Source organism: Mytilus californianus, unplaced genomic scaffold, assembly GCF_021869535.1.
Source record: "Mytilus californianus isolate M0D057914Y unplaced genomic scaffold, xbMytCali1.0.p SCAF_3, whole genome shotgun sequence".
Lineage (NCBI taxonomy): Eukaryota > Metazoa > Mollusca > Bivalvia > Mytilida > Mytilidae > Mytilus > Mytilus californianus.
The window spans coordinates 33068890-33140978 of record NW_026262679.1 but is presented as its reverse complement, the minus strand read 5'-3'; the positions used below and the strand labels follow the sequence as shown (position 1 = coordinate 33140978).

The 72089-nt window shown below is 31.9% G+C and overlaps 1 long non-coding RNA gene across 1 annotated transcript; it reads right to left on the bottom strand.

The window, feature by feature from the left end:
* Positions 1 to 52600: 52600 nt before the first annotated feature.
* LOC127734413 (uncharacterized) lies at positions 52601 to 70849 on the bottom strand. Its single transcript, XR_007997545.1, has 4 exons — positions 70709 to 70849; positions 68203 to 68330; positions 53026 to 53127; positions 52601 to 52818 (listed from the first exon to the last, which is right to left on the bottom strand). It is a non-coding gene; the product is annotated as an uncharacterized LOC127734413 (long non-coding RNA).
* Positions 70850 to 72089: the final 1240 nt, after the last annotated feature.

The following is a 72089-nucleotide window of genomic DNA, read 5'->3' as shown; positions in this document are numbered from 1 at the left end:
AGTTGTGCCCGGTTACGGTAAGTTGCACTTCAATCGTGACGATAGCTCGTTTTGCAGGACCTTGTCGAGCCGCTGTACAGTCAAACTTTCATATACATGTTTCTTTTTTAATCATACCAGTAAAACCTCATTTGGCTAATGATTTGGTATGCCAGATTTTCATTTCGTCTAACAAGACTAATCAGTGGCACTCGAAACAAAAATTGATTAAGGAAAGAGTTGTTAAATACTGGAAGCCTGGTCTGGACCAAAAGTGATAGGCACCAATCATTTTCCAAACATAGTCCCCGGATGTCTTCGGAAACACTTTAATATATTTATGTTTTAATATATGCAATGGAACCGCTACAACTGTCGGTAGAACGTTTGACGTTGAATATCTAACAGGATCAACTAACTATTATTACATCAAATGTTATCTTTACCAGGAGACATGAGCGTTGTTTACAAACAGGAACTAATCCGGTTAATCCGACAAGCCTAAGCATCATTAGATTGAGAGTTGGCTCAATGAGCAAGCAATATCTTTGAGACATTTAACGACAGTACAAAACCAGAGATGATATGGTACGTCCGACCAGCTTAGAGACTGAGACTTGAAGTATATGAAAATAAACTCATCATAGATACTAGGTTCAAAATTTTGCACGCCAGATGCGCGCTTCGTCTACAACAGATTCATCAGTGACTCTCAAATAAAAGAAGTTAAAAGGCAAAATAAAGTTGTATTTGAAGAGGATCGAGGATATCATATAGTTACAGAGATAACGATGTAAAATATACATTTTTGATGAACAATAGATAACCATTCAACAGGCTGAAAATAGAAAATAACACTTTAAAAATGTGTTGCGACCGAATATTCTATTACGTAGTTATGCTAAAGACTTGTGTAGGAGGAGATGTCTTTTTTTTCACTTAAAATTTTATTTCAAGTGCATATGAATGAATTATTTTGATATCTCTAATAAGCTAAATGTACATTGCAAGATAATAAATCGGAAAATTGCCCCCTCCGTTCGTTATGACAATGAACTCATTTTTAATAAATGCATAATTGATTCAAATCGGTCTGAAATTGTATCTGTGTTTTCCAGATAAGTTATTTTGGGTTTTTAACATTTTGTTTTAACCATTAATCAAACGAATTAAGGTTTGATTTCCCCGAATATCATTAATTAAAGATAACCACAGTTCTGCAGTGTACGATATGTGATATACTAATGTGTTTGCGTCTTTGGTCGAATGGACTTGTGCATGAACAGACAATAAAATAAGTTGTTAAACTAAATGCTTGTCTTATCGTGACCATAAGCAAACATGCAATCCCACAATCCTTCATTTGTTGCTGCAATAAATGTGCCATCGACTGAAATCGACATTTGTTATCGCATTGCTTCAGAAGGACAAGGGATTCAATTAGCACTAAACAGTTTCTATAAAACATACAAAATTAACACAAATTTGCGTACAGGTCAAATACAATACAAAAACAAAATAGCTGCATTTAAAATCGAAAGACAAATGTTACTGGCTTTGTTTTTGCCACTTGTATAAAAAAACAACAGCTACGACTAACTTAAAATTATATGCTTTTGCGATTTGAAACGAGGTCTAGATAAGTAAGTCCGAAGTTTCGATGCCTTTTTCAAATTTCATATCAGTACCAAGTCCAGCTATCTAACACGTTCTTACTCGTCTTCATGTGCCAAAATAGAAAATCGCTTATAACTTGGCAAAAACGATATGCTTGGCGTTGATTTCACACATCAGGGTCCATACCATGGCTAATGCATCGTAATCCTTCCATTTATCAATGCTTCAAAACGTTTCATGCATACATTTTCAATAATCCTAAATTGATAAATTTGTCAGTTAACAAACAAACTTAAGGTCTTTTAATTCTCAGCGGCGAATTTTACCATAGGCATATTTTTACTTTAAATGAGCCACTATTGAATATACATAGCTCCCTCTATCTTTTATTTATTTTTTTGTATACTACATTTATGGTTCTGAGTAATTCAGGAAAACGCTAGAAATGCAGCAAATGAGGGCTATGCTTTGTTTGTATTGAGGAGTGCTCATTGAACAATTTTATAGATAATATATTCACACGTACTTATGACAAAAATTATTGCAGTTGGAAATTATTTCTTCCGGAAGTTTCTAATGGAATAAGAGACTTAAATTACACAGTTAGCAGGAGACGCTAACGTGCCTGTCGATGCACCCAGTCTCACTCCTTTTAAGTTCACGTGACTCTCGCGGTTTTTGTTTGTTACCTTGATTTATTAAATTCTAAAATCGATAAACTACTGTAGCATACGTTCATAGTACATTTGGTTATCGGTTTTCAGTTTAAAATACTTCATAGATATTGATAATTCATATCGACCCAACACTTGATTGTAAAGTTTAAGACCATTGAGATCCATTACAAAACCCACACAACTAATTAAAATTATATAACATCATCAAAAGTCATTTTAGCTATAACGGATTTTTGGGGTTCAAAAATATATATAATTCCCGATAAACGGAGATAAGAACAAAATACAATTTGCTTTGATCTGCTTTCAAGAAGGAAATTCCATAGGTAGAATACATATTTTAAGTTCTCTGTCATCTTATTCAAAGTTCAAGTTTAAAAATCACATTTACCGACATCTTCAATTTTCAAGGACAAATACAAATGAACTATTTTCTGTGTTTTACTCTGTGTATGGTGCTATTTCTCTGACCGAGATAATAGAAGAATGTGAATTAAGTGCTCAACAACAAGTTTTAACCCCAACATTTAATTGTGTTTGTCTTATGTTTGTCCTTATTAATATATTTGTGTTCATGCAGATTAAGGATTTGAATGTTATTTGTCTCTGTAAAATTTAGTGACAAGTTGTCTAGACTATTGGCGATTCAAAGTTTGGTATATGGCTTGTTACTGTTAAAGGCTACATGTTTAACTTTAGATTTCCATTTTGTATTCGATTGTATTGGATTATGGGTTGATGTTGAATCGAAAAAAAAATCTAATCTAAGTTTTGTAAAGTATTTCATTATATAATTTTGCAAAATAAAATCTTAACCATTGATGGAAAAGAAACTGGTATTCACATTTCAATTTGTTTGTCTTTATTGGATAATTGACCAGTTCCAGATAAATACTAGTATACATTTTGCAGTTATCTTCTTAATTTGTACTGGTCGTTAATCTTTACTTTTACAACCTGCAGTTAAAATATCGACTCTCAGGAAGATGACTTGATAACAATGCTCCCACAAATGTTGGAGAGGAATCTACTAAGGTTATATAAGTTTAGTTTGAGTTTGCATGTAATGAAAAATAACGATATTGGTGTACACAACATCACTATACGCACACGAAATTCCAAAAGATAAGAATCAGCAAATTTATTTCTGTTCTTGTTCAACATTTTAAAGTCAAAGTGAGTCCTCTAACATAGAGATCACTGGAAGTTCAAAACGCCCCCATGCACCGGTGGCTCTGAGCGGAAGTACTTGCTAGATGTCGATGTCGCTTTATCTGTGCATTGAGTTTTGCAGAAGGTGCTTAGGGTAAGTTTCAACAAGTATTAAATTGTATCTGGCAAAAGAGCTAACAAATACTGTCATAAGCTGCACAACAATCCTACTTTAAAATAAGAAAAAAAAACATGATTTAATACTTAGTTATCTAAATACACTCACCAGTCGATTCATGTTTTTTAAAAGACCATATATTCGAGCTGAAAACTGTCGTCCGTTATTACTCAATTTCTGCATTGAGGAGTGGTTTCATATTTGGGTTAGACCTTGTTCATGTTGAGTTGTACTGAATGAAATTGTCAGACCAGTCGTGTTGCCACTAAACGACTGGAAATCCTTGAAAGCTAAAATAGAAAACATAATCTGCATATAATTTTAATGAAGACGCTATTTCAACAACTTTAAGTTTTAACACGGTATCATTTATAACATGTCAAGGAGATATAATCTGTTTATTTAACTCGCAGTTGCTTCTCAATTCTTACTGTAAAAAATATTCATCATTAGCAAACACAAATTACATGTTTGACAACTTTGAGTAAATAAATATCTGCTAATGAAGAAATGACACAATCCTTTATTTTAAATTAGCCAAGAAAACTTTGCAACACATGATTAAAGAACAGAAGCTAACATTATTGGTATAAAGTAAAGAGATGAATAAAACAGATCAACCTAATAAACACTTGTTAAATTTCTCATCACAGCAATAATTGAAATGACGAAAATAATTTGGAATTTATTTGACATTATCTTGGAAGAAAATCTGTAATAAATTGTAATCATTTTAGTAACTTTTGAATAACTTACCAAGGTAAATTGAACATGTCTACAGTCAAAGCAGATATTATTTTAATGTGATCGTTGACCGTAATTTAACCAATATTTTTACGTCAGACTCTTGTTTTTAGTATTTTCCCTGATGGCCTTATTAACAACCAACTTGTAAAGGAATTTACAATTCAGTGCCATTTAATCGAATGCACCGATCATGAAAATGTAATAAACATATGAAAATAGTGGAATTAACCATTTTTGGAGTGCAAAAAATTCTTTGGATGTTTTAGATAAATTACGTGCTTTTGGGGGTCCGTTTGATTCGGTTGACAATTTTGACTTTTCCACTTTTTATACTATATGCCACACAATCTTATCAAATAAAAGTTTTCCTTCCTATTTAAATAAATGGTCGTTTGATAAATCTGTTGCAAATTTATTTATTGCAACTCATATAAAGCCTTTTCTTAAATGAGAAAGGTTAATATGCTAGATATACTTACTGGAAGTGTGATGATATGATTAAAACCGTAAATGTTCTCCTTGGCAACATTTATGTACGTTTCGTCAATGAAGCTTATCGACAGCTTGTAGAAGAGGGGCGAAAGATACCAGAGGAACATTCAAACTCATACATCGAAAATAAACTGACAAGTCCATGGCTAAAAAAGAAAAAGACAAACAGACCATCAATAGTACACAAAACACAAGATAGAAAATTAAAGACTAAGCAACCCTAACCCCACCAAAAACTTGGGGTGATCTCAGGTGCTCCGGAAGGGTAAGCAGATCCTGCTCCACATGTGGCACCCGTCGTGTTGCTCATGTAAGTACAATACCGGTAAATAGTCTAATTCGGTAGGTCAATTCTTTAAAAGGGAACGGGATTGTAGATACGACATTATGAACATATCCGCTATCATCTGTGAAACGGACCAACTCGTGATGGCGTCCGTAAAATTTACGAAAGGATGATTCAACTTCACCATTTGGAACTCTTGGTTTAATAGCTTCCTTGTGAGCAGCAAACTCTATCAAGGAAATCATGATAGGGAATACAAGCCCGGGAATATCGCATCAATTGGGAGATATATACTCCGAATACAGGCGCTGCGGGAACGTTGCTACATAGAAATGGAAAGTTCACAATTGGGAAGCTGAAATCTCCCCTTTGTCGTAAAGTTTTGTTTTCAACCGACCCTCGTTGTCAATTTCTAGATGTAAATCAAGATATGAGGCAGACTTAAGGATGTTCGCTGCTCTGTTTCAAAATAATAAGCTTTTTAAAAGACTGTTATAAATTGATAGTTTATAAATAAAGGAACTAAAAAAGCAGATAAAAATGAAAGGTCCGTGTGCTTGTTTTCGAGATATAAGCCATTGAAAATTTGGCGGGAAATGATTCTCTCTAGATTTTTCTTACATTTAACATTGGCACCTTTTTTCTGTCTAAAAGTATGAAAAAATAACAAGGATTTAATAAGATTTTCAAAGATGGCATTTTAAACTATATTTAATCAAATTATGAAAAGAAAAGTAGGGGTTAGTGGGCAAAAATTTTTAATGGCACTACATGGATAAAACCAGAGGATTCCAAATATCTGGCAAAAATTCAAAAACAAAAGGAGCGAACATCCTTAACTGTATCGGTTGTATCCTTTATTTCTAGTTTGATGGGATAGATGCGTTCAACAAAGTCAGCAAATTTTGAATTATTTAGTGAGAGAACATCATCTATATAGCGGATAGTAAAGTTAAAGGATACTGCTAACTTCTTTTCTTTCTTCCTAAGAAGTTCCTTGTAGGTATTCTTATGAGCACCAGTTGTGACCCTTTAATAACAGACTTGTTCCTGTACTGTTATGAATCACAGTTTATGGCCAAACTCAGTAAAGACCCATCGTAATTGAATTTAATTGAGTAATTCAATAACACTCACCGTTATCTTGAAGATATTTTTTCATTTAATAATCAAGAATTCTCTAAATATACTGCCGAAATTTACCTAAAAGAACTTACTTTGAATAAATCAAATATTATAATATCAATAATTGTCCTTTCCTAGATTCAGACATTTCAGTTTTACACCAGAAACTCTATACAAAAATTTACGACGAAAGGGATGATTTTTCTTTCCTTATTGTTAATTTTCCTTTTTTGTACGGTGATGTTCCTTTGTCACCGTCCTACGGTGTTTATATATCCCAACTCGTTATCTATGCCCGTGTCTGTAGTGACGTTTTGGATTTCAATGAATGTAATCTATGAATTACTGGTAAATTATTGAGTCAGGGATTTACCAAAAATTACTTAAAACCTTTTCTAAATTCTTCCACAGATACAAAGATTTGGTTTGCAAGTTTGACTGTACCTGTTGAAAACTTATTTCAAACGGAATAGCACATCCTAAAATTTACGGTGATGTTGTTTACTGAGCCCGGAAATTAAGATACGATCCGGGTAAATTGATCAATCCTTTAAACTTATTCACTCAACACTGTAATTAGATCTTAGCATATTGTTTTTATTGGTATAAATATTGATTTTGTTATCAGGAAATTAAAACCATACCTAATATTATTGTTATAAACATATGCACTTTAACGGTTCATCAATCTGTCGATACCTATATTTTGGCATTGCACACATAAGATCATGTTTTTCTCTTGTTAATGACGTCTTTACACTAAATCTATTGGATTTTGGATGTGTACTGATTGTTATCTTAGTCTTAGATACATGATTTTTTTTATTAGTTGTAAGTGGCTTTGAACTAGCAGCCAGTAACTGTAATTTCAGATCTGTACTTTGTATCCTTATTGTTGATAGGGATGTATAAATACCCTGCCACGTCCGGTCTGTGTTTTTGTTAGATATTTGTCTGCTTCGTAATGATCTGATGAATTCAGCCCGTTTCAACTGAATTTTATAGTTTGTTCTTATGATGTGCTATAACACCACTGTCCCAGCTTAGGGAAGGGTTGAGCGCTCACAAACATGTTTAACCCCGCCACATTCTCAATATTTTTTTTTTCGTCAATTGTTTTGTTATACATTAGGCCGTTATTTTTTCAATTGAATTATTTCATATCTTTCATGTCGGGCTTTTCATAGCCGACTATACGGTATGGGTTTTTCTCATTGTTGAAGATCGTACGGTTGCCTATAATTGCTTATATCCACTTCATTTGAACTTTGGTGGATAGTTGTCTCATTGGCAATCATACCACATCTCCTTATTTTTACATTTATATTGCAGCTACGCTTTTTTGGCAAAACTGGTGACGTATTTTCAGCATTCAGGTAATTTGTAAAATGTTTAGATTTTCTCATACATGCATAATATTGACAGTACATAAAAAAGGAAGAAGTAGAGCTAATTTCAAATGAATAGTTTCAAAACGTGATCATTCTAAAAAAAAGTCCATCAAATTTTTATTGATTTACAGACTTGAAGCTGTATGTGTGTCATTTAAAGGTTAAAACAACATTATGTAATATTTTCTGGAAATCAGATCAAATTATAATTTCTTAACCAAGGTTTGAAACTGCAATTTCAATAGAATTTTTGAAATTCGGAATATAATTAATCCAAAGTTAATGAAAAGACATTCTTGCCCAAAACTATAGCTTTAATAAAAGTGAAGCGATTCGTTTAGACAAGTACTAATAGATTTTGGTTTCAGATGTCCTTTGTTGAAACAATTAAATAAAAGTTGCACATTTTGCAGTATTGCATCAGAATTGTGTTTAATTAGAAGATGAAGGACTGAATACATTGCAAAAATCTTTTATAAACACTGTTCTTTCTTTGAACGGAACAGATTCATAGAATACTGGCCATACCTCCTAACTACATTTCATCGAGTTTTAAACGTGTCATGGGTGGTTATCGAACCCCAGAGGTATCGCCAATTTCGATTGAATTTATTTCACTCACGAGTTGAAAATACGAAACTTGATGAAACCTAATGGCATTTGAATATCGAAGATATTTTATATTCATCCTAAAAATTGTCAGCATTATTTCTTTAATATTGCAGTTTTAACAACTTTGATTCAATATTGCTAATTTTACATGTTTTTTGTATATTAAATTTATCATCGAAGGACATAAACTACTATATTTAGATGAATAAGTGTGTATTCGAAAGACAATTTTCATTGTAAAGCTACACTTCAGGTAAACAGTTATTAGTAATAGGTGGAGTATATTGCATGGAATGCGTTACGTTTCAGATGTTTATCGCTAAATAAAGCCAATAAGGATACGGCTGTTTAATTTGTAGGATTTAGCTGATACTTTATTCCATTCTAATTGTTAGGTTTATGTGCATTTAAAAACCTTTTTTTCCTTTGATACAGTAAAAAGAATATCATAACCTGAACTTGTGCTGATGGGTTTCTGTCTCTTTAACCTTTGACTGTAATATTACACAATCTTCTGCATTTTTATATCCGATACTGGTACCCTTTTAACGTAATACCCTTTTAACGTAATAACAAATTAAGGTTTTCCGCTCTTGTGGTCCAAAGATGCCTTATGCACAATTTTGTCTAATCTTCTTATTGTATACTGCTTATTTAGCACTTCGTGTGACAGCTGTTGTGATAACTTAAAGCATCAAACTATGTCTAAAAACAAACGCTATAAAGGATATTCGCTAACCTTGTTTTTTACTCTTTGTTAGATTTTTGGAATCCTCAAGTTTTATCCATATAGTACCAATAAAACATTTGCCCGCTAACCCCTTCTTTTCTTTTCATTATCTTATTACATATTGTTTAAAAAACCGTTTTTGAAAATCTGAAAAATTCCTAGTTATTTTGTCATAGTTTTTGAAAGAAAAAAGGTTCCAATGTTAAATGTATGAAAAATCTAGAGATAATTATTTCCCGCCAATTTTTCAATTGCTTATATCTCAAAAACAAGGACACTTACCCTTCATAATTTTTCTGCTTTTTACTGACCCTTTATTTTTTTCTGCTATTTAAGTTCCGTTATTTATATACTATTAATTTATAACAGTCTTTTAAAGGGGTAGACCTGGGGTATGGTAGACAACTCTTAAAAAGTACTGGAAGTCATTTGTGCGTTTCAACCTAGCAATAATTGAAACAGTGATCAGAATTTAATTAATATTTATGTTGTTTACTTTCTGGTTGTGAGAATGATACAGGAGCATCTAAGAAATTTGTAGAATGTTCACTCCACCAAGCATTAAATTAAGGAATTACATTTTTTTATTTAAAGATTCAAAAATCAAAAGCTGAAAAGGTAGAAAACTAACTATCTTCGCTAGCCAAGAGGAGAGGAGGGGACTGGATCGTAATCCTTGGCTAGCGAAGATGGATCGTAATCCTTGGCTAGCGAAGATGGATCGTAATCCTTGGCTAGCGAAGATGGATCGTAATCCTTGGCTAGCGAAGATGGATCGTAATCCTTGGCTAGCGAAGATGGATCGTAATCCTTGGCAAGCGAAGATGGATCGTAATCCTTGGCTAGCGAAGATGGATCGTAATCATTGGCAAGCAAAGATGAAAATTAACATTCATACATGAAATGCTTTACAAAAATTTACTGAAGAGATTTTGGAATGACTCTTGACATCATTTAGATAAAATCTTGGAAGGTTTCGGAAAAATTGAATTGGAAAAAAGATGTATTTAATTATACAGTTATAAGGTTATAGCGCTTAGCAACGAGGGGGTTTTTTAACGACCTTGACTACCCATGAGGGTCTTGCACGGTCGGCAAGCTATTGGTTGATAGGATGTACTTAACTGTATGTCTTTGGTTTTCAAATAAAATCAGCAATATTGTAGTAGATACGATCTGAACATCCATTCTGTACAAGCTAATGCTAACAGATAATCTACATTAGCACAAAGATAGTACTTTGATTACCGAGTCACATGAGACTCGGTCTAATTAGTCATACGCTTCAGGTCACAATGGGATAAATCTATTAAGGGATTCTCATTGGTAAGTATTAGCTTGTTCCGTTGTTTAATATTTTCTCCAGTTGCAGTAAAAACCATCTACCGAGTGATCTAGCTAATTTCTTGTGCTCATTCACAGCAGCCGTATAGATGTTTCGCTTATTTTGTTTCGTTCTGACTAATCAAGAATTATTTGCACTTCAAACAATTTCAACTTCCACGTTTTTCAGTCATTGCAATTAGTACTGGTTAATTGTAAAGGAAAAAACATTATGTAGTTTCTATAATGGTCAAGATCTGAACGATTGTATGAACGACAGCTTTGTTTTTGTCTAAGCCATTTACTAAGTACACTACAACGTTACAGTTAGGACTGGAAATGCAATGACTATTTACCATGACTGTTTTAAATTAAACAGGGATACCCTTTATGTTTTCCTTAAAAAAAAATAAAAAACTACTTCTGACAATCTGATTTCTACATTGGCATGTAAACATGAAAAAATATAGATTATGTAGTTCATTGCACTTCAGCGTTACCACCATCGCACTTCGGCGTAGCAAGCAACAAGATAGTGTCACAATGCAACCACCGCAATTCAGCGACAAACCATAGCATTTCAGCATGACCATCGTTGTTCGGAGTACCATCGCGGTTCAGATTCCTACATATATACATGTAAAATAGTTTAAAGCGTTGCCAGATTTATTTGTGTAAATAAAAGGAGATGTAGGGTATTATAAATAAGACAGAAACCAGATTAACGCCAACGCTTACACTCTATCTTCTTCAATGGATACATGTCTTTACAATATTTCAAGCTCTAAATTTTCAAAAAATAGATAATTGTGGATAATTTTACAAAGACTTCCAAAATATGCAATCAACACAAAATCCCTTAAATAGCAATATTAAAATACACACATTTAGGAGACCTTAAGGCAATGAACAGGAACGAACTCCGTTTGCTAACATCTGAGAAAACAATAATCACAGCTTCATGTACATGTTTGTATCATAATGTTCTGACAACAAATGGTACATTTTGATCGATGCATGTGTATAGTGCTGTCAAATGTTCAAAACCACAGTTTTAGTAAATATGTTTGCCATGGTCCACAGATAATTAGCCAGTCATATATGTATAACAAAAAAATAAGAAGATCTGGTATGATTACCAATGAGGTAAATATCCACCAGAGACAAAATGACGTTGATGTTAGCAAATATACGTCAACCTACGGCATTTAACAATGAGAAAAACTCATACCACATTGCAAGCTATAAAAGGATCCGACATGACAAATGTAAAACAATTTCAAACGACAAAACCAAAAGCATGTCATTGATTTATGTACAAAACAATCATATAAACGAAAAGCAAATATAACACACAACAACAAACGACAACCAATGAAATCTAGGCTCATCATTTTGGTACAGCCACACATCGAACTTGGCGGGATTAACCATGTTTCCGGGCGCCCAACCCACCCATAACCCAGTGATGTTCAAGCGCAACATACACCAATAAACGCGTTGTTCCTTTGCTTTTTGTGTTTTTGCTGTGCATGAACTGATTTTGTGTCATGGATGGATACCCCATATCCTTTCTATTCTATTATGTAAGAACTAGAATGAATTTCATAACAGCGTGAACATGGACACATATTAATTAAATGTCATCGTGTGTATCACTGGCTGTCGACAACAAAGACTTCACGCAATTACAGTACGTCAGGGGCCTCTCAATGGGGATATACAAAATTACTATCTTTACACGTGTCCATTCATAAAATAAAAGTTTTTGCATGAAAGTTTATAGGAATTTGTTGTGAATATTTTTATATACTCACAACAAAAAGTTTCTTTTGACAGAATGAGTACATTCAGAGGTGATATCACCAAGTAATCGAGAAAAAAAAGTTATGTTTTTTCTTGCACAAACGTTATGTGGCTGCTTGAAATAATAAGAAAACATTTATTCATAAGAGTTGATGTAGAGTAACCTACGATCAACTTTAATACTACGATTATTTTTGTTGGTAATAAGAACCCCGGACCTTCATAAAAAATCATTTTAGTCCTCTGGGCTGCCTAATTTTTTACACGGAACAAATTTGAATTCCCATCGAACACTCCAGCGATCAGATTTTCAGGAACATTTAAATATCATTCTAACATAAAATAACTCTTGAAAATATCAAGAAGCATATGAATCCGGTCATGTGTGCAACATTTACGTTGATTGGAGTCAGAGTAGCTTTTGTGGAAACATTGATATTTAGAATGAATTTCATAACAGTGTGGACATGGACACATGGTAATTAAATGTTATCGTGTGTATCACTGGCTGTCGACAACAAAGACTTCACGCAATTACAGTATGTCAGGGGCCTCTCAATGGGTATATGCATAATTACTATCTTTACACATGTCCATTCATAAAATAAAACTTTTGGCATGCAAGTTTATAGGAATTTAATGAATATATTCAGAGGTGACATCACCAAAAGGTAAAATCACAAAAATACTGAACTCCGAGGAAAATTCAGTAATCAAATGGCAAAATCAAAAGCTCAAACACATCAAACGAATGGATAACAACTGTCATATTCCTGACTTGGTACAGGCATTTTCTCATGTAGAAAATGGTGGATTGAACCTGGTTTTATAGCTAGTTAAACCTCTCACTTGTATGACAGTCGCATCAAATTCCATTATATTGACAACGATGCGTGAACAAAACAAACAGACACAATAGGTTAAAATGTCAAAATAGAATCGTGTGCATAACAGCGTAGACGAGACCATTGATTGGCGCGCTAAAATATCCCATTGACTGGGTCAGATTATGTGAACGTTCGTCTGTAACGCCCACTACTCATGACGTATTTATTATAGACATTTAAACTGTGGGGTCACCAAAGAGTCTCAACGCCTAAATAAAATAATTCGAAAAACTAATCAGGAATAACCTTTGTGTTTTGATTTATATTGAATACTTAAACGTTCTTTACTTGTGTTTTTTTTATGTTTTGATAATCAATTCTTATGATATCGCACGTTCTTTCAGCAAAAAAGGGAAATATCTGGCTTTAAAAGTTACAATGCATGTGTTGATTACTTTTTGATTATCTTTTTTTCGGACGTCAAAGCGATTTAACAATTGCGGTTGTCCAATTATGTCAACTTTTAACTTTTATCTGGTCAAAATTTTATTTTAGAACGAATGCATGATCAACTTTAAAAAGTGTGCAAACACAAAACATATAGACAAAATATACTTCTGTCCTGTCTTTTTCGTACTTGCAAGTTATTAGACAGTAAAAAAGATATTTGGATCAAGCCTTGTGAAATTGGCATTTACGTTTTTGAATAGGTGAAATGTATAATAGTTTGGTGAATTTTTCTGCTAACTACTATACTTGTGAAAAACCCTTTACAACAGAAACATATTCAGTTTTTTTTAATCGACCCAATTTACATAGTAGTCATAGTAATGGACGACTTCGTACATTTTATGATCGCAAATAAAATATGTATATAATATGCAGTGCTCTGTACATGTAGTTCGTATATTCATTTTTTTCTTTTGTTAATGGATTTTCCCGTCTTTCTGGGTGTGGTTATTTGTTATTGACTCCTTAAGTTTACTCGCAAATAATTTAAAACAAGACTTGCATTATAAAAATGTCCAAACAAACCTTGATTTTCCTTTTTTTTAAACATACATCTCAGCCATAGATAAGGACTTAAATTCGCCAGGTCTTTAATTTCAAGTTAGTGAGTTGACCAAAGTAATATTGCGGACCATTTGCCAGTTTCAATGCGGTATCCATGTTTTTTCACTCGCTTTGTTCTGCATCCACTCAACTTTCGTATTTTTCATAACAAGTCCATTTGAAGCTTTCATGCTATACAGAGTGTGTTTTGCTTATTGTTGAAAGTCGAACGGTGACCTATATTGCTAACGTCTGTTGACAACTGGAAGGGATTTGTCTGATTGTCTATCACACCACATATTCTTATTTTTATATGCAGTTATATCTATAACAAAATTGAGAATTGAAACGGGGAATGTATCAAAAAGACAACAATCCGATTTCGTTAATTGTTTTGTTGTAGATAAGGCCGTTGGTTTTCTCAATTGAATTGTTTCATATTTTTCAGGTCAGGGACTGTTGTAGCCGACTATACGGTATGGGTTTTTCTCATTGTTGAAGGCCGTACGGTTGCCTATAATTGCTTACATTTAGGACTTTTATCTTATTTAGGAACACTCCCAAACATGTCCGATTCCCCCAAACGTGTCTATTCGATCCCCCCAAACGTGACTGTCCTTGAAAATTGTGATATCGCCCAAACGTGTCCGATTTCAAAGCCCTAAATGTGTCCGATCATTGTTATTTGGCAAAATGTGTCCACTTTAAAACGCCGTAACGTCTGAAAACTTTAAGCGCTATTATATTCTCAGTGACGTCTATAACATTTACGGCAATTCCATAATAGGGGACATTGAAGATGTCGGGTTTTTGTTGGATCCTAAATAAGATAACAGCCGCATTCAAAAGACATAAATCCTGAAGTATTTTGGACACAATTACGGAAACTAAAAAAGGAACACTGTCGAAAGAAGTAAATTATTTTGTACTAATAAACTGCCGTAATGCCTTACTATATTAATCATGAATGAGGATATTGCACGGCCGGCTTCCTGCAGAAGTGTTTTCTATTTTTTTCAACAGTCCTGTTTCTTTAAAAGCTCTTGAAATTATAAACTGGTATTCGTTTTTTTTTTACATCACTTAACAATGCTTAAAGACACACAAACAAGAGACATTGCGTTCAGTGGAAAATATGTTTAACCCCGCCGCATGTTTTGCTCCTGTCCCAAGTCAGGAGCCTCTGGTCTTTGTTAGTCTTCATTTTGTATGTTTTTTTAATTTTAGTTCATTTATTTGTTTAGGAGTTCAGTGTGACGTCCATTTTCACTGAACTAGTACACATTTCTGTTAAAGGGCCAGCTGAAGTTCGCCTTCGGGTGCGGGATTTTCTCGCTGTGTTGAAGACCCATTGGTGGACTTCGGCTGTATTGTTTACTCTTTGGTCGGGTTGTTGTCTCTTTGAAACATTCCCCATTTCCATTCTCTTTTTCAACATGTAACCTTTCAATCTTTGTTTGTCTGTCTTGACTATATTTGGCAATAAATAATAAACGAAAAATAAACTACACAGCGCAGCCTCCAACAGGATTACAGCAAGAAAATTAATTTTAAAAATGCGGTCAAAAGTCAAAATTTGGTCGCAGCGGAAAAATGCAACAGCTTGATAATCATTTGGAATAAAATAATTGTTATGATTTACACAACGTTACTTTTTCCAATATAAACATTCAAATTATTTTTTTGTTGTTGTTTTTGATTAATTTACAATATCTTTACATAGACCACATTCTGACTTCGATATTAAGTAGACCATAAAATGTTCATTATCTTTCTTCTGTTGTAAGTTTAACTTAGTTATTTTGTGTCATGAATTGGTATTGATGTCACTCGTATGTTTTTAAATATGAAGAAAGGGGTAGTCCAGGTGTCTTATATGTCAATGAGACACAAAAAAAAAAGACAAAAAATTAAAAAAAAGGGGCAACATTCATTCTTCAACAAAAGAATACATCACAAGAATACAATTTTTGTAAGAAAAAGACCAAATTCGTGAGACGTTGTTTAGGACTTGAATAGCCAAGACAAACTGATAAATATCTGAATGAATGAATCGATTTATGTAATAAAAAAAATCAAGGTATTAAACAAAAAAATAATAAAATGATTTTTTTAATTATCCTGAACTCTTCACAAACAAAACCTACATGTATGCATTGAATAAATAGTAGGCCACTCTTAAAATGATAACAACGTAGAAGTACTTCTTCTCGTAATCAATAAGATATTTTGTGAATTAACCCCATGAACTTAAAGTTTTTAACAATGAATAAACGTATTTTTGGATTATTTAATGATATCAGCTCTGAACATTATTATTCTTTAAAATGAAACTGTTGTATGTGATGGTATAAACAAATATTTAAAACAAATCTTTTAAAGTTTTGTGAAAAGAAAGTTTCGTTTTATGTATCGAAATGTGTAACAAGTGATCATTATTTAAATCCCCACTGGAAGGCCTCTGACAGACTGAGTGAGCGTAAAATCATTGTTATCGATAGCCAATGACAAATAAGTTAAAGGTAAATCATTCAGTATTATAATCAACAAAAGTTTTACGGTTGTCTACGCTGTTACGAAAACGATTCTAGGGGTACAGCAGTCAACATTGTGTTATCATCTTAATCACTATAAAAACAAACAAATGTAACAAAGAAGCACAAAAAGGCATACATCAAATTTAACATCCTCATTTTGCTTTTTTATTATACGATTTATATAGCTATATAAAATCCACCAATAAAGAATGGAAGGTTTTAAGTACTGGCGTAGAATCACGCGTTTGACGTCACACAGGTAGATATGAAATAATTGTGTCGTTCAAAGTATGACGGGATACATAAATACAGAGTCACGTCAAATGGTTATCACAAAAACAGACTTAACAGTAAAAGTAATATTAATAAAATAAAATAATTTTGTCGTAAGTAATCGAGAATAACAAAAAAACCTTATGTTTTTTTCTTGCACAAACGTTCTGTGGCTCCTTAAAAAAAACAAGAAAGTTGATGAAGAGTAACCTACGATCAACTTTTATGCTAAGATTATTTGTGTTGGTTATAAGAACCCGGACCTTCATAAAAAATCATTCTAGTCCTCTGGGCTGCATAATATTTTGCATAGAACAAATTTGAATTCCCATCGAAGACTCCAACGATCAGATTTGTGTGAACATTTAAATATCATTCTAACAAAAAATAACTCTTGAAAATAGCAAGAAGTATATGAATCCGTCTTGTGTGCAAAATTTACGTTGATTGGAGTCAGAGTCGCTTTTGTGGAAACATTGATATTTATTTTAGATTTTGTTATACCTGAACACGTATAACAAAAGCTACGGGATCCATACTCTTTTACTACAAATTAAGCAGGTAATTTTAATGAATTGGTCTTACTCAACTTTTTCTTTTGTTATTTGAGGACGCATATTTGAGACAATTCTGCATAAAAGTTTATTTGCAATTTTATTTATGCTGATTTCAAAAGCCTCTTGCATAGCCACCAATCCCTTATTTTAACTAAATCAGGAATGGTCGTCCCCTTACAATTCGAAGTTGTACTCACTTCTTTTTCGGTTTCTGTGTTTCAATATATATCCATGAATTTAATGATATGTTCACAATTCATCTGGTTTTTTTTTTTGGAATAATAAGTCATGCGAACAAGACTAAACTGGCCAACTGTAACACGAGATAATGTACAGATTATTATGTCAACATAACAGTAACAGTGCAATAATAACCTTTAAACTGGTTGCACTCGTTTTATTATTCTAGTATAAAAGGTATTGTGAACATATTTAATTCATGGAAAGATACTGAAACACAATTTGAAAAAAATAAGATACAATTCTAAATTAAATCGCTGTGGTCCGTCCAATCATTTTTTTTTCCAAATCAACAGAACAGCTGCAATTAACAAGTCGGGCACATTTCCTTATACGGACATGTATTAATTAGCATACTTATGCCCCCGTCAATGCATGTATTAGTGTTTCTTTACAAATAAAGCTCTTTTTTTTGTATTTCGGCGATTGACCAATCCACTGAACGATTTGCAATGCACTATGGACTACTTGTCTATAACTGACAAACTACTTAATTTTTCACTTATTGTCAGAGAAAAATTTTTCTTACTTTTTCTCTCTCGATTTCTTTGTGATATCACCTCTGAATATACTCATTCTTTCAAAAGAAATTTTTGCTGTCAGTATATAAATATATTCAAAACAAATTCCTATAAACTTTCATGCAAACAAATTTATTTTATGAATGGACATGTGTAAAGATAGTAATTTTGTATATCCCCATTGAGAGGACCCTGACATACTGTAATTGCGAGAAGTCTTTGTTGTCGACAGCCAGTGACCGACACAATATCATTTAAATATCAGGTGTCCATGTCCACACTGTTATGAAATTCATTCTAATTGTAAAAACCAGTTGAAAAGGAATTGACTCATCAGATTTAGAGAGTCACACATGTATTCACTTTACCTCATAAATTGCCTTATACACTACTGGAACCGGCTCAAGTAAGATATAGGAGCAATCAGTTCCGGTATAATAAAGATTCAGTGGGATCTAAAACGTTTGTGAGTTGGTTTATCGGGACAATTGATGAAATATATTGATCACACTTTTCTCAAACACAAACAATCAATCAGAGAGTAAATAAATGACTTGTCTGCTGAAAAATGTATTCATAAAAAAGTTTACCGAAATTAGTATAGGTAAAAGCGCAAGTGATTTAAAAAAAAATAAGCTCTTCCCAGGGGATAAAAAAAGAAAATGGTAACCCTTAAAATACTATATAGACCTTTCCAATGTTCCACTTTTTTTTACCCAAATACAATTATATGCAGAGGAATATTCTGAATGGATGAAACTACAAATTAAAAAAAAAAAACAATTTTCAATATAATAAGCTATAAAACGGCAAGCTTTTTAGAAAAGCTATTACTTGTAGTGACAAACTGTCAAAACTTTGAATTTCGCGTCTGCTGACAGGAGCATTTTATAGTATAAGGGAGGAAAACCAACATTACGTATTATAATGTTGATATGTGAATTCGTCCCAAGGGTAATCGTCCCATACTGAATGTTGCAGCTTTTAATTCTAAACTTGACTCAGTAATAATTGGAACCATACACATAAACACACAAAAATAAAGCAAAGAGAAACTTTAGAAGGTTTCCTAGAAAAAAAAAAGTCAAAATAAGGTCTGTCAGCCAAATTGTTTGAAGATTTTGTTGATTTCAAACGGTCAAATTCAATAAAAGTTTGTGATTTTCACGGTTTAGAAACAATAACTGTTTCAGCAAATTTTGCAGGAATTAAAAGAAATTTTTTTTCTCTGGAACAGTTTGAAAAATAAATGTATTATATGAGCTGCCCAGAATTTTTAACTTATTCAATGATTCTAAACAATTCATTTACACTCTACAGCTACACATATTACCATGAAGTTTCAGATTTACTTTAAAATATGTTTCTACTTAGCATTTTAACAGTCATGGGTATTCCTAATGAAAACATGTTCAAAAACACACAATAATATATGCCTACTAGTGTTTTTGGCCGTTCTTCAAGGTACCCTAACTCTAGTTATATTCAATATACCCTAAACATAAAAAGCAACGGTGAATTTCAAAAAGACTTTGCCAGCTGATGCATGGACCCTTACCCTTTCAATGTTGTAAATATAAGAAAAATTAAACGAGAGGAACATTTGGAATTACCAAGGTCAACCCCTTAAAAAGCTTGTTATTTTGAAACAGAGTAGCAAACATCCTTAAGTTCTTGACTCAGGATGGACACGTGAATATGTGGTGAGGTAAAAATATTTAAAAAAAATATTTATATCTACCTCGTTACCCGTGAAATAACAAATGTTACTTAACAAAGTTAGAAATTGAATGTTTCTTTTTGTTATTTGATATGGGTTTAATGGTGTTGACCAAAACATTTTGCGGAAGCGTTTCATACTAAAATATTTTGAGCATTTCAAACCCTTTTACAACCGCCTAAAGTTATAAAAAGAACATTCGTATGGTTTTTTGGGATGTATAAATACACATCCACGTTTATTTTTCTATTTAGAGATTGCTTTATCTATATATAACATGATACATATTTATTATAAGGTTAAATCCCAACTATCCTATACTGCCTGTCGATACTTTTATTTTGGCATTGCACAAGTCATGTCTTCTTTGACTGCCCATGGCGTTAAAACACTAAATCCCTGGGATGTGTTTTAATTGATTTTAGTCTCTGATGCATGATTTTTTATTATTGATTGTTTTTGGCTTTTAACTAGCTTTCAGTAACTGCGAGTACTCTCAAATCGAACTTTTGTGTTAATTTGACTTTTAACACAATTTGTAATGCATTTCTGTAATTCAATGTTTACCTTTTTTGTGTTATATCTCGTCTCACTATTTTTAATATGTACCACCTTTGATAAGTATTTAGTATGACGATAAATTTATTAATTTTGTATTAAATGTTTACTTCCGTACTCCTAACAACAAAATTATTATATTTAAATTTACCTGTGTACGTTATTTTGTTTAACCCATTTAGTCCCGGGTTAGATTTGTCTTTTTGACACTCTTCCTACATCTTTTTTTATTAATATTGTATTAATGTTGTGTCATAGATCAAACTTATTCGTTCACTGTATGTTTACTTGTTTTTTGTATAAATGTCTTTTTGGTCGAGTTAAGCTATTTTAATTGATATTTCATAGTGTCTTTTTATGTTGTAATGTTACACTACTGTCTCAGGTTAGGGTGAAGGTTGGCGCCTGTTAAAACGTTTAAACCCGCTGCATTTTTTTGCACCTGTCCTAAGTCAGGAGCCTGTTGATCAGTAGTTGTCGTTTGTTGGTGTGGTTCAGAAGTGTTTCTGGTTTCTCGTTTTTTTTTTATAGATTAGATCCGTTGGTGTTCCTGTTTGAATTGTTTTACACTAGTCATTTATAGCTTGCTGTTCGATGTGAGCCAAGGCTCCATGTTGAAGGCCATACTATGACCTATAATTGTTTACTTTTTATACATTGTGATTTGGATGGAGAGTTGTCTCATTGGCACTCATACCACATCTTCTTATTTATGCATTCACTTCTTAACATATATTCCAGTTGATACGATATTCCAGAGCTTGCATTCCTTATCGTGATATCCTTGATAGAGGGTTGCTACTCACAAGGAAGCTATGAAACCAAGAGTTCCAAGTGGCGACGTTAAAACCATCCCTTAAAACATTTTACGGACACCAACACGAGTTGGTTGACTGTTATGGAATATCGATTTCACGGATGATGACGGATATGTGCCAGTTGTCGTAACCACAACCACGTCCTCTTTTCCTCGAATATGACCTACCGAATTAGATTTAACATAGGATTTGTACTTACATAAGCAACACGACGGATGCCGCAAGTAGAGCATGATCTGCTTACTCTTCCATAGCACCTGAGATCACCCCTTTTTAAAAAAAAAACGGGTTCGTGGTGCTCTTGCTTTAGTTTTAAGTGTTGTTCTTAATGCTCTTTAATGTTTCAACGTTTGTGTTGTTATTACCGGTAACAGTCTCATTTTCACTGAACTAGAATACATTATTGTTTAGGGGCCAGCTGAAGCCCGTCTCCGGGTGCGGGATTTTCTCGCTGTGTTGAAGACCCATTGGTGGCCTCGGGTTGCCGTCTCTCTGACGCATTCCCCGTTCCCTTTCTCAATTTTATCATATATCCTCTGTCATGAACAACTTGTTTCCATTTCAAATTTTCAAAGTCGGTCAAGTTACAGGGTTAGCAAATTTACTTGGCGGCTGGTTTATCAATTTGGTGATGTCTTAAGAGCTGAATGAGAGTCAGTTACCAATCCGATATTGTGTGATATGACTAATTCACGTATTTTATAGGAGTAACATGACGGGTTTCGCATATGGAGCAGGATTTGCTTACCCTTCCAAAGCACCCGAGAGTAGCCCCGAATTTTGGTTTGGTTCGTGTTTATCAGTCTTTGGTTTTCTATACAGTTGTTTGCCTTTTGATCGTTTTTAGTTTATTGCCATGGCATTGTCAGTTTGTGTGTTCGACTAATGAGTTTAAAAGTCCCTTTGGTATCTTTTGCCTGTCTTTTTTATGCTATAACCATGAAATTATGAGTTAAATAAAGCATTTCTTTTCTTTTTCTAAGCATTGTTTTAATGTTGTAACGGAGAACACGTTCGGTCATAGATGCTGCATTTTACACGGAAATAAAATATAAGTTTTGGAATGCCTCGGCCAATCAAAATAACGGAATCGTATAAAACTTCTATGTAATATAATTATGTACGATAAAAACCAACACTTAAACCAAAAGTTAACTCTATGTGTACCAGTATAAATATACAAAACATGTGTACGAACAACACAATAATAGAATAATAGACAACAGCATTTACTGAAATAAAGATGACAGTATTTAACCATTTTATATGAAATAATACATTACTACACTGTAATGTTGACGTCTGTTCATACAGCAATGTCCTAAAAGTAAAAGAAGCACGGTATTGTGCAATGCGCAGAGTATATCTGTACAGAATTTCAATGCCGTAAAAACATAAGAAACACGAAGTCTTCTTTAAAGTATAGATTAGCTAATTGTTGAAAATAGTATAAGAGAAATATTGAATATTTTTATTATCTTAGAATAGTATTTACGTCAAGCGAAAACATAGTTCGTTTCTTTGTCAGTTGGTACAAAAACAAAACGTTTTTCCGAGAGTATTTAATTAATTTTTCATTCATTATAATATTTACGCACAAGTGTAAAAATACTTTTGAATCATGTTAAACTATAATAATAATAAAAATGAAAGGAGTAGGTTCAGTAAGACCCCTTTTTGGCCTTAAAATATAGCAGTTTTACAAAATTGTTAAAATGTAAACTTTTAACTATTCATTGGAAAGAGGAATACTTCTGTTACATACATATGGGCTGTTTTTGATAATACAATGCACATGTATCGGGTACTAGCATCATGAAGTCATGCTAAATAACTGAAATCTTCGAAATTTTAGCATTTTGGTTAATTTTTAGACGGTTTCCGTCTGAAATGGAAGTGGCCGCATTTGTGTTCATTCTTAATATTTAAATGTAAGTTGTATTTGATGATAATACATAACATATGTAAAGGTTGAAAATGAACACGGATGCGGCCACTTTCATTTTTGACAAAAACCATCTGAAAAGTGACATATTATGGCATATTTGATAGATTTTTCATATTTAAGCTTGAATTTGAGCGTCTTTAATGACTAAATCGGTTCAAACCTTTCACATAAACTGATTGAATCGACTGAAGTAGACACTTAAGTGTTTAAAAATTGTCCATAATCTTTCATCAGATGAACTTGAATTTTGAGGCCAAAATCGGCCCTTACCGGACCTACTCCTTTATGCATATTTTTTCGAAGAAAGACTCTTATGATTTTCTATCCACTCTCTTTCTTCTACACCAAGCTTTTCAGTAGAATAAAGAGAGTCGCTGATGGCGTTACAGTTATTTTAGAAAGTTGATGAAATATTGGTCAACCTTATGGTCTTTGACAGTGTTTAAGTCTTCTTTAAAAAAAAACTTTGCCAGAGGAATATCTTGAATTTGCAGTTTTAAGTTTCAAGAACTAGGAGTGCTGTTTCCAGTATCAACACTGAAAATAAAAGATGTAAAGCTAATTATACTTCTGCTAAGCTTAAATGAAATGCCACATAGAACTATAGATATATGCAATTCCTTATTATAAAAAAAAGTAGGCATACGTCTTCTAACATTACAATCATTGAGTATAATACTAGTTACTTGCTACAATCATGTCTTAGTTGCTTTTGTTGTTACATGCACACAAACCGTATATAAGAATTTATTTGGCATTCACTTAGTCCTGGCATGGTAATAATGTTTATTCATGTAAAGGCGATATAAACAAATACATAATAAGATTTAGAAACTTAGTTAAGTACAACCACAAGATATTGTAATGGATGTGACTTTAGGTACATCTAAGGCCTGAACCCAAATATGACCCATGACAGCTATGGATACTAGTAATAACACAACAAATTTATCATTTATCCCAGATGCTTGTTAAAACCCAACAACAAATTGGCAGTATTTGGCCACAGCCTTTAATATTATTTAAATTTATACATATTGTATATAAGTAATCTCAATATAAATGTATGTATGTGCCGCAGATCGCTGGCAATTTAACTGTCACTTGTATATCTGAAAATATGAGGTTACCGGCATATCGCTGATTATGGCAACCGTACTATCAAATATATATATAAATGACTACCACAGATTGTGGTAACTGAATATAAGATTAGAACAATTTTGATCACCGTGGGAACACAGGTGAGGGATCAAAACCCTTACATTGTTCATTTGTAGTGAATGATACTATTTATAAAACAAAATGTTTTTTGATGCAGCGAATTATGCCAGATTGACATTGAAACCAGACCTTGGTTACAATGTCAACCGCCATAAAATGGGGGTTCGCTGCCAAGCTGTGTGCCAAATACATTAACCAATAATCAAAACATTTCAAACTTAAATTATAAAGTGACGTCAATAACTGAAAAAATAAAAATCATTTTATGTAACTTAAACTATACAAGCTAGATGATTAATCATACATATATTTTTATATCAATCTTCTGTTTCAGTAGTTGAAAATATATATTAATAAAACTGCCCTATGCATGAGCAACAAAACCACCTTGGGTCGATATAAAAAAATTCCAAGAGAACATAAGAGTGTGTAAAGTTTGTAAAATTTTAGAAGACGAGGAACACTTTTTCCTTCATTGCCAAATCAGCAGTGATGTTAGAAGTCCATTTATTAACACAACTAAAGCCCATTGTTCTAACTTTAACCAGCTCTAATCAAATTGTAAACTATTTTAGATCCAAGTAAAGGTCACTGATAAAGATATTTGTCAAGACTTGTGGCTGTATAATAAAAGTAATCCATGGAGTGACGAAAATAAGGTCCACATTGGTAAATTATCTATATACTAGTACTTAATATATAATGATAATGTATATTATCAATATTAACTTGACTTGCTTAGAACTTTGATCATGCATTGTATGCTTCCTGTGTACATGGATATTATGTTTGCATTTTAATTCGTCAGGTTTTTACTTTTTGCAATTAGTTATGTATTAAGAAAAAAATATTGTTTCCGACAAATGACAGATGTACCCCATCGATTTTAACACCTTTTCACTTCTGGAAATGTCTCACAATCTCCAACCAAATCTTGACAGGTTAACATTTATAAACAACTCTATGTTGCATTTAATTTGATAATAGTTCTTATTTGTGCAGGAAAACTATCAAACTGTTTACTGAACTGCGACTTCGACATTATTATGACAGAAAGTCTTGAAACATTTACCATCATTTTTGAAAAATTAGCTCTTCAACCTTTTATGCAAATTAGCATTGGCCGACAATGCACGATAAACAGCAGAAAATATTCCCAAATAGGGCATGTTAAATAACCAAAGCTCTAAATCCACTTTCCGGCATGAACTTGCTGGAACAAATGCTTTACGTAACCCGAATTGCTCATGATCATCATACAACTTTGTGTTAATATTTCGCTTTGTATCTAAATGAACATTTGTCGTGTACTTTAGTAGATTCTGGGTCTATTTGGATGAGCTGTACAATAGACATGTACATTTATTTAACAGATGTTCATTACTGAATGAAGGAAACGAAATTCATTTTGTGTATTGTTTAACTAATTTAAAACTAGCTTACGTGTAGCCGGCTTTGAATAATTGTTCTAAAACAATATACCAAAATTAATAATTGACATTATACAACTTTTTCTCATATACTTCCACAAACATTTAAAGCTTTATCAAAATGCATGCTAACATTAGTTATTTGATAAGACTGAATAAGGTTACATTACCTAATGAACGATCTCGACTGGTACCCGTGATAAAATAGGATTATCTGTTCTTGAAGTGGACTATACCTCTGCAGTTGTATTTAACATTCAGTTGAGGAAGGCTAATGTGGTAAATGGCAATACTATGTACCCCCGAATTGTAACAGATGTAGTTGCCTTTTAAATGTTGTGCAGGTACAAATATAGCTGGTAGCCTTTCGTTGACTTTCTTGCAGAAGCTGCTACTGACAGTTATTGGTGTAGTTTGCTTTTTCTTACTTACTATCTCAGCTAAACAGACATAATTGCTAAAAATTAAACTTAGAATTTTATAACACAATATAAATATGAATTTGCATATATATTAATATTTAATATTTCAAGTTAGAAACCTAGTGACAAAATGTGATCTCCCCTGTAAACATTGAAAACTAGATCTCTTTCAATGCTTGTTCCGTTTATCCAGGACGCTACCAATTATAGATAAGTTGAAATAAAAACAAACTTCCATTTAATGTTATTTCTTTCTGTAAATAGCAAACGCCAAGTGCGGCAAGCTATAGGAGCTTCATATAAAATTGGTTTGAAATGCTGCGATGCACATAAATTCCTGGAACACAAACTTCAATCTATTTTCTACTGGCTGTATACCTCTCTGTAATATGCTAATCACCCGGATATCTATGCAGCTAAACAGAAAAGTTCAGGAGGGAAATTCTAAAGGAAATGATTGATATGCAGCAAAGATTAATACTTGAAAGTAAGTTACTAAGCAAATTCAAACGGACTTTATTGTGATGTAAACATTGAATGTTCATCGATCGAAAAGACCGCAAATACATGTACAAAAATCAAGACGACATTTCTTGAAATTGTATAAAAATTTTAAAAAAGATGCCTACCTCATAAAAATATTTAGCTTTAATTTAATTTTTTTTTTTGACCTGGACAGACAAGCTATTCACGAAAAAACAATGTCTTTATCAAATGCTCACATGAGAAGAGCAGACTGGTGTACTCAAAACCTAAGATGTAAAAATAAGTACATTTTGGCAAATTGTAACGTGCTTATGACTTTGTGGAACACTTCGAAAATGGGGGACATGAAAGATCTTTAGATTTAAATGTGCATGATCAATATACAGCAAAGATTAAAAATATTTAGACTTCATTTTCACAAGCTTCTAATGCAATCAGCTCATCAATACTGATGTGTTTTGCTTGTCAACAAAAATTACGAACATTTATAAAATTCTTCATTTGGACGGCAAACGATTTAATGGCTTCTAAGGTCAAGACATTGGTCACGTGACAAAAGGTCAGAGTTTACGGTTTTTTTTTTGTTTTTTTGTTTTACTCGTATCGTCTTATTTGTACTCGTACATTAATAAAAATCAAAGTGTTCAAATCTTGAGTGAATAGCTTCATTATTCTTGATATATACATTTTGAAACCGAGATTGTCGCTAGCTCACCGAATTGCAAAAATACTTATAATGAAATCATGAAACAAATTACCAAATGAATGCAAGATTTGATAATAGTTAATAATCACAAACAACTCATCCGTAAATATGAATAATATTAAACAAAAAAAATTCTCTTGACTAGATGATGTATGTCATCTTTGCAGTTAAAAATTGCAGCCACAGGCTGGTTGCTTATTTTTTTTTTCCTTTTTGAATGCACGTTTAAATGTCCTATTCAAAATCTATATCAGCCCAGTAGTAGGTTTTCAATCCTGTGTTGATCAGCCGGTAGTGAATCTTGAAAACTGACCACAAAAAAAAAATCAATTCATTGCAATAGTTAAAACACGAACAGCAAAATTTAAACATATGCAGAATTATATTATAATAAATATTAGGTAGATAAATTAATAATTATTTAGGCTGTGACCGGTTGTTTGTTCAAAACAATGTTATTAATACAAACTCTGTTCGTAATCCTTAGTCAATGAGACCCATATTTGAATGATCACTAATGAATGTGTAAAAGATGGTTCAACATATCTTAGGAAAACATAGTTTTTTCATCAAAAGCAAAATATTTTAGGGGTGTCATGAAGATGATATTAAAAATCTGTAAAATTCGATGCAGTATTGAGTCCTTACAAACGAATGTGATATAGAAAACTACTAAAAGATGCTAAACCAGAATCCACACACACAAGAACAATGATCATGATGTTTAATTTCCACTAAAACCTTTTTCAAATGATGAAGTAGTACAAGATACTAGACCATGGAAATCTTCCTACTATTTACTACTATTCTGTAAAATGTTTCATCCTATCTCGTTCTGATAATGCAAAAATTTTAAAAGAACCATTGAATCTGGTTATATATCTGTTACTTTGGAGTTCCACAAGGTTTTACACTTGGACCTTTATTATTCTTGGTCTATTTAGATTTTAAACTAAATAGTTCCTGGAATAATTTGTGAAAATTTTTACCGAAACAACATAACTTCTGAACTATTTAACTTTCAGATTGAAAATACCGGTAGATGAAACCCCATATTCACGAGTTCCGTTCACCATCAACCTGACAAGGAACATACGCAACATAACATCGTAGCTTAAGCAAATAAACCATTAGGCTCCCTGAGAAGAAATATCACTATGCTCCCGAAAGAAAGGAAAATAAGGCATACAAAGTTATTGAAAGACCAAATTTAGTATAGCCAGAAGTGCTTGGAATCCATACCAGGAAAATCTCATAAAAAAATTAGAAATAGTGCAAAAAAGATCAGCGAGCTTCATTCAACATTAAATACAGTAGACATTATATCAGTCACTACCATACTTTAGGAATTAAAATTACCGTAATTAGAAACCAGACAAAAACTCAAAAAGCTCTGGTGTTTCATAAGGCACTATAATTATAACATCATTAAATAGCCATAAATATGCCAGATAATATAGAACCCAGGTAAATGCAGAAATATTTTAACAACAACCAACACTCACAAATACAGATTCTTTTCTCGTATCATCAAAGGCTGTAACAAAAATAAACTTAAATAAAGATGATGCAGAGGCATTTAAATTATTTTAAGAATAGCCTCACATCTTATTTATAGAGTTGTCACGCAAGAATATACTAATTTTAATTTGCACATGTAAATCGCCATATTGAATGTCTGATTTAGTACCTGCGTGATGGCTACTAAGACTCTGCATTTCAACGTTCAAGTAATAGACAAAAATCAAATGTATCTTTCAAATGTTGTCAAATTGAACAGTCAAGTCGGATAAACTTTCGGTCGACTAACCAGTTAAAACGCCAATATGAATAAATTTCACACAGGTACAATTCAAAAGGAAATTTGGAGGGGGGGGGGGGGGGGGGGGGATCGGCGCAATACATCTGATGAGTAAGTGTTCAACTATAGTAAGGGTGCCCGATATATAAATAAAATCCAATAGTCAAATAAATAAACATGGTAGTAATCTTCGGAAAAATGGTTTTTTTTTCTTTTCGCTTCTTTTTCCCCATGTGGTCGCCATGTGCTTTTGTATTTCAGTCAGCACACGTTCAAAAATAATTCATAATTAACGTCACTTTATGACGAAACACCAAACATGCGTTAGTAAAACCAACAAATATTCTGCGAAGGTTTAAATATTTATAAATACTCCCTGACAATATTAAAGATTATCAATTTCTTTTGGTTTTATATTGGAGTTCAATTGTCTTCTGCCTTCCTCCTTGGATCCAAATTGAAAAAGGTTCGTTACGTCAGATTTAAAGGTTCAGTAACCACCAATGAGATTATGGTATAAATGTATACGTAAACTTACTAATAACCAAACAAAACATATAGGGTACAGCGCACCGTGATAACTGAATTTAAGTACAAGACTTAAATTCTATTAATTTTATAGCAATAAATAGTATCTATGAATCGAAGCGTAAACATTCGTATAAAAAGCAATCTAATAAAATATGAAATCAGCATCTGACATTGACCTGAGATTACTCATTAGGTATTTTTTTTACTTCAAACTTAAATTTTGTTTTTGAATTCACATGAATATCTTTTACATGATCTGGCAAAACACTCCAGTTTTTAATACCACTAAAAAAGAAAAAAAGAAGATTCTACTCCTTTAAATTTGGAACATAAAAATTATAAATAGTTGTTCTGGTAATCCAATATGAGGACGTTTTTGAAAACATTATTTTTTAAGTATTCCTGACATATGTTGTGAAAAACGTGAAAGACGAAGTTGTGTCACTCTATTACAAACATTCAATAATCCCAATTTTCATATTCATAAACAGTGATTTGTTTTCTCTGAGGAAGATATTAACCGTATAACTTTATTTTGAATAACCTGAAGCTTGTCTTTTAGTGTCTTGAATAAACCTTTATACCAACAAGCAAATGAATTACTGTTTAAAAATCATCATAGTTTACAAAGGATTTTTCTTTATACATTTTCTCATCATAACAGATTTTCGTATGAGATCCTTTCAGAACTTGTCTTCTTCTTTTCATTGGTCAATGTACTGTTTGTGTATTTGGTTCATCATATTTTTGTTTTCCTTGTACTTATATTTGCCACAGGCAACGAAATTACATCATTTACATTGAACTGTTTTATCTTTCCTTTATTCTGGTAATATACTCTTTGTACCGGTAATAATACTAATTAATTCTGTAATATAAATATATTTTCAACCTTTAATATTTAGTGTGATATTTATTTCTGGAGGCATATAAAGCTTTTCCCGTCATTAAACCTAACAAGAAAATGTGTTCCACTACATTGGGGACTGATTAAAGTAATTTTCTGCGGTGTAGTCATGTAATATTCCTAAAGATTTATCCTTCTAATATTTGATATGTATTGACGAAAAGTCGTCTAACGCTGTGAGCTAATCAAAGACATCGGAAACTGGTTCCGTAACGGACGTGCCTAACCAATTACCGTGCAACTATTGCGTTTGGAAGTCAATCAAAGCCCTATTCAATATGCGTTGTCACCAAGCAGAAAAACAAATTTAAAAGGAATTTTACGTTGGCTTATTTCCTGTTGGAATTTATAAAGCAGACTCAGTCCGCCAACAATTCGAATTTTAATAATATTAAATTAACGTATTAACATAGGAATAAAATCAACAATCAAACATCAAAGCATGATTGATATATAGCTGATTGATGTTGAAAGTAATTCGAATTATTCCACTATTACAGTTCACTTAAATTTTTAAAGATTTTCGTGATATTAAGTGAACGTACTTTTTCACTGTGTTCATTAACATTTTAGTCGTTTCAAATTGGAACGAGAAATAAACAGGTCATTTCTGTTATTTGTACTATAAGAGCAACCAGTGATTGTTGAAACATTTATCATACCTTTTATTACACAAGATAGAAAAAAGAATTGTTCAAAAGGGGTACAAAGGTATAGTATGATTTCTGTGGCCACAACACGTTTAGATTCATTTTCATCAGTTGTTTCAAAGATCAAAAGTTTGGGAAGCCAATATATAAAAAAAATGGAGAGCATAAAAACCAAAAAATCGATTTTGCCTAGGAAAGTTTCAAACAAGCGTTGAAACAAATACATTCATTTTTTGGGGGCATTTATACGAACTTGAAATTTACAGATAACAAATTATATTTAAATTAAGACAATTGCCGAGGCACTGGCTACCTTACTGCTGATAATTATGGGAATGAAATCTCTCGTTAAATTGATTGGATAATATGGAAAAATAAAACAAACAAAATCAACAAATTTGTAGTGTATACATTGTATAAGAAGTGAATTTATGCCTGTGACGTCAAAATTGTGTACTTTCATTGACCTTGTACATCTGGATTTTGGCTGATCTCAATACAAATGCAATTATATTTTACTAGGCTGGTGATACCCTTGTGGACAAAAAGTCCGCCAGTAATTGAATCAGTGTAAAAGGCTTCAAGTTTTAACACCAAGTTTATATTATAAGGGTCAAGTATTTCTTTAATACTAAGTATATGAAAAAATCGAATTGTGAACAGAATTGTTTTAGTTGTTATGAATATAGATCTACATCGTATTACTCAGTGGAAACTTGCTTAAATAAAGAAAGCAACATATCGGGCAATGCCCTTTCAAACAATGCATTTCTGTTCATTATATTTAGCACCTTATATCGAATATTTAACTTCCAAATAACTAAGAGCTTAATTATTTCTACCCTCATGGGATAGATGGCCTTAGTCAATTTTGATTTAGTGTTCTTCAACTTCATGTTTTATTGGATCTACTGTTTTGATTCGAGCGCCATTGATGAGCCTTTTGCAGACAATACACACGGTTCACGTACTAAACTACAAGCAAGGTATGTTTGATGAGTTTTAACATTCATTGTAGCTACATTATAGTTCGCTTAATGGTAACTGATTTTCAACAACTTTATTTTGTACGTTCTTGCTATTCTATAACAAGCTTAATTACTATAGTTAAGGCAGAATAATGTTCCTAATTGCAAACTTGTAGAAAGATCACCAGGATTTTATCCTACCAAGCGAACGTAAGCTTAGTCTTCTATTCCCAATCAAATTCAGACAATTAGTCCAAATGATGTATGTGCCCCAGGTCTTTGTAATTTATGTTTAATGAGCACTGTCGGTACATTTGCCCGAAACAATTCGACTAGGTTTGATATTTATTACGATATTAAGCTATTCCATTATATTGACAACAATGTGTGAGCAAAACAAACAGACATAACAGGAAAAAGTGTCAAAAATTGGGGTACAGCAGTCAACATTGTGTTATAACCTTAATCACTATAAAAACAAACATCTATGTCAACAAAGAAAAACAAAATGGCATAAAGACAGTGTATAGACAAAGCACATAAGCAAAAATGAAAGACAAGAATATAAAATAATGACCATAGCACATATCATATCATTTACTGTGATAACGAGTTGACGTTAGGCAGTTTATACTATGAAGTTTAAACATTAACCAAACAGTTTAATATTTTCGAAATGTTTTTTCGTGAAACCTATATATATTTTTATTTATCAATATCTGTGACTTATATACATATTCCTTTCCTTAGATATAAGTAATTTGATAATGTGTTCCCTTCATTCTATGTTTTATCGACAAAAACATGTTGTAATCTGGACTTCATATATCTATTTTTTGGTTTATTTACGAAATACTTTTTACATGTAAAAAACTTGTCATTTTATGTATGTATTAGATGTTTATTTAATGATTGTTTCTCATCAGTCGTTTTCGGCTGGCATCCTTTTACTAAATGCTAGGTTCTTATGACTGTGTATACATATATAGATACTGTAATGGATAATGACACTTTAATAAAATGAATTATCTATCCTGAATATGTACTGTTTGGTGAATATTACAGTGTTGATTTTACTTGTTTTTGTGTTGTACGCAGATTTTTAATTTTTCTTGAAACTTTTGTATTAATAAAATACATAGAATTGATCAAGAAGGGAAGAGTATGAAGCAATCTTTCATAATGACCATATTTCGCTCATTCTTAAAGAAGACCAAATATGTCTATTGAATTTGTATTTAACAGAAAAGTTATTATTTAAATAGAGAAAAAGGTAGCTACATGTAAATGAAGTGCTAACAGAGCGACAGTGCGAAATGTAGACTTCACTGTTTGTTATCCCACACTCTTCTTGTTTAATGAGATACGGTTTGTAACGTTAATCGTGATTGGGTATCGCCACACGATTGATGGTATGACATAGAGCGCGCAATTGCAGACGTCATGTTAATAATGTTAGATTATGACTAAACGATGTTTTCTTTGGATTAGTCTTGTTTTTTAAGATTTCATCGATTCAATTTTTGATAAAATTGTAGCAAATATATGTATCCGTGTACTTGCTCCGCTATTGCTTGGCCAGTTAACCAGTTGAATTACCAATTTGATGGCTGCAAATCTCTAAATACCACACTGTTATCTCCCAAGTGTCATAATCCACTTGTAACCGATACTTGGACCGTTTAGAGAGATAAATTACTGAGGGCGATAACTCTGATAAAAATTAGTTAAAAAAGAATTTTGAATCCTCTTCCAATAAAAAAATACATATTGTGACTCAGGTGAAAAGTCAAAAATACCATTAAGCGTCTAAAGTAAACTCTGATATGAAGTTCACAATGTAAAGCAAGTTTACGCAGCTTTGTGAATCGTCACAAATATTTCAGGTAAATTCGACCAGAAACAAGAAGAAACATACTAAAAAAATGATGGGTGATATATTGCATTCAGTTGCAACGTTTAATTGTTACAATGCATTTAGACATAGATTCGTCTACGAATGTTGATTATTTGTTTTGCCTTCCAGGTTTCTGCGCCATTGAATGACAATATGAGAAAACCTGGTAATATAAATAGATTACAATAACACAAAATAGTCTACGATTGGTATTTTCTTCTTTTGTCAGGTTCTAATTACACCAACTTTAATGTAAATGTTTTAGTTGAAAACCGTGAAAACGAGTCATTCGGAGTTGAGAGCTCACTAAGTAGCTTAATCCCACATCATACTTTATCTTATCAATTTCTAATAGAAAATATTTAACATCGCTAAACGGACTTAATTATGTATAAAACTTACTATTCAGCAGGGAGGTAAGATAATTTCGAGCTATACTTTAGAACTCTTTTGATATACGTTAAATGACATTGATTGCTTAATGCATTTAGATGTGTATACGATATAATCATGTTTTGCTATTCTATGTGACCGTTCAAATTAGTTTATAATTATCTATGTATATACCGCAATTTTAAGTGTTTCATAATGATAGTACACTGGTTAAGTTTCCTTGTAATGATCGCTAAAAACTAAATTAAAGAATCAAAATCCTTGAGTTCGTACCTGTTTGCCTGATGTGTGCATTTCTTCGGAATGACATTTATTGCAAAAAAGAAACTTTTGTCAAATTTTTCTCATCAACTGTAATTACACACTTACACCCCTATGATATATTAATGCACTAGTAATCTTCATATTATTCCGTCAGTTTGTCCGCCGTACTTCAGTTTTTTGTTTAATTCTAAGAACTGATAATTAAGGAAACACAAGAAGCATGAAATTTGTTTTCAAATAATTGGCATTTCCCGCTCAAGAGTTACGTAAGTTTGTAATTTTAAATTAAACATTTAGCTAAACGATACCTGACAAAATGATATGAAATCAAATATAAAGTAATGGACCACTAAAACATTTGTGATTACAGTAAAGTTTGATTTTTCTCCTGTGTAAATACTTCCTGTTTCCGAAAATTACAAGCAGTGGCGGTGATCTATAATTATGCGCAGTTAAATAAATGTACCAATGTAGGGCTTATCTTGCTTTATGTCAATTATGGTAATGGTTTGCAATTGACATTCTCTTTTATACCGTTTCATCATTGCTTTAATTGGATTGTCTAACACGAAGTTATTTTTAAAATTTGTATAGTCTTCCTACCTACATAACATGCTATTCTTCACTTACTGTCGGAAGCTTTTGAGCAAATTATATTATTCTTTAATGTAATTCGTTTGCCGACGTTTTTGTCACTGTGAGACGTTATATGTAACATACTGTAAATCTTATTGCTGTTAGACAAATTAAAAAAACAACTAACTCTAATACATTTTAGTCATTTGAATTAATAGCTCAAGCAGAAATTCAGAAGTACTTTATTTTCAGTTCTTAACATTGTATTATACAGACTGAAACTATATTGTCTAAGTTTTAAGTTGAATCTTTTTATATCATTGTTTTATATATATATAAAAAATTTGTACTCCTATTTGCTCTCAATGTCAAGAAAAAGATGGTTATATAACAAGATATCTTATATTTACATGCACTAATTGTTATATATGCAAGTACGATTAGTTTTAGACCAATAGTTTTCTTATGCTGATTGTTATTACGTTAAATAAATCGTGGTTTTCGAGTATTAAAAGTATTCATATATGGTATGGAAATGTTTTTTTTTTGTCTTTCCATCTTGAGTTTTTACCCAACAATTATTATGAAACTGTGATCAAGTTGGTTTCTGTCTGTTATAATTGTTTTTCGTATTGTTTTTAGCATAGATAATGCTGTTGTCTTTCTCTTTCGAATAATTTCACATTTTATCATGCCTAGGCCTTAGCTTACTTTGCGGTAGGGGGACCTGTTATTGTTTTACTTCCTCGTCCTTTGGTCTCTGGTAGATAGTTGTCTCATTGGCAACTTTTATACCGCATTTCATCATTTTAATACTGAGGACGAAATACGTACGCTTCAAAATGATTTCAAATTTGTTTCATCTTATATAAGGAAGAAAAATGTCTTATCGTCGTCGGCACTTTTTTAAAAAGTTTTATTTATTTTCACTTATGGTCTTAAATTGCCGAAAATTAGAGCTGACATTTTTGCATCGCTCAGAGTCGCATTTTTAAGGAAAGATGGAGGGGAGTAGTTTCAAACTAGAAACATATCTTTACTTGCTTAGGAACATGTAAGACCTTAAGCTTGCACCATACATAATAACCAAAGCAAAAATTACTCTATTGGTTTCTGTCCACGAGCAATATTTTCCCTTTTCTTTCCTTCAATACATTTTTAAACTGACCCAAATATATTGGTGTTCTGTTTAAATTGTTCACATATGGTTAATCTGTAGCCTTTTGTAACTTGTTCAAACAATTGGATCTGTTGTCCCGTGTTGTAGATTGAATTATGATTTGTAAATCCTATTGGTACTTAGAGGATAGTTGTCTTGATGGGAATCATACAATTATTTATACTGAAGACTTTTATGATAACATTCATGTAAAGTAAACGTTTTCTTGATTTAGCTGCGGGTGTGTTCCTGATTTTCGCTTAAATATGATAATCAACAAAATCACAAAATCGTAAAATAAGCATGTTTAAATAATATACACAGACGAAATCAATCTCTCGCATACTGGAGACTGAAACTTTACGTTGCTTAAATATACGGTTTCCTGTGTTTAGTAACACACCAAAAGCACAAACTTAAATAACAAAAAATATATATCCCAACCAACTTGAGGTTGAGATTATTGTAAACAAGTCTATGATTATTTATAGATTTCAAGGTACAAATGTATGTTTGTGCCTCATTTACTCATTTTCATGGAATATGGCAATTGTTTTACACTTGTTCCGTTGATTGATAGCGTTTAATTTTGTCAGTTTTTATGGACTTTCCCATTTTGAATTTGCCTTGGAGTTCGGTATTTCTGTTATAATTTTTGACGACAGGACAAAATTTTTTATGTGTTTCAGTTTCTTTCATTTTTTATCGCATATCGGTATACTTTTTCAGCAAACTTAATCAGATTGAATGAGATTAATATGAACAATTGTGGATATATTTCAGGTGCATTAATTCTTGAAACAAAGTTATAAATATACAAACATCACAGTTACAGTTTAATCGAGAGACTTTGTCTGGGATTAATATAGACTGTGTTAAAAGTTCCAATGATATCATACCAATAGATGTTCTAATTGTTTTGTCTTGGTTATGTGAACAAATTTCAATTATGTTGCAATCATGTAATATGAATATTATAATTAACCAGCAAATTATAGAAACCAACTTTATTTCATTTGATACAATTGTTGTCGTTGGAGTGTGATTTTTCAAAATTATTTGAAAAATAAATCCCCAAAAAACACTACAGACATTGTAGTAATTATATTACGGTAACAAATTAGCCTTCTCCAAACACAATAGCAAATTTATATACAGTACAGAAATACACTCTTACATCTTCCCTAGAGAGTCAAATATCAAAATTATCCATCGAATGTCTTGAAATAATCATGTTACGATAAAATTAATGTAAATACTTTACAAAACAATTTGTATCGCAACGTAATGAAACTAGATGGAATCAATCAAATTCATTAAGAAATATTTTAAGAATGTTACTAAGTATATATGCCTTGAAACCAACTATTTACTGGCTTCCGAAGCTGCACAAAACTCCTTACAAATATAGATTTATTTCGTCTTCAAGCCATTGTTCCACTACTAAACTATCTATTCTACTTACTAGTACACTTGGTACAATCAAAAACCTGGTAATTAATTGTTCAAATAAGGCCTTTGAAAATAGTGGAATTAATTACTTTTGGAGTGTCAAAAATTCGTTGGAAGTACTTGATAAATTGCATGCTTATATTCGTGATTTTGAATCTGTTCAAAGTTTTGATTTTTCTACCCTATATACCACTTTGCCTCATAATCTTATTAAAAAAAATTCACACACCTGATAAAATGAGCATTTAAAAAGTCGGAATGCGAATATATATGTTCGAACTCTTTTAGGTCATTTTTTAGAAACAACAAACAAAAGAACTATGTCAATTGGACCTGCTTTGATACTATAACTGCCCTTGAATTTTTACTAGATAACATTTTTGTTCGCTGTGGAGATTCCGTATATCGTCAGGTTATCGGAATTCCCATGGGAACTAACTGTGCACCACTTATTGTGGACCTGTTTCTGTATTGTTATGAGTTACAATTTATGACTAAAATCAGCAAAGACCCATCGAAACAACATCTGATTCAAAAATTTAATAACACTTTTAGATATTTAGATGATATATTGGCTCTCAATAGTGACGACTTCAGTATGTACACTAAGGAGATTTATCCTGCCGAACTGACTTTAAATAAAGGTAATACTAACAATGAACACTGCCCTTTCCTGGATCTTGATATCTATATCTTTAACGGGAAGCTTAATACCAAAATTTATGATAAAAGAGATGATTTTTCATTTCCTATTGTTAATTATTCATTTTTAGATGGTGACGTTCCTTTGTCACCATCTTATGGTGTTTATATATCTCAACTTGTTCGATTCGCTCGTGTATGTAACAACGTATTTGATTTCAACGAAAGAAATCTTTGTATTTCTGAAAAATTATTACACCAGGGTTTTCGATACAACAAACTAGTCAAAACATTTACTAAATTTTATCACCGGTACAAGGACATCATTCGTAAATATAAATCAACATGCAGACATCTTATACGTTCAGGTATTTCACATCCAATATTTTATGATAATATTCTTTACAAAGCACAAAAATGTCGGCATTCACCTCAAAAGCTAACCAAACCTTTAAACAGACTTATTCGGAAGGGATATAGTTCCGATACTGTTGTCAGATCATTAAGGATTGCATATTTTGGTATTAATATTGATTCACTCATAGTGTCTTTGCATCGGAAATAAACACATTTATTCTAAAACCAGTTGTTGGCATGATACGGGTTATGTTCTTCTCATATATTGTATGATGGTATGATACTAAACCCCTAACGGAAGGGATTGTACCTGATTTTCATATGATGAAGACATAATCTTTCAATCAGTTTAATTGAGGTCTAGAGCTGGCATGTCAGTAACTGCTAGTAGTCCTTTGTTAATTTATGTATCATTGTCATTTTGCTTAGTTTCTTTTGTTACCTATTCTGACATCGGACTCGGACTTCTTTTAAACTGAGTTTTACTGTGTGTATTGCTATGTGTTTCTTTATTCTACATTGGCTAGAGGTATAGGGGGGGGGGGGGGGGGGTTGAGATCTCACAAAACACATTTTTGTGCCTGTCCCAAGTCAGGAGCCTCTGGCCTTTGTTAGTCTTGTATGTTTTTTTAATTTTAGTTCTTTTATATGTTTTGGAGTTAAGTGTGACGTCCATGTTCACTGAACCAGTACACAATTTTATTTAGGGGCCAGCTGAGGACCACCTCCGGGTGCGGGATTTTCTCGCTGCGTTGAAGACCAATTGGTGGCCTTCGGCTGTTATCTGCTCTTTGGTCGGGTTGTTGTCTCTTTGACATATTCCCCATTTCCATTCTCAATGTTATGTGAATCTTTTTTCAGGAAATACATAAATATACCAAGACAAGAATAACAGTGTAGCTGAATGAATAAACCTGCGTGGGAGATATCATTTCTGTTCCGTACATGCCCTATCATAGTGCATTAAATATTTGTTAGAGGGCTATTAAAAAAGCGAATAGACAAAAGCAACTGCACAAAACATTGCACTTTGTATTCAAACTTTGGCTTTGAACTAGCTGTCAGTAACTGCGAGTACTCTCAGATCTGTACTTAGTGTCTTTTTGTTGTGAGGGAAGTATAAATACCCTACCACGTCCACTCTTTCTGTTATGTATTTCTTTTTGTATCTATCTGATGAGTTAAGCCTTTTTCAACTGATTTTTATAGTTTATTCTTATGTGGTACTGTTACACCACTGTCCCAGGTTAGGGGGAGGGTTTGCCGCCATCTTACTAGTTTAACCCCTCCACATTCTGTCAGGAGCCTGTAATTCGGTGGTTGTCGTTTGTTGCTGTATAACATATTTGTTTTTCGTTCATTATTTTGTACATATATGTCACAATTGTTTACGGTAAATTCGACAAGAAACAAGAAGAAACATACTAAACAAATGATTGCAGATATATTGCATTCAGTTGCAATGTTTAATTGATACCATGTAGTTTGCCTTATATTCGTCTAAGAATGTCAATTTGTCAATACATTGTTGTAATAAGGAACTATAACTGTAATACAGGTGGGAGACTTTAAAACCAGGTTTAAAACAGTTCATGGATATAACGGTTGTTGTACAGTCGTTCCGTGACGTTTAGCTTTGTCAGGTTTTATGGACTTCCCCTCTTTTTGAGTTTACCTTGTGTCATTTTTTTTTTGTTAATACAAAATTTAATTAAATGTTTGCCTTTCTGATTTTTGAGCTATAAAGTGGCGATATGATAAAACAATGGTATAGTAAATATAACTATCCTTAAAAACATGACATAGTCTATAGTTGGCACTTCTTCTCTTGTCAGGTTCCAACGAACATAAGATAATTTAAATGTTTAATTTGAAAACCTTGAAAACGAATCAATGAGAGTTAGTAATAAACGCTTACAAAGTACCTTAATCCCACAACATACATCATCTCTTTAACTTACTATAGTGAAATATATAAAAAAAAAATCCCTACACGAACCTGATTGTGTATAAAACTTAATGTTCAGCAGCGAGGTAAGATAATACCCTTACTTCTAAATAGTTTGTTAACTGATTTTACTAAGGAAAAAATAAATGTACCATACTTTATCAGATTTTTATGTAGTCTTCATAAATGTCAGTTCTTTCCGGTTTGCCTAATGTATGCATTTCATGGGAATAAAACCTAATTTAAAAAGATAAACAATTGTCAATTTTTTTTTCATTAACTGTAATTACACACTTTTATACATCCATTGGGATCTTAATGCGCTAGAATCCTGTTTTTCTTCTGTAGGTTGTTCGTCGTACTTTAGCTTTCAATTTAAATGAAAGAACTGATAATTAACGAATCATGAGAAGCTTGAAATTTATTTTCAAATGATTGGCATTTCCCGTTTCAAAGTTATGTAAGCTTGTAATTTCAAATCAAACAAGATATTAAGTTAAACGATACCTTACAAAATGATGCGAAATTAAATTGAAAGTAGTGGACCACTAAAACATCTGTGATAACAGTTAAAGTTTGACTTTCTAGTTTGTTGATACTTCCTGTTTCCCGAATATTAGAAGCATTAACGGTGATATATATTTACACAAATGTATGCGCAGTAAAATAAAAGTACTAATGTAAGGCTCTGTGAGAATTTTTTGCTTTATATCAATTATGGTAATGCTTTAAATTGACATTCTCTTTTATTCCGTGTCATCATTACTTTAATTGGATTGTCTAACACCAATTTATCTTTAAAGTTTATATAGTCTTTTTCTTACATAACATGCTATTCTTCGCTTACTGTCGAAAGCTTTTGAGCTAATTGTATTATTATTTAATGCAATTCATTTGCCGAAGTTTCTGTCACTGTGAGACGTTATATGTTACATACTGTAAATCTTATTGATGTAAGACAAATTAAAAACAACTAAATCTTATACATTTTAGTCATTTGAATTAATAGCTCAAGTAGAAATACAGAAGTACTTATTTTCAGTTGTTAACATTGTTTTGTACAGACGGAATCTATTTTGTCTATTAGTTGTAAGAAAAACCATTTTATATCATTGTTTTATGCTTAAGAAATGTGTACTCTTCTTTCCTTTTAGGTCAAGAGGTAGGTAGTGAAGATCTTATGGTAGTTATAGGACAAGATATATTATATTTACATCCATTGATTGTTATATATGCAAGTATGATTCAGACCAACAGTCAGCACTTTTGTGTTGACATGAATTATCATTGATATGGTCATAATTATAAATTAACTGTTTACAAAACTCTGAATTTTTCGAAATACTAAATATATTCTACCCCAGGAATAGATTACCTCAGTTGTATTTGGCAAAACTTTCAGGGATTTAGGGTCCTCAATGCTCTTCAACTTCGTACTTTGTTTGGCCATTTTTAATTTTTCGATTTGAGCGTCACTGATGAATCTTTTGTAGACAAAACGCGCGTCTGGTGTATAAAATTGTAATCCTGGTATCTATGATGAGTTTATTAACTTATATTGAGTTTATGACGTTAAATGAATTGTGGTTTCAAAGTATAAATATAGCTATACACTTTAGACATACAGTTTTTGTTTGTTTTTGGTCTTGATTTTTCATCAAACAGACCTGATGAAACCGGGATCAAGTGGTTGTTGATGGTTTCTGTTTGTCAAACTGTTTTTGTATTGTTTATAGAGTAAACCAGAGCGTTGTTTTCTGTTTTGAAATATTTTACATTTGACATGTCTAGGTCTTAACTTATAAGCTTCGTGGTATGGAGTTTGCTCATTGTTGAAGGCCGAACGGGGACCTGTTGTTGTTTAATATCTCGTCCTGTGGTCTCTGATGGATAGTTGTTTCATTGGCAACTACTTTACTAAATGCCATCTTTTTAATACTGTCTACGAATCTAGATTAGACTAAGCAGGATGACACCTATATCGAAATGAACAAAAGAACAACAAAGGAATATAACTGATAATGTTCTTTTGCAGCAGATCTTAGGAAGGATGGAACACGAATATGGACTTGGACAGCGGGCTGATGATCTGTGACTTAACAATTATTTATTAAGTACGTTTGAAAATAATTTGAAGTTTTGATTCATCTTATGAGGCAGAAGAATCTTTATTCGTCGTCGGCACTTTTTTTTATTCAGTTTAATTTTTTTTCGATTTTGGTCTTTGATACGTTCCGACATTTTGGCATCAGACAGGGTCGTATTTTTAACGAAAGACGGAGATAATTTTTTTTAAATAAGATAAATAAGGAGACCCCTTGCTTGCTTAAGAACATGTTAGACTTTTGCACCATACATAATATAAAAAGCAAATTTGCCTCTATTTCAATGTTGGTCACTGTCCTCAAGCAATAGTATCACTTTATTTTCCTTTAATGCATGCTTAAACTAACCCAAATATATTGGTGGTCTATTTTAGATTAATCACATATGGTTAATCTGTAGCTTTTTATAAACTGTTTAAACAATAGGATCTGATGTTCAAAGTTGAAGGTTGAATTGTCTTTAATAGATAGTTGTCATGATGGGAATCATGCCATTATTTGTACTGAAGATTTGCATGGTTAAATTCATGTAAAGTCACTTTTTTTATATTTAGTCCTTAGAATATTAGATATCTAGTAAAGGTTTTCTTACAATTAGCATTGCCAACATTATTGCCTAAATAGCCTATATGATTTACTCGAAAACGTTTTTTCTAGTTTTAGCTGCCGGCCGTGTGTTCTAATAAGATAATCAACAGAATTGCCAATCGTTATGATCCAAAAACGCCCTCAATATAACTGTAAATACTTGCATAATTAACAAGATTTATAATGTTAATAGTTTAATCGTTGAACAACATATATCTATATACCATATCATTTAAAAGCTTGAGTTTTAACAATTTCTAGAAAGTGGTACGTTGTAGTTGCTATGGAAAATGTGTTAATGTCTGTGAAAGTTGAAGTCACTTGTCAGTATGTTTTTTTTTAATAATTAACACTGATGAAATCAATCTCTCGCCAAATAGGGACTGAACATTTATGTTGCTTAAATGTTCGGTTTGATGTTTTTGAGCTTTTGATTTTGCCATTTGATAAGAGACTTTCCGTTTTGAATTTTCTTTGAGTTTGGTATTTTTCTTGTTTTACTTTTTCTTGTGTTTAGTAACACACCAATAATACAAAATTGAATAACAAAACATATGTATCCGAATCAACCTGAGGTCGAGAAAATTGTCAAAAAGTCGATGATTATTTATAGATTGCAAGGTACTAATTTTAAGATAATGCCTCATTTACGATAGGACAAAACTAAATAGTCGACAGTACATGCATGTGTTTCATATTTTTTCATTTGTTATCAATAAATCAGTATATTATTTCAGCCAACTCAAACACAAAATTATCAGATTTAATGAGATTAATAGTTATATATATATTTCAACAGCATTGATTCGTAGAACCAGGTTATAAATATGCAAAATATCACAGTGACAGTTTAATTCGAGAGTTTTTCTGGGATTAATGCAGATTCTGCTAAAAGTCTAGATGATATAATATCAATAGATGTTATAATTTTTTAAATCTGTTTTACGGCAACAAGTTTTGATTATACTGCAAGCCTGTTATATGAATATCATAATTAACCAGCAAATTCTAGAAACCAAACCTTTGTTATCGGATACAATTGTTGTCGTGGGAGTGTGATTTTTCAAAATTGTTTGAAAAATTAATTCCCAAAAAACACTACAGACATTGCAGTAATTATATTACGATAACAATTAAGCATTCTCTGAACACAAAAGAAAATATATATTCAATACAGAAATACCTCCTACATCCTACCTAGAGAGTCAAATATCAAAATCATCCCTCGAATGTCTTGAAAATAATCATGTTACAATAAAATTAATGTACACGTTTTTATGATTGTTGGCGTTTGTTTTTGTAGCAGTTCAGTGTTTCTGTTGTTCCATTTTGTTTCCTCTTATAATTGATGTTTTTCCCTCAGTTTTGGTTTGTGACCCAGATTTGTTACAGTTAAATCGATTTATGACTTTTGAACGGCGGTATACTACTATTTCCTTTAGTTATACGTTACGAAATAATTTGTATCACAACGTTATGAAACTATGTGGAATCATCACAGTCATTCAGAAATATTTTTAGTATGTTACTATATAGATATGCCTTGAAACCATTAAGATGAATTTTTTTCCAGAAATACATTAATATACCAAGAAAAGAATAAAAGTGTAGCTTAATGAATAAATCTGCGTGGTTAATTTCATATATGTTCCGTACATGCTCTGTCAGGCGCAAATACAAAATTTCATCCTGGTATCTATAATTAGTTTATATAGTCCATTAAATATTTATTCGAGGGCTATAAAAAAGCGAGTGGACAACTGAACAAACAATTGCACATTGTTATCAAACTTTGTTTTACTTTGCATGTACATAACATTGCATTTTTTTCTGAGTCCTTGTTAGTTTTTATTTCATATTTGTTAGCCCTTAAAAGTTTGAACCCGCCATCATAAGCAAGGGTCGTGACTGTCCCCGGATAGCGAACACTTTCTTCGAGAAATTGTTTTTGTAACTTTTCGTTTATCAAGCCAAAAGCAAACATCAAACAAATAATTGATAAGTCAACTAAAAATCAAGTCTTCTTGATAAACGATAATTTGTTTTTGAAAGATATGTTTAAGAAAGTTTTGCGTGTGCATATAAAATACGTGTCGGCAAACAAGTTCTGGTGTCTAAAGACAAATTCACATTAAGTGTAATATTACGGAAAAATCCATCATGGCTCATTTCCCGATTGATGGTAGGATATTGCAGACTAATATTAAAAATTTCAAATTTTTATTTAATGGCGTTTCCTTTCAGTTGCAAAAGTCTTGGTTTTGAAGATTTCCGCACATCATTTTTTTTATTAGATGTTGAGAAACACTTTTATCCATGTACTTGATCACCGATGGTGTGACAGTCAAATTTACCACTTGATGCCCGCAAGTCTCCAAATACAACTCTTCTATATCCCAAGTGTCCTAATACAATTTAGCACCTGTAACTGTTACCTAGCACGTATAGTGAGATAAAGTACCGAAGATCAAAAGTCTAATCTGAATCAGTTAAAAAAATGTAAAAAGTCAAAAATAAAATAGATTTTTTTTAAAACGAGTACACGTATTAAAAAGAAAAAAGTAAAATAACAAAAAAAAACCTAACTCGAAGGAAAATTCAAAACGGAAAATCCCTTAACAAATGGCAAAATCAAAAAGCTCAAACACATCTCAAACACATCAAACGAATGGAAAACAACTGTCATTTTCCTGACTTCACAGATGACAACGGATATGTTCCAATTGTTCCAACTACAATCCCGTCCCCTTTTACCGGAATGTGACCTACCGAATTAGACTTATCACCGGGTTTGTACTAACATGAGCAACACGATGGGTGCCACGTGTGGAGCAGGATCTGCTTACCCTTCCGGGGCACCTGAGATCATCCACAGTTGTTGGTGTGGTTTGTGTTGCTCAGTCTTTGGTTTTCTATGTTGTGTTATGTGTACTGTTGTTTGTCAGTTTGTCTTTTCCTTTTTTGCCATGGCGTTGTCAGTTTATTTCAGACTTATTAGTTTGAATGTCCCTTTCGTATCTTTCGCCTCTCTTTTGGTACAGGCTTTTCCTTATGTAGAAAATGGTGGATTAAACATTAAGAGTCTAAAATAAATATGAATGAAAGTTTAGAATGTAAACCTAGTTCACACAGCGTTGTGAAATGTCACAAAGATTTCAGGTAAATTCTACCAGAAACAAGTAAAAAACATACTAATCAAATTATTGCAGATGTATTGCATTCAGTTACAAAGTGTAATCGATACGTTGTCGTTTGCATTAGGTTCGTTGAAGAGTGTCACGTTAGCCAATAATGTATTTTGGGTTAAGCAAACAATTTGTAAATATAAGGAACTATACCTGTCATACAGGTGGGAGATTAAGCTAGCTTTAAAACCAAGTTTAAGCCAGTTCAGAAATATAACGGTTTGTAGCCCATCGTTCTGTGACGTTTTTCTTTGTCAGGTTTTTGAGTTTATCTTGGCGTTACAAAGTTTTCTTGTTACAATATCTTAGTAAATGTTTGCCTTTTGGATTTTTTAGCTATAAAATAGCGACACGATAAAACCATAGTATAATAAATATAAATAACCTCACAAACATGACATTGTCTACGATTGTCAATTCTTCCCTCGTTAGATTCCAACGAACCAAGGATAATTGAAATGTTTGACTTGAAAACCTTGAAACCCAATCACTGCGAATTAGTGTTAAATGCTTACTAAGTACCTTAATCCCACATTATTCTTTATCTCATTAACTTCTAATAGAAAATATAAGAAAATCCCTACACGGATCTGATTGTGTATAAAACTTCATGTTCAGCAGAGAGGTAAGATAATATTGAGGTAAGAGTCTTTTGATGTTCTGTTTAGGGCATTGATTGCTTATTTCATTTAGATGTTTATACGTTACTACCATGTCATGTTATTCTATTTGACCGTGTAAAACGTTTTTTTATATATATATCGCTATTCTAAATGGAACACTGGTTAATTTTCCTTGTTTTGATAGTCGAATATAGAATAAAAGAAATAATACCCCGGCCTTCTTAATGATTGTTGACTATTTTTACTAAGGAAAAAAAATGTACCATACTTTTTCACATTCTTATGTATTATCCAGCAATGTCAGTACGTTCCTGTTTACCGAATGTATGCATTTCTTGGGAATGAAATTTATTCCAAAAAATAAACATTTATCAAATTTTTCTCATCAACTGTAATTAAAAATATGTTATACATCCATTGCGATCTTAGTGCGAAAGGAATCCTGTTTTTCTTCTGTTAGTTTTTTCGTCGTACTTCAGCTTTCATTTTAAACGAAACAACTGATAATTTACTAGTCATGAGAAGCATGACATTTATTTTCAAATGATTGGCATTTCCCGTTTCAGAGTTATTTTTAAGTGTGTAATTTTAAATCAAACAAGGCATTTAGTTAAACGATACCTTACAAAATGATCTGAAATTAAATATAACGTAATGGATCACTAAAATATTTCTGATTACAGTTCCAGTTTGACTTTCTCGTTTGTTAATACTTTCTGTTTCCCGAATATAAGATGCAGTGGCGGTAATATATATTTAGAAAAATATATGCGCAGTAGAATAAAAGTACTAATGTAAAGGTCTATGAGGTCATCTTGCTTTATGTCAATTATGAAAATGGTTTGCAATTGACATTCTCTTTTATTCCGTTTCATCATTGCTTTTATTGGATTGTCTAAAAGGAATTTATTTTTTAAATTTATATAGTCTTCCTACCTACATAACATGCTATTCTTCACTTACTGTCGGAAGGTTTTGAGCAAAGTTGTATTATTCTTTAATGTAATTCATTTGTCGATGTTTCTGTCACTGTGAGACGTTATATGTTACATACTGTAAATCTAACTGCAGTAAGACAAATTAAAAACAATTATATCTAATCCATTTCAGTCATTTGAATTAATAACTCAGTAGAACAGAAGTACTTTATTTTCAACTGTTTACGTTGTTTTGTGTTCAGACTGTTATACCACTGTCCCTGATTAAGGGGAGGGTTGAGCGCTCACAAACATGTTTAACCCCGGAACATTCTTTATGTGCCTGTCCCAAGTCAGGAGCCTGTAGTTTAGTGGTTGTCGTTGGTTCATGTCTGTCATATTTGTTTTTCGTAAATTGTTTTGTTATGAATAAGGCCGATAGTTTTCTCTATTGAATTGTTTCATATTTTTAATGTCGGGGCCTTTTAAAGCCGACCATACGGTATGGGGTTTTCTCATTGTTGAAGGCCGTACGGTTGCCTATAATTGCTCACATCCACTTCATTTGAACTTTGGTGGATATATTGTCTCATTGGCAATCATACCGCATCTCCTTATTTTTATATTGAAACTATCTTGTCTATTAGTTTTTTAGTTGAATCTTTTTATATCATTGCTCTTACTGTCAAGAGATGCGTGGTGTGGACGTTATGGTAGTTATAAAACAAAATATATTATAGTTACATGCATTAATTGATATTTATGTAAGTATGATTAATTTTAGACTAATAGCTTTCTTATGTTGAGTGTTATTAAGTTAAATAAATCGTGGTTTCAAAGTATTAAAGTATTTATACATAATAATGAAATGGTTTTTTTCCGTTTTATCTTGATTTTCAATCCAACAAACATTATGAAACTGTTATGCAGTAGGTTTCTGTCTCTTGTAATTGTTTTTCGTATTGTTTTAGCAGAAAAAAACGCTGTTGTCTTTCTCTTTTGAATCGTTTCACATTTTGTCAAGCCTAGGCCTTGAATGAGTTTATTATATGGGTTTTGCTAATTGTTGAAAGGAACCTGCTATTGTTTTACTCCCTCGAACAATGTGTACGAACTCTAAAGATAAGACTAAGCAGCAAGGTAATAATATCGACAAGAACAAAAAAGGAATATTCCTCTGAAAATATTTTTTCCCAGCAGATCTTTGGAAGGATGTGGCACGAATGTGGACTTCCACAGCGGGCTGATGATCTCTGACGCAACAATTATTTATATAGAAATAATATGAAACTTTGAATCATCTTTAGAGAAGAAGAATTTCTAATCGTCTTAGACACTCGTAATGAGAACAATTTTGGATATATTTCAGCAGCATTAATTCTTGAAACAGTGTTATTAATATGCAAACATCACAGTTCAATTCGAGAGTTTTTCTGGAATTAATATAAACTGTGCTAAAAGTTTAAATGGTAAAATATAAAAAGATGTTCTTATTGTTTGTCTTTTTTACGTCATTTTTCGATTATATTGCAATATAAAGGCAACTGTAGTATATCGGTGTTCAAAAGTCATAAATCGATTGAGAGAAAACAAATCCGGGTTACAAACCAAAGCCAAGCCTGTTTTATGAACATTATAATTAATCAGCAAATTCTATCTAAAAACCAACTCTGTTTTCCTCTGATACAATTGTTGTCGTGGGAGTGTGATTTTTCGAATTGTTTGAAAAATTAATCCCCAAATAAACACTACAATCATTGCAGTTTTTATATTACGATGACAATTTAGCCTTCTTTGAACACAAAAGGAAATGTATATACGGTACAGAAATACACTCTTACATCTTCCTTCGAGATTCAAATATCAGAATCATCCCTCGAATGTCTTGAAAGTAATCATGTTACAATGAAATTAATGTAAATACAGTACGAAATAATTTGTATCACGACGTAATGAAACTAGGTTGAATCAATCACATGCATTAAGAAATATTTTTAGGATGTTACTAAATAGATATGCCTTGAAACCATTATGTGGATATTTTTTTAAGAAATACATAAATATACCAAGAAAAGAATAAAAGTGAAGCTAAATCAATACACCTGCGTGGGAAATATAATGTCTGTTTCGTACATGCTCTGTATGTTTATCCGAGGGCTAAAAGCGAATAGACAACTGCACAAAAAATTGCACTTGATATGCAAATTTTTCTTTACTTTGCATTTTTATGACATTACATTTTTTCTGAGTCGCTATGTATTTCATTCATATTTGATAGCCTAACAACGAACACTTTCTTCAAGAAATTGGTCTTTGTTTTAAATTCTCGTCTATCAGCTCAAAAACAAACATCAAACAAATTGAATAAACACTTAATAAATTATCTAAAAACTTATATCTTCTCAATAATAACGAGAATTTCGTTTATTAAAAGAAATTTCCAAGGAAGTTTTACGTGTTCATATAAAGTGTGTGTGTGCAAACTGCTTTGGTGTCTAAAGAAAATTTCACCATAAGTGTAATATTACAATTGTTTTTTCATGGCTCATTTCTACGATTGATTTTAGGAAATTGTGCGCGCAAATGCAGACTCGTATTAAGAATTTTTAAATTTCTATTGAATGGTGTTTACTTTTGGTTGCAAAAGTCTTGTTTTTGAAGATTTCTGCACATCATATTTTTAATAGATGTTGGTAAATACTTTTATCCGTTTACTTCATCCACGAATGTGCGGCCAAAAAAATCAATTTGCGACAATCAAATTACCACTTTGATGCCCACAAGTCTCCAAATACAACTCTTCTATATCCCAAGTGTCCTAATACAATCTAGCACCTGTAACTGATACCTATCACGTATAGAGAGATAAGTTACCGATTCTAAATCTGAATCAGTAAAAAGATGTTGAACAATGTAAACAGTCAAAAATTAATAAAAGAGATTTATCACGTGTACACATATTAGGAGTCCAAAATAAACACGGAATGAAATTTCAGAAAGTACTTCCAGGTCACACTGTGTTGTGAAATGTCACAAATATTTCAGGTAAATTCGATTAGAAACAAGAAGATACATACTGAAAAAATGATTGCAGATATATTGAATTCAGTTGCAATGTTTAATTGATACCATGTAGTTTGCCTAAGATTCGTCTAAGTCACGTTAGCCAATAATGTCTGTTCGTTTGCTCACACAATTTGTCAATACATTGTTGTATAAAGGAACTATAACTGTAATACAGGTGGGAGGTTAAGCTATCTTTAAAACCAGGTTTAAACCAGTTCATGAATATAACGATTGTTGTCCAGTCGTTCCAGGACGTTTAGTTTTGTCAGGTTTTATGAACTTCTCCTCTATTTGAGCTTACCTTGTGTTAAAAGTTTTTTGTTAATACAATTTTTTTTTAAATGTTTGCCTTTCGGATTTTTGAGCTGTTAAATGGCGATAGGATACAACCATGGTATCATAAATACAAATAGCCTCAAAAAATAACATAGTTTACGGTTGACTATTATAAAACCTTAAAAACCAATCACTGAGAGTTAGTGTTAAACGCTTACAAAGTACCTTTATCCCACACCATACTTCATCTCATTAACTTGTTATAGAAAAATATATAAAAATCCCTACACGCACCTGATTGTGTATAAAACTTAATGTTCGAAGGTAAGGTAATATCGAGCTTATAGTCTTTTGATGTTCTGTTTAGGACATTGATTGCTTTTTTCATTTAGATGTTTATACGTTATAACTATGTCATACTATTCTGTATGACCGTTTAAAATGTTAAATGTGTAAACTGCTATTCCAAATGGTTCATAATATAAGAACACTGATTAATTTTCCCTTAAATTGATAGTCGAATATAAAATAAAAGAAATGATACCCCTTCTTAACAGTTTGTAAACAATTTTTGCTAGTGTTTTATGAATGTACCATACATTTTCAGATACTGTGTATTCTCCATGAATTTCAGTTCCTTTCTGTTTGCCTAATGTATGCATTTCTTGGGAATGAAATTCATTCCAAAAAATAAACATTTGTCAAATTTTTCTCATTAACTGTAATTGCAAACTTTTATACTTCAATTGCGATCTTAGTGCGCAAGGAAAATGATCTCTGTTAATTTGTTCGTCGTAATTCAGCTTTCAGTTAAAATGAAAAAACTGATAATAAACGAATCATAAGAAGTATGACATTTATTTTCAAATGATTGGCATTTCCCGTTTCAGAGTTATGTTTATGTTTGTAATTTTAATCAAACACGGCATTTTGTTAAACGATACCTTACAAAACCATCTGCATTGAATGTAACGTAATGGACCACTAAAACATTTGTGATTACAGTTAAAGTTTGACTTCCTCCTTTGTTAATACTTCCTGTTTCCCGAATATTAGATGCAGTGGCAGTGATATATATCTACAAAAATATATGCGCAGTAAAATAAAAGTACTAATGTAAAGGTCTATGAGATCTTCTTGCTTTATGTCAATTATGGTAATGGTTTGCAATTGAAATTCTCTTTTATTCCGTTTCATCATTACTTTAATCAGATTGTCTTAAACGAAGTTATTTTTAAAATTTGTAACGTATTTCTACCTACATAACATGCTATTCTTTACTTACTGTCGGAATCTTTTGAGCAAATTGTATTATCCTTTATGTAATTTATTTGCCGACGTTTCTATCACTCTGAGACGTTATATGTTACATCTGTATATCTTATTGCTGTAAGACAAATTAAAAACAATTATATTTAATACATTTCAGTTGTTTAAATTAATAGCTCAAGTAGAAATAAAAAAGAAATTAAATTCTTGTTGTTAACATTGTTCAGTACAGACTGAAACTACTTTGTCTTTAATAACAATTAGAATTTTGTCGTCATAGTGAAATCTGTTTATTTCATTGTTTTTTGTCGTTAGTTTTTGTCAGCAATAATTGTTTTCCCTTATTGTTTTAGCATAAATCAGGATGTTTGTATTCTCTTTGAATTGTTTACCATATTGTCATGCCAGTGCAATAAGTTTACTATACGGTATTAGTTTTGCCTATTGTGGAAGGACGTACGGTGACCTGTATTTGTTTAGATCCACATCTTTTAGTCTATTTTACTGAGTTCCTTATCTAAAGGCTAGACTAAACGCCATGATAACCGTATCACCATGGAGAAAAAAATTTAGGACATTTTTAATGCATGATGGAGGTGAGAAAAACTATTTATGAAGTTTTAAACTAGATACGTAAGGGATAGCATTGACCTCGCACCCTACTTAATCTCCAAAGAAAAACCCTTTATTTCAGTGTTGGTGATTGTCATTGAGTAATTTTCGTTGTTCCAGATATTAGGTTAGGGGTTTTCCTAGATTTTGTATTTTGTCAATTGTTTTTTTTTTTCTTTATATTTAAACGACCACTATAATTTTTAAACGTTTTGTCTATTTTAAGCTATCTGGATGTTATCGATTTTCGTAATAAAATCGAATATCGTACAGATTCAAAAAAGATCTTGATATTAATGCCTTGAATATAGTGAAGTGAAAAGACTCATAATTCTAATCGGTAAAAAAATAAAGTTAATCTATCTTACATATGAGCTGCGTCGGATAAAAATCGACCGGATGCAAGTGCACTTATACTTGATTGATTTTGGAACATTCAAATACGAAATAAAATATGAATTTGGGTTTGTTTTGTTGGGTTCTTACATCAACTCAATTTTCAAACAGTTACAGACCTTGCATAGAGATTTGTTCAACCCGAAATAAGTTTTCATATGTATTGATTAATTTGTATAAGGTTGATTTCTATCCGACCAGCTCATATCATGAGGAAAGCATGTGGTTTACACGTGACATTGTCGTTACTGTGGAAAATAGTCAAGTTTCGGTAAAACGGAAGTCAATTGTCACTATTTGTTTTAAAAATCCTCGTATTGGACTGTGCATTTATGCTAAAAATTCAAATACTTAAAATAGTATTTCATGTTTTGTAACGCACTTATAACAGCATAGCTATGTATGTTACTCCGTATTGGTAAAATTATCAAGCTTATATAAAAAAAAATTTATATCCAAACCTACTCTTCTCCGGCATAGAGTTAATATCCGTCCCATACGTGCTTTGCTATACTTTACTTATTATGACGTCATATTGAGTAAAGTGCTACGTAGTATGGAACGGAACGGAAATGTCTCTGCGTCGGAGATTGCAAATCTACTGGAAGTCGGGTAGATTGTCAAATACTTTTATGTAATCAAAGATTATATTTTTACATTTCAAGGTATTGTTTGTGTCCCAGTAGCGACAGCATAAACTGAAAAGTCGAATGTACATGTAAATATTTATAATTTTGTTTATTGTGAACAGAAATAAGTTAATTACATAAGCCAATTCAAACTTAATCAGATATTAAAGTCTAGCAAAAAGTTCATAAATATTTAGACGTAACAGCATTTTTCTAATTCGTAAGTTTGTCTGGATTTAACATAGACAGTACTAAAAGTTTTGATGATATGATATCAATTAAAGCACGGATAGAAGCTCTTATAATTTGTCTTTTGTAATTTAATCAGTGAAATTTTTTTTTATTAATATGTCTGTCAAATCAATAACACACATAAATTCTAAAATCGAAACCTTTGTCTATCTGATGAATAAAGGCAACAGTAGTATACCGCTATTCGAAATTCATAAATCGATTGAGGAAAACCAAATCCGGGTTACAAACTAAAACTGAGGGAAACACATCAAATATAAGAGGAGAACAACGACACAACAGAAACACAACACTAAAATGCAACACACACGGAAACTAACTATAATATAATAATGGCCATTTTCCTGACTTGGTACAGGACATTTTAAGAAAAATGGTGGGTTGAACCTGGTTTTGTGGCTAGCCAAACCTCCCGCTTTTATGGCAATGTTAAATATAACATTAAAATGACAGGACTACAATACAAATAAATGGGAGAACATACAGGACAGAGACACACACAAATAATAGCTATCAAAAGGTATCAGGCTTATAATTTAATACGCCAGACGCGCGTTTCATCTACACACGACCTCTCAGTGACGCTCAGATCAAAAAAGTTCGAAAGCCAAAACAAGTACAAAGTTGAAGAGCATTGAAGACCAAAAGTTCCAAAAAGTTGTGCCAAATACGGCTAAGGTTATATGCCTGGTATAAGAAAATCCTTAGTATTTAGAATAATTCATACTTTTGCAAACAGTAAATTTATAAAAATGACTATATAATAGATATACATGTTAACAACGAAGTGGTGACTAACTACAGAATAAAAACGAATACGTAAAACAACCTAAAGCAGCACATAAAAAAGGCACAGCCGAACAACGTATTATATGTTAGCCGAAGAAATCGACGCACAATCTGACATCACATATAAATTTCTATAAATTTCTAAAAAATAGGATAGAGTTCAAGATAAGGTTTGTAATACTGATATAACATGTATTAATAGCAATGAAAATTACAATACTTATTAATATACAATTGTGGTAGTAATTAGATAATTAATTGTATTATCAAGCTATGTCGGTATTTCTTCTAAATCTAAATTGTTCTCGTGGGAGTGTGATCTTTCATTATTATAATACAAAAAAAATATTACACTCAAAAACAGTAATTATATTTAGATAGAAATTTAATCTTCTCTGAGTACAAAAGAAAATATATGCATTACAGAAATACACGTTTAGGTCTTCTCTAGAAACTAAATGATCTAACTTATCCGATAAACGTCTTGAAAAAATAACAAATAATTATGTTACAAAACAATTAGTGTAAACACATTACCAAATTATTTGTTACGCAATGTCAGTAAATTAGGTGGAATCAATCACATTCACTGAAAAAAATATTTATGATGTTACTAAATATATATGCCTTTAAACCATTTATGTGAATCTGTGTTTAAGAAATACATAAATAAATCAAGAAAAGCGCAACTGAATGCAAAACATAAATATAAAACATGCGTCGCAGATCTCATATCTGATCTGTACATGTCCTGTCATATACAATGAAATATTTATTCGAGGGCTGATCAAAAAGTGCGCAAAATAGTAAGTTTTCCTTAAATTTATTTTTCTACTTTTCATTCTGATAACATGATTTTTTTCTGAGTTACTATTAATTTCAAGCATATTTGATAGCCTATTTAATTGTGCACATACCAATGTATGACGTGGACATGGTCCCGAATGTTCCCGATCACTTTCTTCAAGAAATTGCATTTTATGTAACTTTTGTATATCAGTGCAAAAACAAACATCAATCAAATCAAATTGATAAATGATAAATCATAAATCATCTAGAAATAATTGATAAGTGCCGCAAACGACGAAAAATGTTGATGAAAGGCCTGATTCTTAAGTACATATCAACAAAGTCTGACGCATTTAAAATGCGATTGTCGAAAATAAGTAGATAGTTTGTTTGCAGAAAAGCATACATAGAACGTCTTCTGAAATAGCTTAAGTGCATTTTCCATCAAAGTTTGACGTTAACATACAAAATATGTGTTATTTTTTTTTATAATAAACCAAAGAGACATAAATCATATTCGTATGTATATACCACAATTATATGACAATAAAGGGACTGGCAAAACAATTCTGGTGTCTAAATAAATATCAGCATAAGTGAACTATAGCAAAATAGATTAATCCGTCCTAGGTTTTATCAATTCAGACAACCACTGAGTCAGTACGGCTGCTGGTGAACTATGAATCCGTGAATGTGTCAGTTGTCCAACAGCGAGTGATTTGGTACTAGCAAGATTTGGTTGCAACCAAGTTATAAGTTATGCAATTGTTTTTAATCTAAAGTTGAAATTTCGGCGGCGAAATTGGTCGTATTGATGCTTGTAACTGATTTTTTTTCAAATTTCCAGATTTTATGCATAAGTTAATTCTAGAAAAACGTTTCTTGTATCATGCAGAAATTAATATGGTCCGAGTACACAGTTATTTCGTAGTGCATTTCTTTTAGATAATAAATGAAAATAAAAAAAATCCCACCTGCGCTTTCTCAATAATATTTTTACAGTGTGTTGTACTACTTTTGGGTTAAATTATATCAAAATTATAGAAATCTTCATCAGCTCTAACTCAAAATATGGACAATTTCATGTTAAGGGGGTCTTGAAATCTTTTGACAGCTTCCAAAGTGCTAATTTTTAACCTTTTTCAGCTGTACCAAATCACTACTTTACTTTAAAATTCATGACGCATTTTTTTTTACAGTGTAATTTCATCCCCCCTACTTGCTATTTGAGGCATAAAACATGAAGAAATACATTTGGAAGAGGAATAAAAAACAATGGAACTCACTGTGCACACTAAGGACTATATTTGTGGACAACGAAAATCAAGGGACGATATCTGTGTTTCCGGACCTAATAGGATAGAAAAACTTGCCCCATCTTAATAAAACTTTATATGACTAAAGCGTTATATATTATGAGACTGCTGACAAAGATTCATAGCAATAGGATATATATTATAGACAATATGATAAATTCTATATTCAACTTTTCGTGTTAAATTTTGACATTATAATTGAAAAAAAATTCAACTATCAACATTTGGGGCTTTGAAAATGAAAATATTGAAAAAATTACTTTTTAAATGCCTAAATATATAATATATCATGTATTAAAAGCAATAGAATTCTCATTTGATTTATCAGAATTTTTCAAAAGTCAAATTTATATGAGCCTGTGCCAAAAAATGGAGTTTTTCCAATGAAGGGGGGGGGGGGGGGGGGGGGGGGGGGGCTTAAATGAAGATGTAATATTTTCCAGCAATTTTAAATTTGTGAAGTTTTTTGGTTATAAATAATCCTTACATATGTATTTAATGTACTTTAAATGGAAAGAAAAATTACAAATAGCATACTAATTAGTATAAAAGGGTCTAAAGCCAAGTAGGACTGAAAATAATTTCGGGTGAATTTAGGCCGTAGCAAACATTTACATTTATTAAAAATGCATACTGAAGCTATAGGAAATAAAAAAATGTGTCTTTTTTATAATTTCTATACTCATGTTACATGATACAATAAATCTGAGCACAAAAGGACTCTTGCATTCAACTTTTTTTGCAGACAGTATGGTCTGATACAAAGATTTTTCACTTTTTAGTGAAAAACTTGCATGCAATTTTAGTCTCAATAGGCTTACATTTGAACTACTTGCTATTCTATAGAAGAAAGGAAAGATATTATGTGAAATGAAACAGGTACAAAAGAGATTGTAAAGTGCTTTTTATACAAATTTAGTGAAATCTTTATTATGGACTTCAACTTTTATGTACCAAGCTCCTCACATTCAACTTGGTCCAAACAGGGCGTTAGACGAGGGTCATTCATACAACACATTTTGCACATATTGTCTGAGATAATCTTCTTTTCTGTAGATTCAGAGTTCACAAATAAGTAATACAACTGGATTACAGCATAGAAACACAAATATTGACACATGAAAACCTGTCACATAGAAAGTCAGAATGCCACTTATGCATCAAAATTGAAAAAGCTTTGAAATGCTTATTTTGACCATATAATGCCAAAATGGGTCATTTTTGCAGAATTTCTATCAAATAAAAGTTTAAATCCTTTAGTTTCATGCTATTTGACAAATTGGCACCATTAAGTCATTCAGGGAAGTTGCCAAAGTACAGATTCTATATTTACTGATTTCACCTCTTAGGTCCGAGTACACAGTTATTTCGTAGTGCATTTCTTTTAGAAAATAAATGAAAATTAAAAAAAATCCCACCTGCGCTTTCTCAATAATATTTTTACAGTGTGTTGTACTACTTTTAGGACAAATTATATCAAAATTATAGAAAGCTTCATCGGCTCTAACTCAAAATATGGACAATTTCATGTTAAGGGGGTCTTGAAATCTTTTGACAGCTTCCAAAGTGCTAATATGTAACCTTTATCAGCTGTACCAAATCACTACTTTACTTTAAACTTCATGACCCAATTTTTTTTACAGTGTAATTTCATCCCCCTACTTGCTATTTGAGGCATAAAACATGAGGAAATACATTTGGAAGAGGTATAAAAAAAAATGGCAAGTAACACACTGACCACACTAAGGACTATATTTGTGGACAACGAAAATCAAGGGACGATAACTGTATTCCCGGACCATATGGTAATTCGAGAAACATGTGTCCTGTGTCGCGCACACATAAATAACTTTATTCAAGGCACACGTGTCATGTGCACTAAAATCAGTACCTTACTTTTGTCTTTTTGGCTGTTTTTTATTCCGTAGGGCTGGCTGGAGCACCAGTAGATAAACAACATACCAGTCGACTAGCACTCTCGTGTAATTACTGGCTTGTTAGGAAGTGTTTTTGATTATCGAATTTACAACGTACATGGTATAGCTCATGAATAACATTACCGGAACATGTTTATATATCTTCGTTGGGGTATAAGGGATTAAGTATAAAGTGAGACAGCAGTCTCGTGAAATAACGGAAAATGGGTTGATTGTAAATAAGCCAGTGTCGTAAAGTACTCAGTGCGAACTATACATCAAAGAAAATGCACTTTCCTCGTTGTTGTCAGCATATTGATTAAAAAACTTAAAACGTACGCGTCATATCAGATGATTCCAATGGCAAAACAGATTCATATCGTTAAGATGATGATTTAACATTGGACTCTTGTAAATCGGGGATGGTATTTTAAATGAAAAAGGCAATCGTGCGGGAAAATTATCGTCTTTTTTGTAAAAGATGAGTGTTATGTTGTACGGTACATAAATTATCATTGACGTATACTTCACATCTTCAACATATTCTTTAAAATATAGCAGATGCATTGGCGCCGCCATATGGTTGTTATCAAAGAGTTTAAACTCTGGAATGTTTAAGGTGGAGTGTTATTTGCATTTATAATTTTAAACTATAAATCGTAAAACACATTAGGTTTGCTTCATACCTTGACCTTTATAATCTGGACTTTGAAAAATAATGGCCGGCTAAGAAGCTAATTTTAAACTTCACAACAAAAGATATAACATCAATTTGTCTATTGTGATGTTTCTAGCTTTGTGTAGCAATAATCTAAGTGCACCATGCATACATAGTTGTACGACATTCTGGTGCTTGTTTTATATTAAATTTTCCTTGATCGAGGGTTCTACTTACGAGGAATATTCAGATCAAAATGTTCCTAAGCATAAGACTGAAGGAATCATTTCGATCAATTCATGGTAACAGCATCTACCTGTTATAGATATTTATATAAAAAATTGGTTCATTTCGCGATGTCACAATCATGTCATCTTTTACTCGTTCATGACTTTCGACCAAATACGATTGATCACTTGAGTATTAAACGAGAGCATATATAGTTATCCAAGGTACCAGGATTAAAATTTAATACACCAGACGCGCGTTTCGTCTTCATAAGACTCATCAATGACGCTCATATCGAAATAGTTATAAAGCCAAACAAATACAAAGTTGAAGAGCATTGAGGAACCAAAATTCCAAAAAGTTGTGCAAATTACGGCTAAGGTTATCTATTCCTGGAATAAGAAAATCCTTAGTTTTACGAAAAATTTTAAGTTTTGTCAACAGGAAATTTACTAATTTATATATCACCATATAGTACCATTTATGCTCACGCATGCACTTCGGGGCGACTTGGTTAACTTCAATTGATCATGGGTGTTAATATAGCTTTAATGTTTTTATTTATCTGTATTGTTTTGTTTACTATTCTTTGTCTTTCGTCTTTTTTTTTCTTTTTACTATTGGATTGCCTGCTGTTCGACTTATAATTTTCATTGTACCCCTTTTATATCATTCAAGAAGTTGACGCAGTATTACTTTATATGATTAGTGTAATAAAATTCTGATTGATTGTACATTACTTGTCGTCCAATAGGAAATATTTCGTGTATACTTTAACTTAAAACAAGAAAAATCAACAACAGCGCATTTAGTAAGGTTCTGCAAAGTGAACCAATCCCAATGTAGGATGAGATGACTTCAAAATATACATGCAGCTGTAGTATAACATATAAAAAATATCGTCAACAAATCGAACAGTTTGACTAAAGTACTATTTAAGGGTGTCTTTATCAACAACATCTTCTGGAATGTTATAAAAGAAAAACGTGTTTACTAAGTATTTCCGGCAGGTGCGACGTAATTTGTCTAATTTGTACTATCCTTCATAATAATTGTTCAAGTAACCAATCCTTTGATCCATACATCATCACAACTTTATTTGATAATTTTCCCTTCAGGGAATTGATCGAAAGTACCATTTACACACCTTTACGAAATAATTTGCAGTATTAAGTGTCTAGAAAGTTGTTTTGTTAATACAGGTTAACACGCGATGTCGCTAACATGTAATTAATAGTTTTATAAACGACCTTTGTACAGTAAAACGGTTGACAAGTATGATATCGATTTTATTGCGCACGACAAAATATTTCTTGATTGACTAGCTTCCCTCAAGTAAGCACTACCTACCTGCTTGCGAAACTAAATAAAAGAGAATATTAAAACCAAACGTACATAATCAGAACAGACAAATCATCCAAAGAACAACTTTGTCTGAAACCCCTCTGTTTAAAAGGAATATTTTCATTATGTATCAACCTAAAATAAACAATCACATTTCATTTACTCATGCAAATAGCGATATCTTGTGTTCTGTGTGAATGGTATCTACTGGGACTGTACAACGTTAACATTGACGGTTGTTTGCCTTTATTAAACACTTGATTGCTGTTTAATAAACATTTGTATGTTAAACAAGAATGAGAAAACTTTTTGTTAGCAAAGTATGAATTATTCTAAATACTAAGGATTTTCTTATCCCAGGCATATAACCTTAGCCGTATTTGGCACAACTTTTTGGAACTTTTGGTCCTCAATGCTCTTCAACTTTGTACTTGTTTTGGCTTTCGAACTTTTTTTATCTGAGCGTCACTGATGGGTCTTATGCAGACGAAACGCGCGTCTGGCGTATTAAATTATATGCCTGATACCTTTTGATAGCTATTATTTGTGTGTGTCTCTATCCTGTATGTTCTCCCATTTATTTGTATTGTAGTCCTGTCATGTAATCTTGTCATTTTAATGTTATATTTAACATTGCCATAAAAGCGGGAGGTTTGGATAGCCACAAAACCTGGTTCAACCCTCCATTTTTCTTAAAATGTCCTGTACCAAGTCAGGAAAATGACCATTATTATATTATAGTTCGTTTCTGTGTGTGTTGCATTTTAGTGTTGTGTTTCTGTTGTGTCGTTGTTCTCCTCTTATATTTGATGTGTTTCCCTCAGTTTGAGTTTGTAACCCGGATTTGTTTTTTTCTCAATCGATTTATGAATTTCGAATAGCGGTATACTACTGTTGCCTTTTTTTTTTTCCTATTCAAAAATATGCATCTACAATATAATCACCTGGCATGTAGACTATTTCAAATTAAAAGCTATAGAAAATGAAATGAGAAACCATGTGTCATTTTTATTTTATTTATCTATATATAATGTTATAACAGTATAATTTTTTAAACTTTTGTTTTTTCTGGGAAATGGTTCAATATCACTCTTTTGCTTGTTTTTGACGAAAAAAAGACCAACTTTCTATGTATTTGTTTGACACACAGGGTCGAAATCTAAGTTTTCAAATCCTAATGTACAGCGCATGTTCTAGTAAAATTTTACTACGATGGAAGATTCGAACCAATATAACTTTATTTTTATCCAAAGTATATAACTTTACTATTAACAGAATTTTGAGTCACGTAATATTTTTTGGATATTAAATAACTTTTCAAAATATGTCAAAATTGCCGTTTTGACCCTATTGGTATTTTCAGGCGTTTGTAATTAGGGCATCTGTTTAAAGTATGCCATAATGTTGTTTGTTAGAATCTTACAAAACACGCATGGAGCTGTGATACTCGTAATTAACTGGGAAAAGAACACTATTTATGTATACCTTATGAGCTGGAAGAATAACTATGGACATTGTATTATTGGGAAATTCCTGTTTAAATTAATCATCGGGAAAATTACCTTGACTTTACATAAAATGACTTCTAAAATGTGATACTGTTAATTAAGGTAAAAATGAAACAAATTTTAAGAATGACCCTATTTATTACACTAGAAATAATATCATTTTTGCACATTGTGAAATTTCCTTTTTTATGTAACAGCTGCTTTTAGAATATCGCTACTTGCCAGATACTATATTCTAGAATTTTGGTTTTCTCTAAGTACATGTTTTTCCTTTTTATAGTGTTTAAAGGTTGATGTTTGTCATTTTGTTTGTCGTTTATTGTTCTAAGCTTTAGTCAGGTCGTTTGTTTTCTGTTATGAATGGTTTTACATCTCGGGGTCATTTCTAGGGTACTATACGGACTGGTCATTTATAATTGTTGATGGCCATACGGTGTTCTATTGTTGTACGTTCGTATCCTCGTACGTTGGTCTCTGGTGAATTGTTTTCTCATTGGCATTCACACCCACCTCCTTATTTCTGCATTGCTTACAATGATGCTAGTGACCCATAGGTTTCAAATTGTAAAATTTAAGTCATCATGTCAAAAGGTAAGGGTTACGATCACAACTTAGATGACCGTTATAAAATATCTGTGATGACAATATGATAGTCACAACTCCTTTCCTTGTTCAATTCAATCCTGAATATAAAGTGAGATTTATTACCGACTGTTGACATGTCATAATCTATACGAAGAGAAATGCAAGTAGCACAGGTTTTTCTCACTCTTCCAGATCTTGTTTATTTTACTTCCATTTTAACTGGATTTTGTATAATGTGATGTGATCTATGTTTTATGGGGTTATTTTAACAAAAGTGCTTTCTGTTTATGCTAATCAATTATTTTTGATAGAATTCCGTTGCATCTTCTAATATTCTCGAACACAATGTCAATTCAGTAAAGTAGTTTGCTACATTAAACCATAAAAAGAATCTAACCGCGTCAAAAGATTTTGAGTTAACTAGTCTTTAATGATTGACAATACCGTACAAGATAAAACCCTGCATGGATCTGTAGCTTAAAACATGACAACAGTAGGGTTCTGAAATTATTGAAATGATTCTTAACTTAATTCAAAGATTATAGCTATTTATACATTCTCATTATTGGTAAGTTAGGATTAAATTCTTCTAAGTTCATCATTTCACTCCTGTAATAGAGTTAGCTAATGATAAATATTTCAGAAACAACATTAATACAATTTATTTGACGTCATCACTTAAGAATGAAATTGTTCAATTAATGATTACATTTTAATCCCTGATACCAATTTCAGTGTGCATGACGCGTGCTACTACATTACCCTTCTTTAAATACGATTGAGACCAATTGCTTTTTAAACCTATAATAAATAAAACGTTAGGAATCCGCAAACCCTGAAGGGCATAAATAAAATACCAAACTGAAAACAGTCAGCTGTCAATTGTGCCTGCAAGAGTTAGATAACATCTGTCCTTTGAACCTCTTCCTAGTCTCATCCATAGCTTGAATTACATCTAGAGTTTGACAGTGAGGGTACGTGAAGAAATTAACTTTACGACAAGAGAGATACATTCAATTTTCCCCGTGTGAGCTTTCCATATTTATTTTTGCAACATTCCAGCAGCATTTGAAAATTAAGTATATATATCTTCAAGTTTATTGGATATTCAGAGCTTGCGTATGCTTGTCAGAGGTTTGCTGCTTACAAGATAGATACTAAATAAACTCATCATAGATACCAAGATTGAAATTTTGATATTGCGCCCGACGCGCGTTTTGTAAACCATTGAATCTTTAAAATGAAGATAAAGTAATTTTTTTCAACACTTAAATGAACACAGTTATGACTATCATCAAATGAGACCTATATTACTAGATTTTACTAATCATAAGCATTGTTGCCACTTGTAAAGCAGACTGTTTACCCTTCCGAAGCATCCGATTTTATCTAATTTATTGATTATGTTGGTGAGTATTAATAATCCTTAGTTTTCTGTGTAGAAGTTCTTAAGTCATAGAGTTTCATATCCATCTTCGACTCATCTTCTTACGAATCGTGCTTTGTACTTTTGTAATGCAAGTAATGCAAATGTAAATATTGATTATTTAGATTTAATTTTTCATTTACAAACTTCAATTTTTGTAGATTTAAGTTGTGATTTACTGCAATATGTAACAGCGTGATTCATTTAGCTGTTTGTTGTGTAAATATTGCTATACTACTGCAATATCATTACAATTAGTTCAATATCATTCATGCTTGTCAGATTTTCATAAAGACTATTTTATTCTTATTTTCTATCGACTAAAACATCAACTTCTTTTTTTTTAATTTTAAGTGTATTAACTTTTTTTAGATATATCAAAATTTTTTTTTGTCTACCGTTGCATTTGTTCAATTGAAAGATAGACTACATCTTTTCATTAAGCAGGGCTTTTTTCTACAAACTGTGAATCGTAGGTGCCTTGTTTTATATTTTGAAATGTTTTCATTGTGATGAACCAAAAACAATACACTGAAAATAACATCATCAAAATGCTGATTTTTTTTTATCGCCAACATATTTGTTGAGTTTGGATGACTGCTATTTTAAGTAAATGTCGGCATTGAAATGGGTACTTATTCTGCAATTCATCTTGTCGACATTTTTTTAGGAAATCATATGAAGCAGAATTCATACAAATCATACCAAAGACATGAAGAAGACAAAGTCATGCCAAATTGTATATTTTCTGTCAAATATATTGATAATTACATTTCACTCAATTACCCATATTTCAATGAGTGCTTTCATCTAATATATATCCAAGCAATGGTTGATTTAATGATGGTCGACTTGAAACTAGAATCTATGACACACGGGATGATTTCAGCTTCTGTATTGTCAACCTCCCATTTTCGATCAGTAACATAACCTCTGTCCTATCGTATGACGTTTATACGGAAGTCGGTACGTGTCATTGGGATTTTTTTTTAATTTTAACTCGTGATAATGATTTAGCAAACTCGTTATAACGACTTTGCTTACTCTTTATAACAAATTAACTAACTCGTTATAACGACTTAAGAACACCCCCCCCCCCCCCCCCCCCCCCCCCCCCAGATATCTTTGTCTCGATTTTTTTTCGCTTGTGTTTTTATTTATAGATTTTCAAATTTCGCATAAGTGCACATATACTAGAAACAGAAGTTGGAAGATGATCAATTGCAAAAGATAACTTTGAAGATGAAATACATTTTTTACTTAAATGTCGAAGCGCAAGTAATTTTAAGTTAATTCAGAACTTTAAGGGTTACAAATTTAAAGATATTTACTGAGAAATTTAAATTTGTCTGGCTTGTGAGAACGGAAGCGTACATGGACCTTGTCCTAGTTGCGTAATAACGCTAATGGTTACTAAAATGAGGTCTCTTAAATGCCTTATAGTGAAAGAAGACGCTTTATTTATATTCATAAATCAAATTTGAGTTCACAAACACTTAACTTTCAAAACACGTTTCATGTTATTGCTATTCTAGAAATTTCTGAAATTATTGTTCGTTAGCTTGATACAATTTTTTTCGAGAGTTCATTGTTTACTTGCTTGTTTCTGGTAACAGAAGGCTACTTAAAATAATATAATTTTAATGCTTTATAATTTGATTTATCGTAATAATTAAGCTGCCTTATTGCTTTTTATTGTAACAAGAATGTTATTTTTGATTAGCATTAATTTACCCAAAAACATTAAGTAAAATCAAATGCCCTATAAGACAGAACACTACCTAAAAACAACCAACACATTTTAATATTTCATAATTTGATATATGGATATGAATATACTGTCTTCATGCACTATAAGGCATTTAAGGGACCTTATTTCAGTTGCCATTAGCGTCATTGAGTAACTAAGACGAGGTCCATTTACGCTTTTGCACTCACGAGCCAGACAAATTTAGATTCATCAGTAAATGCTTTTAAATTTGGAACCCTTAAAGTTCTATATAATCTGAGCATTGCTTGCACTCTTCGACATTTAAGTAAATAATGTATTTCATCTTTAATGTCATTTTTGCAATTATTCATCTTCCAACTTCTATTTCTAGTTTATGAGCACTTAGTCGAAATTTACAAAATCTATAAATAAGAAAAAAAGCGAAAATAAATCAAGACAAAGATATGAGGGGTATGGTTAAGTCTTTATAACGAGTTACTAAGTCGTTATTACGAGTTAGCTAAACTAAGTCCTTATTGTGAGTTAGTTAAGTCGTTACAACGACTCAATAATACCCCCCTAATATCTGTGTCTTGATTTATTTTCGCTTGTGTTCACCTTAAAAAACAAAAACCGCGAATAATGTTAGTAGAAAGATCGACTGAAATCTACACTACATATATATAAATTGTACGGTCACCATTATGAATTGGTTGACGAATCGATCTGTCTGTGTCTCGACTAATTACGATATTTTTCTCAGTTTTAGATCTTTTAAAAGATACCAAAATAAGTCATCTGACAGGTTAATATACCGGTTGTGTCCTAGTCTAGTGTGATTGGTTGGAAAAACAGGAGATCGATGCTAGCAAGAGACCCTTACCTTGTCGACGAACCTGATCTTGCTACTATTGGAGACATTGTTATACCTCCATGTTCTGTTTTCGTCTTGATTTCTCATTGATTTGTATGTTCCAAATGGATTTATGACATTCAAAAATAAGTAAACTAATATTGCCATTAATCAAACCTACCACATGTGTTGTCCATGTACCTAGAACATTATCAGTGTTATTCGTTGTTGTTGGTCTTCGTTTGTACGGTTTTTTAGAGTTGTCTGTTTTACTGTCTACTATCTTTGGTCACATCTGGCTTATGCTTTCTAAATCAAATCATATTGTTTATCATAAGTAGTAAAAAATTTAATTGATCTTGAATTTTTATATATCAAACTGTCCATAATTATATGTTTGGGAGGTTTTATATATATATTTGTTAAACCTATTGGTGTGATATTAATTCATTAGTTGAAGGCCATTGTTTTACTGCGTCGAATTTACAAAATGAAAAGGCTTTCACCCATTGGGGGCCTTCGGCTCTTGTCTGCTCTATGGTCGGGTTGTTGTCTCTTTGACACATTCCCCATTTCCATTCTCAATTTTATTTTAATCTTTGATATCAACTTTATTGTTAAATCTATATTCTTACCTTTTAATCAAGTCTTAATTTTACCAGACAGAAAATAGATATGCGTATTATTTTGTCTACATAAGTCTCATATGTGAGACTCGAATCAAAAGAGGTGCAAGGCCAAATCAAATATTGCGAAGTTGAAGATCTAGAGAATTAATAAACAAAGACAATAAGCAGGATTTTTTTTCTTTTTCTTAACATTACTATTACAAGATTTGATGTATATTTAAAATTTTTAGGACATATGGGAATATGACGAATTTTAAAAGGGGATAATGTTTTTGGACATTTAAGAAATATTCTAAGTACTAGTATATTATATATCGGAAAAAAGTAGTGGAGGGTAACAAGAGGATATTGAAAACTCACAAGTCAAAATATACATGGCAGAAGTTTTCAACTATAAAGATATAAAATAAATGCAGCAAGGTCTTCTAGTCGGAAAATAGACAAGATATTACTATTGTTCATTCTTTATGAAATACTTTAGATGTCGTATTCATTATACTATTAGTTTTTCTATGTATAATAATATAGAAACTTGTTAATTATTCATTTCAACAGAGTCTTGAATAGGTTATATGTTTCTGCATGTATACTTTCTGAAATGTCGTCGCAGTATATGGAAAAGAAGTTACAGTTTTGATCAGTTTTGATCAGAGTTTAGAAAAAAAAGAAAATGTGATTAACAAGACGTTTTGGTGGAGACAATCGTCACATCAGTATCCATGTGTTTATATTCTATACCCTCAGAATTAAGGAAAAATTTGAATTTTAAGTTGCGATATTCAATTTATTTTCAGCCGCGTTTTACTTCAATTTGAAAACAAAGGTTTTTCAATTTTGTTTTCAAGCAAACCATTTTCATTTTTAAATGGAATCCCTTGTCTCTCTTTTGTGTTGCATTTTGTAGACTTCTTTTTATTTACATTTTCGACATGATGTCTCCAATCGTTTTGCAACCTATGGATTTTGATCACTACTATTATCATCATTACTTTATTTGTAGAGTTAGAAGGCACATTTTAAGTATAATAAAACTGAGAATGGAAATGGGGAATGTGTCAAAGAGACAACAACCCGACCATAGAGCAGACAACAGCCGAAGGCCACCAATGGGTCTTCAATGCAGCGAGAAACTCCCGCACCCGGAGGCGTCCTTCAGCTGGCCCCTGAACAAATATGTATACTAGTTCAGTGATAATGGACGTCATACTAAACTCCAAATTATACACAAGAAACTAAAATTAAAAATGATACAAGACTAACAAAGACCAGAGGCTCCTGACTTGGGACAGGCGCAAAAATGCGGCGGGGTTAAACATGTTTTTGGAGATCTCAACCCTCCCCCTATACCTCTAGCCAATGTAGAAAAAACAAACGCACAACAGTACGCACAGTAAAAGTCAGTTTAAGAGAAGTCCGAGTCCGATGTCAGAATAGGAAACAAAAGAAAATAAACAAAATGACAATAATACATAAATAACAACAGACTACTAGCAGTTACTGACATGCCAGCTCCAGACCTCAATTAAACATGTTTGTATTGACAATATCATCCAAATTTTGGTAGATTGCGGTAACCTATAGTTGTTAAGTTCTATGACATTTGGTCTCTGGTGGAGAATTGTCTCATTGGCAATTATACCACATCTTCTTATTTTCAGTTGTTTTGCACTTCTATATGCAACAACAAGATTTGTTAAGCTGTCAAACTGTTTGTATAGTGTAAATATGCATTATTTGCTTTCTTACAAGGATAGCATGACATGGTGGTCAATATATGCTTGTCATGTTTAAGTTTCATTAAAACCTCAAAAAGTTGATGATGTCCTTTATTCAATCCAAGCAATGATCAAATAATTTATAAATCGTCTTTTTTTTTTCAACACAAACTTATCCATGAATATTATGTTTGGACAGGTACTCTTTTATGTTTGTTTACTCATGTTTTAATATTATTTACTTAATTGAAGGTCAGTGTTTTATTGCATCGTATTTACAAAAGGAGCAGACTTTTAATCTTTTATATCAAACAAGTTAATATCGTTTCATGTATATTCTTACCTTTTCATTAAGTGTTTATCAAACGGTAACCCTCGTCGGAAAAAGGATTCTGTTCCACATTGTAGATATGTACCTGAATCGATGGGTTTAAAGATGAATGTTTGTATGATTAGATATATAACTATGTAAAGTCAAAAATGGATAAGGTTGTATGGCTTAATAAAATTTGAAATAAGGACTTTATAACACTGAGTACAATGTATCATAGTTTAAATAATGACTAAGCCTTTTTAGAAATGTTACGCATCAGCCTTCTTTTTTAAATGGCGTCCTAAATACAAAGTCAATGTATCATGTCAATTTTGATTGGTTTTTAAAACCGAAAATATAAAGCACATGTTTCGACAATAAATCTTGAAATAGTATGTTTGTTGTAACAAATATCCTAGCGAACTTGCCTTAAATAGTAAGTTGTCGAGTATGTGATGTATCTTTTTTATGAGCCTATTATGGTTGAAATCCCATTCATCAACAGAATAGTAATAACTTTAAGAGCAAACGGTTATTGTGAGGAATTTTAGAAAAATTATTACGTTTTTAGGATGTCGAACATTTCATATATATATTACACAGATTCCTGAAGCTTCTTTGGCCTTGAAAAATGCTTATACGCAAACTGCATTAGATTCTTTTAAGTCGGAAATAACACAAATACATTAGTGAGCAATTCAATTACTTATCCTACATCCTACATGTTATACTTTAGTTGTCATATGCACTTTTCAATTATTCATTTTAACAGTGAATTACAGATTTTTTGTTCCAAATGCATTTTTCTTAAAGCTGAACACGGTATACATTTCAAAACAAGTATTAACAAAAACATTAAACCTGACAAAACCAAACGCTCGACTATATCAACAAACGGAAAAACTGGAAAACATCCGACATATTCTTAACTTTGGAACAGGCATTTTCCGTCATAAATGTCTGTAAATAAAAAAAAAACAGGCGGCGTGTCGATTGTATTAATTTAGAATACGGATATTGTTTTGGAGATGTATCTCTCTCATGCATAGCTCTGATTCCTTGTACAGGTTTGGCCATAATTGTGATCCTTTTTGGTTAAGTCAACTCTTCAACGTTTATAATAATTTTGGATTATTTTCAAATATGTTGGCTTCGATCATCACTGAAGAGACATTAATTGTCGTAATGCGCATCAAGTACAGTACAATTGATACCGTTAATATTATTAGTGGAGGTAAGTTATGTACACTTTTAAACCAAAACTTACTGCAAGAAGTGTCTTCTTTTGAATCACCTATTTCTTATTTCATATAGATTTCGAAATTATGGAAAAAAGTAAAATAACAAAAATACCGAACTCCAATGGAAATTCAAAAAGGAAAGTCCATTATAAAATGGCAAAATCAAAACC